Raw genomic sequence first — 72089 nt, forward strand, 5'->3', positions numbered from 1 at the left:
TCATTCTTTTACAATTTTTTATTATTTTCTCACTCACTACCCCTCTCTCACAAATCCAACACTACCAAAAAAATACTAAAATATTAAATGCACGAGCTATAGTAATCGTGCATATATGCACAGTTACTATAGCACTTATGCATTTATGCACAAATTTACACCCACTGATGTGAGTGTTTTTTTTTGTTAAAATGTGCATATCTCAACACTTTTTCTATTTTACACTATTTTGCACTTACTTATGCAAGTGCTCTAAAGATGCATATATTTACACACTTGCTATAGTAACCGTGTAAATATACACAGTTATTGTAACTGAATATAACAATATTTTATTATTTTTTTCTCTTTCACTATTCATACTCTCTTTTTCACCATTCATACTCTCTCTTTCACCATTCACCAGCCTAACAAAAGATGCACGTAACAAACACAGCATCCCAACAGACACCATAATTCAGCAAAAGAAGAATAAAAGAAGAGGAGGAGAAACACCCAACCTCCAACCCAACACCACCCAATCACCACCATTGCAACCCATTTCAACTGTTGATAATCCACTACAAAATTGACCCAAAATCAACAGAAAATCAAACCAAACCATCAGAAAACCCAACTTAAAATCAAGCCAAACCCACCAGATTTGCCACCGTTGCTGCCACTGGATCTGCCTTAATGCTGCTGCCGCGGATCTGCCTTGCTGCTTCTCGGATCTGCTTGCTTCCACCGCCAGATTTTCTACCATGTGTGAGTTTTGAGTTTGATATATGAGAGAGGAAGAGAGTTTCAGAGAGTACCAGACCTTTTGGTTTGAGACATAAGAGAGGAAGAGAGTTGAGGGAGTCCTAGAGGTAGAGAAGAATTGAGAGAGAGAGGGAGAAACACAGTTGGGACTTTTTGATAATCACATGGCTGAGACTTAAGATGAGGTTAAGATGAAAAATATATTAAAAATATAGATATTAATAATATAATAATAATAAATATTATTTAAATATGAAAGATTGTAAAATAAATGAACTGATGTATGTGTTTTGGAAAAATGGTAGTGTAAAATAGAAAAAGTAGATTTTTAGTGTAAAATAGACGAAAAAATTTGGCCGAACTGATGTAGTTGATCTTAGAAGTAAAACCTAACTTTCAAAATTGCAAGGGAAAATTGTGATTTAAGAACTTACATGGAGATTTATCCACCACCAAACTTTAACTATTTATTTTGAAGGCAAAATGATAAGATATTAATTTTCCACATATATTGTTCACCATAAGTTGAACGCAAGGCAGGGGTTTGGGAATATAACATTAAACTTTTTTTTTTTTTTTGAGAAACGAATATAGCATTAAACTAATAATATAGATCTTGTGATTTGCTGATCGGTTAATTATATAACATATTGTTTATACAAAATTATATAACATATTTGGGTCCAAACTTATAAATTTAAGCTTTTGGGTAAAGTGATGTCTATTTTCAATAAGTAGTATTAGCAACTTGATAGTCACGTATTCCTTACTACACACTCTGTACACACACCCATGAGTAAGTTTACAATTGAATTAGAGGTGAGCTTTATGTTCGAATTTTGAAAGGAGTATTGAGAAGTTCGATCAAGCAAAATTGAGTCAGAATTACAATCTTTTTTTGCAAAAAAATGAGGCAAAGAGAACATTTTATTATCCTAATGACTAGGAAAGGTTATAACCACATTTTAAATGTTATGTCTCTTTACAAGTGACCTTTTATGTCTCTTTAAAAGATAGAATTTCTACTATAGCTTAATCTAAGTCTATATGTGTGTGAAACTCCCTCTTGGAGATTTGAACCCCACCGCTTGTCCCCCATACCCTACAAACATTTATACTTGTGGAGTGACCACCACACCAAGGTTCCTTTTAAATGTCCTTTCTCAATGGGATCTCTTCATTGTTTATAAATAATAATTCATACTTTATTTCTGCAGATTTTGCACATTTATTAGAGAAATTTATTGGATTTTTCAATTTTGCTAATTGTAGAATCCTATTTTAGTTGTATGCTATAGATGATTTGCTTACAACCCTTTAGCAAACTTAATGAAGTGGGGACAAATATCATCTTAAAGAGAATGATTAATTTATGCCTCTAAGCGTGCTTCAGTACTTTGTTATTTTATTGTTTTCCCTTTAATTACCCAATAACGGATGGTCGTAGATCTTCACATTATCAATATGATTAATTTTGAAGAAATTAAAAGTTTTTATGAGAAATCTCCAAACAAAATGGTTACAATAGATTTTCTTTCTTAAATTTAAATGGAATAAAAGTTGTGGTAGCACACTTGTGCTTCTATATGTTTTTTTTAAATCTCAAAATCAACAACATTGTTGTTTAGGGGATTTTTTTTTTTCTTTTTTGCTAATTAATGTGAGTGTTCAGAGTTCCCTTCTAGCATGCTTATAAAAAAATAAAAAGAGTTCCCTTCTAGCACCTACCATTCACCTATTCTCTTTGTTGTGTACTTAGAACATGTCAGTTTCTTTTAAATAACATGTCAATGTAAGAGACCACACCCCCGGCCCCTTTTTAGGATGTTGGGCCAAACTCATGTGAATGGGTGGAGTCGTGTTATTGCCTCTCAAAATGGAAGTTTGACTAATTATATTTTTACCCTTTAGATTAAGGGTTTTACAATAGAGTTGCCACTTATTTAATTGTTAGAATAAATAAGAAAACCATAATTGAAAAATTCATCATTTTATTGATTTGAAATTGAATTCACATTAATCATAGAAAATTACATGGCTTTGGTCTTAGATACAATCTAAGATAAAGTACATGACTTTGTTTCCTAGTTACAATCTATAAATTGAAAATTACAAGGATAAGCATTGATCTATCAATTCTTAATCTAAGCTCGAAGGCTATATTACAAGGTGGGAAGGTATTAGGCACCCACCTTACCCGATGAAACCAGTCTTCTAGACTATAGTGACCAACATTCATATCACATCATCTAATATGTTATCAATCAATTTGCATGTTGAGTTTAATGTGTGTCCATGTGATAAACCCTAATTCAATTTATTAAGTTTTGCATTTAAATTGAAAAATAAATGCTAGTGTATGTGTGTGGACGGTGATATCTTAGATTCAAGGATTTGAAAAAATTATAAAACAAACATCTTTTTCATGTTTTTTATGTGGATTTAAGATCAATACTAGTGTTATGCATGAACATGTTATGAATAACCAAGAACATGTGAAGAGCACATTAGAACATTTAAGAGCATACAAACATATTCAAGGAATTTAAATAAACACTAGTATGCTCTAATCTTAAATTAACATTATAGCAACATGAAAAACAAGTTAAGGATAGGGATTATACTTGCATGCAAGATCCACACAAAGGAGGAAGAGGCTCTTGGTGGAAGTCTAAGGGTGGAGGAGAAAATAAGAACTAGGAGAGGGAGAGTAAGTCTCACTCAATACTTTGAGTCTCAGGAAGACCAAGATATGACAAGACTACTCTACTTCACTAGAACTCAAAAGGGGAGAAGAGAGAGGGTTTTTGTGTTCCTTGGAATGGAGGAGAGTGGGGTTTATATAGTATTGGTGGAGAAAATATGAATGGAAGGTCATTTAATGAAGGTTGTCAAAGAATCATAAACTTAGACCTTATTTTAGCCTTTGGGAAAATCTGGTGCATTAAATGTAGAGATTGGTAGGAGTGAGGAGCAAGCAAAATTCGATTTTCCTGTAGTTACTACAACAGTCTGTAGAGCCAATTTCAAAAAATCATATCTTACTCAATTCTGATTGGCATTGTCTCATTCTTGTGCTCAAATTGAAGCTTCGAATGTCTAGTTTCTGAGAAAATTAACCTCATTCACAAATTCAAAATACTCTAAGAGATATCAACGAAATAATGAGTGGAGGTCATTTGTTAGAAAATAATTTCAGCACAATTAACATTAATAAGTCCCAAATTAGTTCCTAATTAACATTAATAGGCTCCGATCACTCCTATTTTAGACTTAATTAGTTCCAAATTTACCCTAATTAAAAGATAAATGCACAAATTACTCATTGAATAATTAATGTTTGACTATCTAATTAATTAAGTGTATGCAACCTTACTATAAAATGTAGTCCTAGCCAATCAAATTATGACATGTCATTAATCTCAAATTGAATATAAATATAACCAATTGGAATCAATTTTATAATCACATATAGTCGGACCCAATTTGTGATAGTGCATTTCGACCATTAAAGCTTGATTTGATGATAACTTTCAATCTTATGGTCCAATTAGGGCTTATGACCAATCGATTTGATCGTTACAATCTCAAGATCATTTTGACGAAATGAGATTAATGATCTAATGACCAGAATCAAGATGCATATTTATAAGGTGAAATTACATTTTTACCCTTCATGTGAGGTTAAATGCAGGTTGCAAAATAGGGTGTCAACAATCAGTTTCTTCATTTGTCTTAAATCTTTTCTTTTCCTTTGGCTCCAAAACTTTTCAGTGAAAATGATAAGTTCTTAGAACACTATATCTTATAGGATAATACCCATCACTGCAGGCACATATTATTATTTTTAAACAAATTTATTTCACCCACTGATATGGGTGCTTTGAATCTTTGATCAATTATAGAATATGATTGCTCAATTTCTCATCACTTATTAAATGTTGACATTAGTAGTACAAATCAAGTTGCTGCCCTATCAACCAAAATGACCTCACCAAAAATCATTTTATCTGAAGTTAAGCCAAAGGCCACCAATATTGCCAATGACATTTTATCGTAACTTCGATATTCCTAAAAGTTATTTGTCTTACATGTAATCAAAGCCTTCAAGAAACATAAGCATACACTCACAACAAGTGAGTGAGAGAGATTCGAATCTAAATTCTTCTCCATTTGGACAATCAAATAATACCAAACCAAAAAATTCTTATTTCCATATATATTCTGCAATATTGATATATGTATGACCAACCAAACCTAAAACCAACATCAACAACCTCTCAGAAATTTCCTTTTAAGAAATGATTGTGAAAAATGTCTTAACATGTCTATATCTGTGGTTCCAAATTGTTGTTTTGGAAAAAAGGAGTAATGATTTATAGTGAGAGTTGTTTTGTAGTGTACCGAACCTTTTTATGGTAGTGTTATTTATATACATCATATTCTACACATTTTTGCACACACTCTTAAAATGCATTGAAATCAAGTCAAGATTTCAATTCATTCTAAAAGTGTAAAAGTGTATAGAATAATGTGTGCACATTAGTATTTACCCTTTAATATGTTGGTGAATAAATGTTAGTAATATTATAGTGTGCTTGTACCTTTTGGTTGATGTTGTGTTGTTGATGAATCAAAACTTATTTATTTTATGTGTTTATTAAGATTATTAGGATGTGTAATATAACTTTTTGTTCTTTATGTTGGTTGATGTTGTGTTGGTGATGCAAACCTAATTTGAGAAAGTTGGGATTTTAGAATTTTTCCTAAACTTGATATCACATGTGAGTAGAAAATTTGGGTTGTTTTATTTTATTTTTAATCTGATGCGGTGGTTCAGTTGACAATTATTATTATTTTTTTTTAGGGAGAATGTAATTTATTGAATTAAGAAAAACCAGCAATGTCAGCTAGTACAATAGGAAATGAAAGTGGTGGAACATCCTCTATCCACACAACAATGTCCGAAAAACAAATAGCATGACGAGCTAACATATAAGCAACCTTATTACCTTCTCTCCTTACATGAGAGTAATGTAATTCATTGAAGGAAGTAGCACTAAATCTGATATCATCCAAAACTAGGCCCACTGCAGACAAGAACTTTGTATTGTCAAGCAGAGCCTTCACTAACACCTGCGAATCGGTCTCAAGAATGGCATGTGGGAAACCCAAGTTTGATGCGAACTATAAGGCTGTTGAGGCAGCCATCGCCTCGATCTCCAAAAAGGCGTAAGCTTAAGGAACTTGTTTGGACAATGAACCAAATTTCAAGCCCCCGACTCAGATCACCACACCAATTCCTTCTTCTTCTTTTTTCCTTTGAAAGACTGGCACCATCACAATTTATTTTCACCATCCCTTGCGTTGGAGGTTGCCACTTCTGTGTCAAGGAAGAGGCAGTCCGAGTAGATGGAGGAGACGGGTTTATTGCCTTGAACTCTTGAAGTTGTTCTTTTGCCAATGGAGTGATCAAGTGAGGACTGCAACTGGGTTTATTTAATCGTTACCTGTTTATTGTGTCTAGATAGGCCATGCCATGACCGAGAAGAGCTCCAAATGTTGCTGGTTTTTTATCATCCATGAAAGTAGCTCTTTGAAGCCGATGAACCTGGTTGTATACTGATAGTTCCATAGAGTTAGGTCCTCCCAAACCAAATACAACTCACCACACAACCACAGAGCATGGAGGGCTGATTCAGTAGCACACTTGCAGAGGTCACAGAGTGGGTCCATAATGATGGTTCAACGCACCAAGTTTTCTTTCATAGGCAAAGAATTTCAGCAAGCCCTCCATATGAAGTTTTTGATTTTGTTTGGCACTTGCAAAGACCAAATCCCTCGCCATAACTCCCTTTCTTGCATTGACTGTTCACCGTCCTCAACAGCTTCATTCTCAAACTTCAAGAACCTGTAACCCGACTTGCTTGTATAAGAACTGGTTTGAGTGAAAGGCCAAAGCACGCTGTCCTCCACCTCTTGTTATGGAAAAGGAATGAATTTGATCAACTCCGCCTCCTCAGGAATGAAGATCCCATCTATTGTGCATGATTCTAGTGATGTGTTGTCTCATCTATAAGGATTTCGACTTTTGCACCTGCCATAGAATCAATGAGTGGAGATATTACTTGAGTTGGATGTTTCCATGACAGCCATGCACTCTACCATATGCTCGCTGATCTTCCATTCCCAACCTCCACCTACACCCTCTAAACAACACATCTCTCCCATGTAAAATACTATTCCAAGCATAGGGCCCTGTGGTTGATTTTTTTGCCTCCATTATAAAGCAATTAGGGAAGAAACGGGATTTAAAACTTTATAAAACAGAGTCCCAATTATGCAAGAGCCTCCAAGCATGTTTTGCCAACAAGAAATCATTGAACATTGCTAGGTCCCTAAAACCCATACCCCCTCCATCTTTGATTTTGTCATTTCATCCCATTTCAACCAATGGATTTTTCTTCTAACTCTTCTTTGGCCCCACCAATTTTTTTTTACCATTGATTCAATCTCATGGCAAAGGCCCAATGAAATTTTAAAACACTCCATTGCATATGTTGGAATTGCCTGTATAACTGTCTTGATCAAAACTTCCTACCTGGCTTGAGATAAAAGTTTTCCTTCCCATCCCTGTAATTTCCTTCAAACTTTTTCCTTGATAAAATTGAAACTCTCCTTCTTCTTTCTTCCAACTAATGAAGGCAACCCAAGATATTTGTCATATTGTGGCATGAAAAAATTATTTTTTATTATTTCGTTTGAGACATCAAATTTTTTTATTTAAGGGATAATGATGCGGACCAAATTGACACGACATTAAAAGGTTATGGATAAATTGACTCCATTGAAAGGTTATGGACAATATTGACCAATGATGTAAAGGATATGACCAACTTTGTAATTTACCCTTCATTTTTTAAGAGAAAAACAATATATGTTTTGCATTCTTTCCTCATTTAGAAGAAGGCTCCAAAATATTCAGCCAATAGAAATTCAACACAATCGAAATCTTAATTTAAAAAAAAATGTTAAATGAGTATTGTAAGTGCACGATTGTACCCAGACCTAAAAATAAGTGTTGGGCTCAGGCCCAATGAGCCTTATGCAATAAAATTTGTAGAGTATGGATTTGAAATCTAGGTTCAGGATGTTGGAAGTTTGATTAATAGGCTAGAGTGCCACTATCTGTACAAATGATAAATGAATATAACAAAGAGACCCCTCCTCGGACGTAAGCCGATGACGAGTTGTATAAACATTCTCTTTCTATGCCAAAGTTTACAATCCTTAATTCCTATTTTTCTCAGCAGAAGGTGTAGATCCCCCTCTCTTTTCTCTCTCGTTTCCTTATATACTTCTTCTTTACTGGTCCATCCACGTGTCACACAAATCTTTCCTTTGGATACTTATCCCATCCGCCACCTTCTTGAAATCTTTAAACAATAACAGAAAGGCTCAATTCTACTGTTCAGAGGTCATTTCCCCATTAATGCGGCCAGGGAGATAGATGCAGGGTCTTTAATGTGGTGGTAGCAGCTTTTTCCTCAGATATTTCTCACACATCCTTGCTTCTAAAGGGTGCTTAGATCACCCTCTTACCCATCAGTTTTTTCAGAAGCCTGCCCCTAACCCCTTTAGTAAGTCCCAGGGTCATTGCCGAGCCTGTCCGAGGAGACATTCCTCCTCGGACAACTTCTCGGACCTTTACAGTGCAGACTAACTTATGGGCCTAGAGGCCTTGATCAAAACAAACTGGTACCAGCCAATCAGGTCCAAAGCCAAATGTTTATTCAAGAGTTTTTACCCCCCACGTGTATGTTATGAACTCATGAATAATGCCAAATAATAATTGAAAATAAATTTTTTCTAACAACTTATAAAAAAGATATTAATAAAACCTAAAAATAAAAACTATATGAGCAATTTTGTATCTCAAGAAAAGAAAAAGAGAATAAGAAAGCAAATGAATTTTATTTTAAAAAATGAATAATTAATATAAAATATTAAATATCCACTAAAATTTATTGAGCTGGCCTTGCCTCTCTCACATCACATCATACTCTTTCTCACACTGTAATGGCAACTGAGCAAAAGTCCATGACACCATTACTAAAGGCCGAACCTCACATTCACAATCACAGTAACATTGCCATCAAAGTCGTACCTAAGAAGTCTTCCATTGTCAAGGTCAGTGTCGGCCCTAGACATTTTGAGGTCTTTGAAAGCTCAAATAGTGTTAAACATTATTGCTCATTTAGACCCTAAATTTTAAACTTATGGCTAGATTGATTTTACCCTACTTAACTAAATGCGGAATAAGAGTAAGTGTAACATAATGAGGCCGAAACAACTCTAAAGTATATGCATATACAATAAACAATAAGTATAAAACATAAAGAGTAAGGGAAGAAAGATGCAAACAATGAGATAATACCGAGACGTGTTATTAAAGAGGAAACTAAAGTACTTCATGAAAAGCTTTTCCGTGGCCCTCCAAGCCGAAATGAACCACCAGTGAATAGAGTAAAAGTACAATGATATAAAAAAGACCTTCCAAGCTTAATTTACCCAATATACTTGAACCCTCTGAGTTCCAACTCTCAACGAACTTCACCGAGTCTTGTCTTCACTAGTTATTCGGATTCTGTAATTAGCTCCAAATTGCATCCAACAATCAATGGCTTCTTCCAATACTTCTCACACGCATCAAAACATCTCTCAACACTTAGATTGGGGTGAAGTACGTGTTTGATCTAAGAACCTCCAAAGGATTTGTAATAGGAGAGGTGAGAGTTGAGGAAAACTAAGAGAAGTTGTGTAAATGATTGTGGGTTTACAATCTCTAACTCTCAAGTGTATTGTTAGGATTTGTCTCTCTAAAAGTCTCCTACAATTTTACTGGTAATGTGAGCTTATATATAGTATGTGTAAAGAAATGAGGAAAACATTCATTAAAATTATCCAGGTAGAAAGTTTTGTGAGTCACTCATGAGTTAGTCAAGTTGTGAAGTGACTCGTGAAATACAACCTGACAAAAAATTGTTTAGATTTGAGTGTGTACTTCTCACGTGGTCTTTCGTGGATTGTCGTAAGTAAGTTGTGAACTTCACTGTCTTCACATAACTCTCACATTCTACCCTTACATTAAATCCCACAAACATATAAGGAAAATGATTGAACATAAATACAATCAAATTTGACACGGAATGATTGAACATAAATACAATGTTGATGGTGCTGTGTTTACTGAGCTGCATTCAGTGGGAGTTGGAGTTGTAGTTCAAGACTGGAATGGGAAATTTTTGGCAGCAATGAGCAGAAGAATTCTAGCACCCTTGGGACCCCTTGAGGCAGAGGTGAAGGCATTTGAAATTGGAATGCATTTCGCAAAGCAACTTGGGATCACTGATTTCATACTTGAGGGTGATTCGTTAATCGTTTCTAAGGCGTTGAGTCATTCATCTTCAGTTCTGGTTTCCATTGATGCGGTGATTGTGGGTATTAGCAAAGCTTCCTTGGAGTTCCAAAATGTCGATTTTTCTCATGTCAAGCGAATTGCAAATATCCCAGCTCACTTGTTAGCAAAGTATGCCAAAGGCATAGATAATCAATGTATTTGGATGGAGAATTGTCCTAGTTTCTTAGAATTACCAGTTCTTCATGATGTAAATGCTATGGTTATTTGATTTATATTAAGTTGTGTGATTTCCTATCAATAAAAAAAAATTGACACGGAAGAAAATCTGTGGGGGGTAAAAGGACCCAAGCGGGCATTTGGGCCCTTGGGCTCTAGCAAGGAGGGCCGATCTGTTCTTGGGCTAAGAATTTGTTAGTACTGCGGATCGGCCCATACGCCGAGGGTCCGAGGACACATCCGAGGATGAGTTTCTCCTCGGACAGACCCAAGAAAACTCGTAGATTCAGTACGAAGGTCAAGGCAGAACTCTGGAAAGACTGTTGGTTAAGAGGGGGAAGCCCTGAACCTTCTAGATACACCGATGTTAGAAAAGTATCATGAGCCAAGGCTGCCACCTCCACATTAAAGACTCTGCACCTACCTCCCTGGCCGCATTAATGGGGAAGTGACCCCTGAACAGTAGAGCTGAAACTTTTGGTCACTATTCAAAGGCACTAAGGGAAGAAATATCTAGGGGGGAGGGGGTTTGAGCAACACGTGGAGAAAGTGTCAGGAAATGAAGTATTTAAAGGGGGCCAGTCTGTAACTAAAAAAAAGAGAAAGAATTGTAATCTTAAAGAAAGAAAGAGAAATAATATAACAGTAGTCCTCGGCTCACGTTCGAGGAGGTCCATCAGCAATTATCATTCATTATTTACAAGTGTTTGCACACCAAAGCCTGTTATCAAGTTCTTAGTACCTTTAATTTAGATTTCAAGCCCACGCTTTACAAATTTCATTGTTTAAGGCTCATTGGGCCTGAGCCCATAATTTTCTTTGGGTCCAGGTGCAATTGTGCACTTACAAAATCAACAAAAACATAGTTGTAAATCACAATTTTACAGCATTAACTAAACAATTAAAACAGAGCATTTTTATATTTGCGTATTAATTAAATTAATATTTTATATCATAATATATTATATTTTTTTTTGCCTTTTAAGATCCAAACTATCTAATTAAATTTTTGTATTCCAATTCCTCTAACATTTCTCTTTTTTAACATGCAAACTACTAATTTTTGTTTTGTTTTGTTTTTTTTCTATGTGTGTATATATATATTGGATAATTTTTTTTGTATTGAAGTCTTTTGTAATAGTAATAAACTTTTTTTTTTCCCGGTAAATCATGTAGTAATAAACTTGTAAGATTTAAAAAAAAAAAAAAAAACACATCCCTTAAAAAATAAATAAATAAATAAAACGCAAACCAAAACGCCAGCAACTTTAACCACAGCCCAGATTTAAAATACTGAATAGAAGAAAAATCAAGAACCCAAAACACAAGAGCAAAGAGTAGCGGCAGCAGAGAGAGATATCAGAGAAGACCATACCTCAGCCGATTCTACTAGTGTGTGAGTGTGATCAGACGGTGGAGAAGTGGAGGTGCAGTAGTGACCAGTGGAGAGGAAGAATCAGATTATGCAAATTGCAAATTGCAAATTGCAAAGGCAGAGCTGAGAGTGTTTGGATCTAGTTTCGAGGCGTGTTTGTTTTTGGCCTTTTTATCAGGTTTGTTATCTTTTGTTGTAACTTGGGTTTTTTTTTTTTTTTGTTGCTCTTCCATTTTCAATTCTGCTTCGTTTTGTGTCTCCCTTGCTTGTTGGGTAACACGAAAAGATGTGAAATGTGTCTGAATTGGATTGATGGAGTTGCTTTTGCTTTGTGATTTGTATTTGGTACTTGGGGTTTCACATAGATGCTTTTTTGTGGATTCTTACTACGTTGAAAACTTTGTTTAGATTGGAATTGGAAATCTTGAATTTTGATATGCAAATACCCATTTGGTAAGTGTTTGTTATTGTAATGAGCTAATGCATTTTTGTTTATCAGAACCATCTGTTAGGAAGCACTGATTTTTTCTAACATTAAGGTTTTGGGATTTTTGTCTGGGTCTTGTATCTTGGGTCTGTTTGAAGATGGAAGAAGTTGAAGAAAGAAACTACTGAATTGGATGTGGAGAAACGCCATAGAGTTCTCAGTCTCATGTGTGAACTTATTGATCAAGTTCAGTATAGAAACTTTAATAGTGGAAACTCAGGAGGTTGTGTTTAAGTTCTAGAGGGTTGTGTCTCTTTTAAGCTGTGGTTTAGGACATGGCAGAGTGAGAAAATAGAAGATGTTTTAAGGCATCTTTACCAATGCATCTCCTCCAATAGCCCTCACGTTGAACAATAATTTTATTGAAGCCTCTCGAAGTTCTACCAACTAGTTGCTTTAAAATTTTGATTTGAGAAATGGATTCAATTAAGAAATTCTCTGCAGTCTTCCCAGAAAAATTCCTTTGGAAACCTAGTACTAGATGTGAAATGAGCTAGTAAGGTTCCTCAAAACCAAAACCATCACAATGTTATTTGTTTCTTGGATGCATTTTCAGCAGCAACAGATGCAGAGGATGCATTTTCAACAGCAACAGATAATATTTTAGGCTGATATGTACTCAGGAAGTAACAGTGGCATGTTCTAAGCATTAAATGGACAGATTTTAGAATAGAAAGTCAGATGTGGAGTGATTTGAGAAGTGGATGGCTAAAATACAAAAAAAGTAGCTACTTAAGAAAAAAATGTAAAATTGGCCTAAAACTCTGCCCAGGCCAATGCTATTGCTTTAATCTCAAGCATAAGGAGGGGTATAACTGTCATGCTTCATTGTCTTGTTCCATTATCTTCTCTTTACTAAAATATTTTACTTATATATATAAAAAAACAGTTCTTATTTCATCTATCTATATTTATTTTAGAGTCTTTTTGGTTGCTGGTGAATGAATCCTAGGAAAATAGGTGAAGACTTGGAGAAAGTTTTGATCGAATCAGTTTGACCTGAGGTCTCTAACTTTACCGGCGAAAGCTTAACCCTAATCCTACCATAAAGAGAGACAGAGAGAGCAGAAGCTCATGTCTACGGAAACTGAAGCCTCATCAGGTCTTCAAAAGCGGCGCTTGTCTTGCTCTACCTGCTTTGATGCTCTCTGGTTTTGCTACTGTATGCACTTTTCATTAGTCTTCTTCATTTTCATTTCTAATTCTTATTTTTTAGTACAATCCAATTGCATTGTGGACCAAATTTTGTTCAAACAATTCTAAAACAACATCATATCATAAATTATTCAGATGGTTATACTCCTAAAAATTACATTAATTTTATATTTCTATATTAACATTAACAACTCAACTAGTCATCATTGCCATAGAATCCATTATCTTTTCCAAATATTCTGACAAAAAATTAATTTCCATGATCTGGCATTTCATTACCACAATGACTTGTGATTTTTAAAATTTGTTCTTACCACTTTATTTTGTTCATAGGATGTGCCTTTCTAAGTGTTGAACCCTTGAGTATCAGATTGAGATCCTCTAGAGTTCTTAGGATTACTCTGCTAGAGTTATTAAATCCAAAAAATTTATTGTTAAATGAGTAGTTTAAATTTTGCTACATTCTCAGTGTTTAAACAAATGTTAATATGTGCTATTTTGGCACATATTTAGTTATTGATGATGAGGCAAAGTCCAAACCACAGATTCAACAATAAATGGTTAGGATTTTATGAACTCTACAATGGAGGTGCCCTAGAAACACAAGAGGATCAGAATCCCTTAGTATTAATTAGAATACTGTCTAAATTTCAAGTCTCTCTTGTATTTATTATTTTTTCAGCTGTTTACTTTAGGAACCTCAATTCTGGGAAAATAAAAATAAAAATAAAAATTGTGTATTGTGAGATTACTCATGCACCTAGTGGGTCTTGGTTCTCTTAAACCCAAGACCTCACTTCACCTTGCTCTTACAAAGGGGGGGGGGGGGGAGATGCCATTTGAGTTAGACCTTATTGGCACGATTATTTTCCTTCTAGCATTTGCGTACTGTTCGCACTGACCAAAATATTTTGGTTTTCTCTCTTCTGTGTGGGCACTTCGCTGTCTTTTTGTACAATTTCTCTACATCCTTCTTGCCTTTTATATTTAAAAATTGTTATATGCATTATGTTTAGCTCCACTCACCATTTCTTCATTCTCTTTGACTGTCTTTTGGGCCTTTTGCTCATGTATGTTGTTTAACAAAAAATTGTCTAATTCTTATTTATTTTTCTCCCTTTAGCTATTCATTGTGCTTTAAATCAAAATGTTTTGAAGCTGATGGGCATTTATATCATGGCAGCCCCTGTTCATCAGATGCAGCAGTATTATAGGCTTGGTGTTCTTGATAACTGTTCTGAGAAATGGAATGTTTTATATGATTGTTTGAGACTGAAGACAAAACGGTCTACTGAGGTGCAGGTTTGTTTTTTAAACTTAAGCCACTTGTCATTTTTGAAAAAAAAAATTTAAGTGCCTCACTTTATCCTTGTTAAAGCAACATGTAACTTTAATAGCAGGTTGCTAGACCAAATGATTGCGCAGATTAATCTTCATTATTGTTTTGAGTTGTATGTGTTACTTACTATAAATGATGTTTTACCAGCAGAACTTACCCATTTTCTTCTTACACACCCCCTCTATCCCATATTGTTTGTCCTGTTTAGATAATCCATTTGTATTTAACTGAACATTGTTAATGCAATGTCTTTCAAATAAAAGATATAAGTTTCCAGAAATAATTTCTTCATTTAAATTCTAGTGGAATGTACTGACTTTTTAAATAATATAAAGTGTAAGTTAGGAAAGTTATCAATACTAAGTTCATTGACTTTTCAAAGATGACCATATTCGGGGACATTTCAAAATGGAATAGAGGGCTAACAATATGGATTGTGTGGAGTATTTCATTGACTTTTGGATTGTATTTATAAAGTATATCCTTTATGGTTCCCTTTGTGAGTTTACATATTAACCATACATCTCTCCTCTAAGATGTGCCAAAAACTGGCAGCAAGAGCACCCACTAGGAACTGTATCAGGTGGGGGGAAAAATTCGACATAAAAGGATTGCCAGATTGTTGCGACTTGCAGAAAGAACAGTGGTAATTAAGGTGGGGGGGGGGGGTGGGGAGGGGAGGGGAACCTTTGATGGCCTCCCATGATTTTTTTTTTTGATAAGTAAGAATGATATATATACGAAGGTTACTCTATGCCTGAAAAACACATAGCAACCCAGAAATACAAGAAAAAGAAAACAAAGAGAAACAAGAGAGAAAACCAAACAACGAGAGAAATTACAAAAAGAGAAGGGAACAAAGAAAAGAAGGGAGGGAATCACTAGACGTGAGTCCCCACGCCCGAGACCAATCAAATAGAGTTCCACAAAAAGAAGCAAAGCAAGCTGATCCACTAGAGCTATCCAAATCCTCAAAAGTCCTCCGGTTCCGCTCCTTCCAAATACACCAAAGGATGCACTGACGGGACTAAATTCCGGATACGAGACGAATGCTTCCCCAACCAATTCCACCATCCAAAAGCAAGTCTGGAACCGAACTAGGCATAACCCAAGCCAAGCCAAAAGTTATAAAAACAAAGCTCCATAACTTCGATAGGCCACCTCACAATGAAGAAGAAGGTGATCTACCGTCTCTCCACCATGGCGGCACATAATGCACCAATCCACAAAAACCAATCTCCTCAATCTCAGATTGTCACTCGTTAGGATCTTATTCCAAGCTACGCACCAAACAAAAAGAAACTCGCCTAGGGGCCTTAACTCTCCAAATAGCTTTCCAAGGAAAGATAGTTGAAGGAGGAATTTCTTAATTTGTAATAGTACGGACCGGATGTCAAAAGCCCCATTACGCTTCAATTTCCGGCTCATCCGGTCACCAACATCCATAGGAGGGATTATAGCACCCAACATACGAAGAAACCGCGATCCTTCATCCATCTCCCAATCATTAAAAAATCTACTAAGCCAAGAACATTCCAAGATCTTCTATCCTCCGCCCCCTGCCTATGCAAAGAAGCTTCAACGAAGCCTCCTTATCAATGGCAATGCCATACGGCCTAGGAAAAGCCATGGCGAAAAGGTTGATCCCATTACCACCCATCCTGCCAAAACCTCACCCTATTCCCCGAGCCAACCACAAATTGACAATTTTTTACGAAATCCTCCCAACCCGTACGGATGCTTCTCCACAAACCACACCCGTGAGCTCCCCCACCCGGCTTTGAGGTCCATCCCCCCAGCTCTTCCCCATATTTTGAAGCTACTACCCGCCTCCATAAACGACCCTCTTCCTTACCAAACCGCCACGAACCATTTCCCCAGATAGAGCCTTATTAAAGGTAGTGAGTTTCCTTATCCCTAAGCCACCATTGGCTATAGGCGCACAAACTTTGTCCCATCCTACCAAGTGAATCTTGCTATCTCCCCACGGAAATCCCTTTGCATCTTTTCAATTTTATTAGCCACGCTGAGTAGGAATAGAGAACAACGATAGAAAGTAAGTCGGAAGACTAGAAAGCGTACTCTTGAGTAATATCAAACGACCCCCTTAGACAAGTACAACTTCTTCCATCCGAGATAATTTCCGGTTAATACTTTCCAAAATTGTGTTCCAAATTGAAGGGGAGTTGTGAGGAGCCCCCCGGCATGCCAAGATACAACATAGGTAAAGATCCAACTGCAGCCCAATATATCGCGAGAGCATGCACATCACCAACCTCCCTATAGGAACCATTTCGCTCTTATGCACATTGACCTTCAAACTGTTACCGCGAAAACTAAGGAGCAACAACCGAATATGAAGAATTTGCTCCACATTTGCATCACAAAAGAGTATAGTATCATCTGCAAATAATAGATGTGAAACACGTTCCCCACCATCCCTCCTACCCTCAAAATTAAAACCACGGATCAAGCCGGCTCCCTCCATTCTTCTCAACATCCTACTAAGCACCTCCATCAAGATCAAAAATAGCATAGGAGATAGCGGATCCCCCTGTCTTAAACCCTTGAGCTACCAAAGAAATCGTGGGGACCCGTTAATCAAAACGAGCGGAATTGTGGATATACAAGAACGGATCCCTTACACCACTTCACTCCAAAAACCCATCACTGTTCGGCAAATACAACAAAGCCTCCCAATTCACATGATCGTAGGCTTTCTCCATATCGAGCTTACAAATGACTCCGGGGACCTACTCTTCCCACGACTATCCACACACTCATTCGCAATGAGAACCGAGTCAAGGATTTGTCTTCCACCCACAAAGCTATTTTGATTCTCAGAAATCAATTGATCTAAAACCACTCTCAAGCGATTAGCCAAGACCTTAGCTAGGATTTTATACACACTCCCCACCAAACTAATAGGACGAAAGTCTCTGATGTTGGAAGCACCATTCCTTTTAGGAATTAAAGCAATGAAGGTCGCATTAAGGGATTTTTCAAACTTGCAATGATGGAAAAATTCTTCAAAGACCGCTAAGACATCTTTCTCCACTACCTTCCAGCAATGATGATAGAACGCCATAGTGAACCCATCCGGACCTGGAGCTTTGTCCCCTTCCAGATCCCTAACAACTTGAAGAATCTCCTCTCTCTTAAACTTCCTTTCAAGCCAAACCCTTTCCCTGTTCTCAATGCGATCAAACTCCAAACCCTCCACAAAAGGCCTCCACTCCTCAGTCTCCTTGTACAAATTTTTATAAAATTGTACAGCTTGAAAAGTTACCTCGGAGGCCTCTTGAACCACCCCGTCCACCTCCCGAGGTCCTTAGATGATTAGAACGTCTATGGGAGTTAGCCATTTTGTGAAAAAACTTGGTGTTATTATCCCCCTCCTTGATACATAACATCCTAGATTTTTGTCTCCAGGAAATTTCTTCTAATGAAAGAAGATGCTCCACCTGGGATCTCAAACCAGCCCTATGAACAATCTCCCCATCAGAGAGACCTACATCCCCCTCCTTGGCGTCTAGGGTTATCAACTCCTCCAGGAATTGCTTCTTTTGACGCGCTACATTACCAAACTCTCGACGATTCCATTGCACAATGTCCTCTTTCAGAGCCTTTAATTTTTTCGCCAGCACAAAACTAGGAGTACCTACGAAGGAATGTCGATTCCACAAGGTTTGAACTCTATCCACAAATCCCTCTGACTTCAACCACATATTTTCAAATCTGAAAGGACTCTTCCCCCTTGCCATTCCCCCTGCCTCCAAGAGAATTGGACTGTGGTCTGAGACAGTACGGGGTAGGATCCTTTGAGTAACATCTGGGAAATGATCCTCCCAATCGAAAGTGACCAAAACTCTATCAATCCTAGACATCATTGGTTGATCAGAACCATTGGACCAAGTAAAGCTACCTCCTTCCAAAGGCAAGTCAACCAAGTTGAGATCCTCAACAAATTCAGAAAATTTTTCCATAGCCGTGGACAAACGAGTCTCTCCCCTACGCTCGCTAGGGAAGCGAACTATATTAAAGTCCCCAAAGCAGCACCACGGAATCCTCCAACACTGCTGAACTCCCACTAGCTCATCCCACATGAGGCCCCTCTCAACATTCTCATTTGGGCCATAAACGCTTGAGCAAGCCCAAATAAACCCATCCCCCACCCCTTTCCACTTTACCGACACTGAGAATAAACCAACCATAACCTCCACCTTATCCAAAACCCTTTTGTCCCACATAAGCAAAATACCACCAGCCGTCGATCGGCCTCCAAGACGGCCCGGTCCACGTATGGGCAGCCCCACGAAACTACAAACCAGTTTGTCTATTCATACTAGCAATCTTTGTCTCTTGTAAACGAGACAACATCACACTTCCAATCCCGCAACAAGTTCTTCACCACGAAGGCGTTTCAGGATCATTTAAACCTCTAACATTCCACGAAATCATTTTTATCTTCATAAAAACTAAGGTATCCCCAACTACAAACATCATCACGAGACCACCCTCATCTTGTCATAATTCACCGAAGAAAATAAGTTTTGCGGCTCACCGCAACCACTTTATTTTTGGACTTAGCCACCTTATTGCTGCCCATTACTTTCTGTGTAACACATTCTTGCCTCCATCTCGATTCAAGCCCTACGTAATAGAGCAATGCACAATTTCTCATGTCGAGTCATAGATAACCCAACCAATTTACTAAAGCCGAGTGTGTTTCACCCACCGAAATATCTATGTTAGGTTCAATACTAAAAACCTCATCAACCTCCTCCGACTACTGCCAAGGTTGTTGAACCACTCGGATCAAAGATTTGCGAGAGGAAAGCGGCCCTCACCCACGGAAAAAACAGTTGCTTCCTCCACGATCATAACCTCCCCGGGGAAGGCAAATTTCCTTGCTAAAAAAAGGATTAACCTCACGACCCACTACCCCCGAGCCCTTGGTCAGCTCGCACCAACTCTAGAAAGAGGTCGGGGAGAAAAGGTCCTAACGGCGTGGCACAAAAGTGAGAGCCAACGACCTCTTACCTTCGAGAAAACGACCCCCTCGGATGCGAAATGGAGCGAGAAAGTCATTCCGGCCCCGGCTCGGCTGAAAACCATCGCGGAGGGGACTCCGGCCGAAAACCATCGCCGGAGGGGACTCGGCACACTCGCCGCCCCTGCCGTGGCGCGCGACGCCGTGGGCGAACCCACGGATCCCCGGTGCTCCGCGTCGCCGAAACGATAGAGCGGGGCTCGTCGGAGACTGCGAGACAGGCAAGCACGGAGCCACCCTTATCGGCTTTGAGCCCGTACCTTTGGAGACCACTCACGACCTCCGGCCACTGCGACGGCGTCACAAAACACGTCGGCCTCACCCCTAGACATTCCCCGGGCTTCTCGCAGTATCGAGTGAAGGTAAGGGCTCGGCCCACTTATCGGAGCACTCCCCGAGGCTCAAAGGACAATGGGCTTGTGAGTTGTGGGCCTAAACAATTCTCACTAGCTGTCCTTTGGGCTACCCTCTTGTTTGGGCCCAAACCCGGACCAACTTACCTTGAGGCGGCTCCTTACCGGCCGTGAGACCCATCTTGTGTTTCGATCTCTCCTTTCTTCCTATCCCGAAACCCGCCTCCTCCCCATCCACATCAACCTCCACGATAAGACCTCTCCCCCGCCCGGCAAAGTCTCATTACATCACTCCTTTTCCTATTGTCATAGGCTTTTGAATTCAAAGCTGGAACTTGGGAAGTGTATCCTACTTTACTGCCAACCGACTTCTCATTAATGCACTTCTCCCCTCCTATCACCTCCTCCCACCACCATCTTATCAGACTTACCTACCGGAAAAACTCCCACCTTAGCACACTGTGAAACTCCGGTTGCCCTCCATCTTCTCCCCTCCTAAATGCATCTTCATCCCCTTGGCAATGGAACCTACGTGTTTTGGCTGCCTTCTATTCTCTACTCTTCCATGAATGCCTTGCACGACTTCGGCAAAAGTTCTAGGAGTGTTGAGTCTCCGGATATTGCCTATGCACACGAGGAATAAGAGTTGGAAGACTGTTCCACCCAACGCATATTGGGAGGGTACAACACCTTTCTTAGTTCAAGTCCAAAAGCCTTCCAACCATATCTCTCTTTGCCTTCAGGGATAATGATTGACCTCCTACACCCGCCAACTTTTAGTTCGATCGAAGCAGAAGCCCGACCAAAGGAGTTGGTGCTACGTGGAGAGTATAAAGCGGTGTCACCATCCCCGAATGTAAGAACTGTTGAGAGCTAGCCCCAACAACAGTGTGTTCAATATTCTTCATCAGCCATAATGCTGCATTCTTACCCATGAAGACTGATCTCATAGAATATTTACCCCTCTCATAAATCTGTAACAAGAAATAACGCCCCCCTTCCTCAACAACTAATTGAAAAAACTTGGATTCGATGACGAAATTGTGAAAGCCCCCCATAAATCTACCTGGTACTTAACCTAATCTTCCTTCAAAAATCCTAACTAAACTTTTTATAAAAGAAAACTTAAGAAACTATACGAGACATCCCAGAGATCAGTTCTTCCACATTGAATAGCAATCTCTTTGCACTTCCTTTTCCCATAAAAATTCTACTAGAGTGATCTCATTCTTATTTCCTCCCATGATGTTGATAGAATTTGATTTGAATTGTGAAACAATTTTAATTGTGGTATGGAGGGTAAAAAGCAATCCATCTATGGAGTTGGACAGATAGGGAGATATTATAGAATAAATACATTGTATATATACATATATACACACATAATGATAGAGAGAAGGGCTTCACGGTTAGGGATTATTACAATCTCTTAGTGGGCTCTAATGACTATTGCTTTTCTTGGAAAAGCATTTGGAAACAGAAGATTCCTTCTCGAGTAGCTTTCTTTGTTTGGATTGCTGCTTTAGGGAAATACTTAACAATTGACAATTTATGAAAAAAGAAGGTTTGGATATTGGATTGGTGCTATATGTGCAAGTGTAATGGTGAATCGGTTGATCATATTTTTCTTCATTGTCCGGTTGCAATGGATATGTGGGCTATGGTGTTTGGTTTATTTGGAGTGAGCTAGGTTATGCCGCAATCTGTAGTGGGGCTTCTAGTATGTTGGCAAGGCAGTTTTGGCCGTCATCGAAATGGGTATATATGGTTGATGGTTCCCCATTGCTTATTGTGGTGCTTTTGGAGGGAGAGAAATAGTCGGTGCTTTGAAGATAAGGAGAGATCCATATCAGACTTGAAGCTATTTTTCTTTAGAACTTTAATGGATTGGTTGGTTGCTTTGCGGAACCAATCTTTTTTTTATCCTTTCTTGATTTCTTAGATTCTTGTAATTTTTGTTTTTGATTATTTGACCCCTTGTACAATCGTTGTGTACTAGGTTGTTCCCCTTTTTTTGATATTAATAAAATTTTTACTTATAAAAAAAAAACATATATACACACATAAAATTGATAAGTATATAAACACATTTTATACATTCTACATATCCTTCAGAGAAATGATAGAAACTTGGTAAACATTACTCCTCTGTGGAAGGCCAAACAATGCTGCACTCCTGTCACATTGACTGAAAGCTTGTAAATTGTACATATCAATTTTCAAGTTTGTCTGGGACCACCTGCACACTTATTCTGGACTAAGCTTTAGTTTAACTTTGCAGCATGTATACAGAGTTATGCTAAATTGTTTTATTATAAATCCAGTAATTTAATTGACACAATTTAGTGTTAAGACATGCTAAGTATAAGCTATAAAGGTTGCATAAATCCCTGAAGACTGGTCAATCATAATTGATTTCTAAAGCATGAGAACCTATAGGTTAACCTGTTCTTTGGAGTCTTTTAAGTATTTCGATATTGTTAGTCTACATTAGGTGTGGGTGTACTCCATGATTGATTTTACCCGCTGTAACAAATTATAGCAAGTAATCATGATCATATAAATAGATTGGTCCTTCTGAGAGAAAGAGAGGTTTAAAGTTTGATAGTGATGTTCTAGCCAATGAGCTCCAGTTCAATTGGCAGCTCTTCCCCTTGTTCAAAATTCACAAAGTGCATGTGTAACAAGAATAACCAAACCTAGTCCCAAAAATTTGGAATTGGATCCTCAACACTCTAATCAATATCAGTCATATGTAGTCTTTCCTCCATTTTATTCTATCCAAAGTCATACTTTGAGCTACTTTGTCAATTGACATGTCATTTTTTACTACTACTAATAATGTTATTTTTGGTCATCCTCACATTTTTTCTTTCTCTCTACTTCAATTAGCTCATTCTTTCTCACTAGTGAATTAATCTCTCTCTTCTAAAGATATCCAAAGTGCCTCAAACTTTCCCCAATTTTTTCATCAATAGGAAACACTTCTATATTTAAGCAAATTTATTTATTTCGAATTCTATCTTTCCTTGTATTTTAATTTGTCCATCTTATTATTTTCATTTCAGTTATACTTAATTTGTGATTGTTGCTTCTTAACAACCTAACATTCAGTACATAGAGCATAGCTTGTTAATAACAATTTTATAAAAAATTTCCTTTATCTTAATAGCTTTCTATGATCATGCAATACTTCTGATGTGCTTCTCCACTTCATTTGCAATGCTCTTATCTAATATGATTCACATCCTCGTCAATCTCTCCATCTTTATGAATACTTATCCAAGATATTGAAAGCCCTCGCTCTTTGGTAAATCTTGACTATCAAGTCTTACAAACCCTTAGTCTTTGCTGTTATTTTTACTATACTTACATTCTATGAAACTTTATTTTAGTCCTTAACCAAAAGTCTTTAGATTTTGAAGTGTTTAACCAAATTTCTAACTTGACTCCAAGTCTAGTTTCATCTACTAGAATTATATCATCTGCAAAAAGTGTGCACCATGGGACTTCCTCTTGAATCTATTTATTGAGCTTGTTCGTCTCTAGTGGAAAGATACATGCACTTAATGTTGATCATTGATGCAAAACTATAGTGATAGGGGAAACTCACTTGTGATGCCTCCACCTATTCTCACTCTATAGTTTTGTCATACATATGCTTAATCAACTTAATATACCTTATAGGAACTTATTTATCAAAAAAAAAAAAACCTACCACATAACCTCTCTATATACTCTATCATATGCTATTTCTAGGTCAATTAAAATTATATGAAGATTGTTAGTGTCCAATTTTGATGTATCCCAATTTCTTAAAATTTTAAAAAATAAAGGGAATCTCATAATGCCATCTTAAAGTCTGCTGGTTAGAACAATTTTTTAAAAAGAAAATTGGTAGATGCATTCGATGGGTCTTGATGCCACAAGCTCACCTTCCACCTTGCACTTACAAGCTTGCAAGGGGAGGCATCCATTTTGAAAAGATCTATTTAAATATCTTGAACTTTATGCGTTTGCTCATGCCTATGATTTGTTCTCGGGAAACCTGCTTGGCTTTTGATGTGACTGACTCTCTGCTTGAATCTATGCTATAATCCTTGCCCTTTTTTGGCTGGAAGTCCTGTTTGAATGGGAATATTGAAGACCCATCCATCTAATAGCTGCCTTATATGTTCACGTTGAATTAATACAAGGAATTAGTGCTTTTTATTGGAAGAGTTGCAACTGCTTCACCTGTGATCCTGTTTTTCAGTCGATAGTGTCTTTTTCTTCTTTTTCAGTAGGGATTTTTGGAGAGAGTAAAAGAAAGGGAAGAAGGTGGGGGGGATGTGGATGTTTGAGGTACTTAGGTAGGGGGTCTTGATTACTTAGCCATGTTCAATGAAAGCCTTACGTACGGTTTAAGGGAGATCTTACATATATTTTAAGATCCAACCTATGATATAGGGTCCAAAGACAAAATAAAATATTTTAGCCATTATGATAATCAATAAATTATATATATATAATAAATTTTTTTATAAAAAAAAAAACCTGGTTCTTGAACCCTTTTCAGTGTTTTCACATTCTAGTCATGTTGAGCTACTACAAAAGGAAAAATTTCAAAGTCCAAAATATCATAATCAATTAGTTAACATGATGATTAATCCATAGCCAACTCCAAAATTTTGAGACCAAGACTGTTGTTGGTGCTGTTGATTAGTTCTCATGAGAGTTAATTGTATTCTAAAAGACAAAATAAAAGTAATTGATTATGAAAAGGATTTAACAAAAGACATAAACGAGTCGACTATCTGTTTTACATCAAGCAAGTCAACTTTTCTGAAGTTCGTTAGTGTTTATTTTTAATTTTGTTTCCTCGCCTATTTGTCACTTGAGGTGATGACTTTGAATTTGGTTTGGCCTATCAATATCATTGTTTTGATGCAAGTAACAAGCTGAACACTCTGAACACTCTGAATGCAGGGAATTCTAGAAACTCGTGAGAGAGCCAAACCTCACATCTGGACTATTCGAACCCCTGAAGAAGCATCATCTCACTGGAAAGAACTGTTCGGACATTTAGATGAACCAGAGTGACTAAGGTCCAACACTTGCACAACTTTCATATCTTTCTTTTTTATAATCTTTTTCCTCCAACTAGACCCTGAACATATTTTGATCCTGAAACCAAAGAATTTACTCAGGATGTGGACTCAACTTGATTGGAATATGCCAATAATGGAAGAGAGTGATTCCTTAATCGCAGTTTTATATTCATTTTAATAGTTTCTTTGTCTTGTGGTTGGTAGAAATGAATTCTGGATTAAACAAACAGAAAAGATAAATGAAATAAATAATCTAATTCTTGCGCTGGTGTCAGTTTTATTCTTTATATTCTTGTTACTTGTTTACTTCCCGTTTCAGATCATGTTAAAAAATAGCGTTTTTTTCTCCTTTGTTTTCACTACTTGACTAGTTAAAAAACAATGTTTCCACCATAGAAAACAAAGTGTTCAGCTGAACCTGAGAGTGATGAATGATGGCCGTAGTTTCACTAATCCTGAGGGCATCGGAGTTTGGTGTTTTCGGTGAAGTCCAAATAGAGATGAGAAAAATCTCTTCGGATCTATTTTAAGGACACATGCAAGTCGGACGGGAAGTGGTGTTTCTAGTGGCCGATGGGTAGTAACACGTAAGAACCTGCCCTTGGTAGGGTAAATTTGTCATAAAATGGATACCTGGATTTACTATTTTTACATGTTATTGTTAAGAAATTTGTATCCATTTTTCATGATATTATGCATGGATCAGATATATCATGGCGAATTCTTCGGAAAAAATTATCTAGTGGACAAATTGGCATATTACCCAATCACACGCCTATTGCCGCGGCTGTAGATATAGGGATTTTGAGAATACGCCTTGATTATGGTGGGAAACCCGCTTGATGATATGTTCAATTCTTAATTGTCAGGCTGTCTGATGTGCACATGCCCCATGCTGGTAACCGATGGTGAGATGGTGGTAGTCATGATCGGTAGGAAAGAACGGATTGTGATTTGGTGCAATAATCATTCAATAGCACTTTTGATGACTAAGATTGAAAGTTTAAAAACTTACTTTTAATATTTAACTTTTTACTGTTTTTACCTTCTCAACTTTTTACTCTCACAATTGCATGTGCACCTGATCCGTAGCAGGAATGAACTTGGCTGATTGGGCTGGCCAATGGTCTTCGTTGTAGTCGAACAGTAGAGTTTATTTTCCCTTTAGATATGCAAAATTATAGACAAGATTTAAGTTCATGAATAATTTTAGAAACACTTTATGGCATAGTTATCAAGCTTGGACAGGACATTAATCTCGTATAGGACCAAGGTTTTTGGGTTATTGGTTAAATTTTTTTTAGACAAACAAGAGTATTCAAACCTCTTCAAATATTTGATTATTGCCTCATGTGTATACAGTCATTTCATTTGGTACATACTAGGTTCAATTAATGGGCCATTCATTGGTTAAATTGTAAATTCAATTCAAAGATAAAAATAATTGGGTAAATTATATAAATCTCCTTTCAAGTTTGAGGGAATAACACTTATTTTATTTCACTTTTTGTATTTTTAAAGTTTGGGGGAATGACACTTTGCCCCAAACCTTGAGGAAAATGACACTCCTTTCCCATTGAGGTTTGAGAAAATCGAGCCATTAGTATTTTATGTTAATAACAATAATAGAATATTTCAAAATTTTAAAAATATTTCCTTTACCAAACTCTAACCACGGTTAGTGAATTTTTATTTATTTATTAATATATATATATTTTTTTTGTCACCAGACCATGGCCAGGCATTGGTTATAAAAATTACAAGGAAATCAATTAGAGATACAAAAATCAAACAATTAATTATAACAAAAGCAATTAGGTTGAGCATGAAACTCTTGCTCTTTTTAAAGAGATTCCAGCATTTTGTGATTAGCAGCACTTCTATTTGAATTATCCATTCCAAAATACAACAACCCATATAAATTGTCATTTGGCTTAAACTAATTATGCACAAATAGATAAGTGCAAAACTCTACCAAAAAGACTCATTTCATTGCCATCAAAATAACATTAATAAAATATGAAGTAGTATCTCATACAACATAAACATGAACCACTCTATTTAGAATTTAAATTCAATCTGAACGTGGATAAAAACAAGGGTTTTACACACAATCAATCCTTATTAACCTACCAACCCATCACAAATCTACTCCTCTGTCTCTCAAATCCAATTAGTCACTAAGCTCTGCCCATCATTGGTTGCTGTTGATGTCCATGGTAGTGACTACCACACTTAACTTGTCCCCCTCCCCCCTTCCCTCTCCCTCTCTCTCTCTGTCACACCAAACCCTCTCTAATCTAAACCTCCATACCTGCCATGATGGCCTCCGGTCACTACTGAAAGCAAAAGAATGCCAAGGTCTACCATGATGGCCACCACCATAGACACCTACTCTCTAGTTCTCCACCCAAGCCCTCTCTAATCAAAACTTCTATGGCCAACCATGATGGTGGCCGCTTGTCACCACCTTCTTTCTCTAAGCAAAAGCTAGTTGCTTTCTTTGTTGTCTCTCTCTCTTTATATATAATTTTATCACCATCTATGTGTGTAAATTCTAAGTAAATCAAAGCAGAGCAAAAACCATCCCTACACCATTAATTGAAGGACAATCTTCTTTCTTTAGGGACCATGCCAATAATGGTGGCAGCGGCGAGCAATAGCTATTGTGGTCGGCCATAAAAGATTTTATCAGAGAGGGTTTGGGTGTATGGTATTAATAAGATATGATTGTGTGCTACAAGTTGTATTCTTTAATTTGTGATAAGCTAATGTGGCACATTGGGATTGAATGGTGTAAATCTCATGTTTTACACCAAATCCGTATCAAATTTGCACTCTTCTATATATGTCATATCTCGCACATTCTTTAAATCTCTCACTCGCCAAGGATAGTATGGTCTTTTTTACGGAACGTGGATAAGCGCAAGTACAAATAAAGAAATAACATTTTGTAACTGTCAACATAATTTCATCATAAATTTTGTAACTTAGAACATAATTTCACAATAAATTTTGTAGCCCTACAATTATGAATTTTATTATGTATTTATTTATTTCATTAAAATACATAAATAATTTTAATTTCACAATTAAACTTGAGATAAGGAACCCTAAAAAAGTAACCAAAAAAAGTCTCACAAGGATAAACACTCTATGGAGAAGGTTTTCTAACTATTAGATAGGCATGAGTTGCTTGATGATGTAGGTGTGGGAAATTGGTTAAGGCATGGAGGTTTTGGATGTTTTTGTTGGTGGTAATGATGTGGTGGTTTTCGATGGGGTATGGAAGACCAATTTTAGGGTTTTGACCACTTGGGGTTTTTTGGGTGATGATCTATGTATGTGATTTTGATAGGGGGAGGTGCTCAGTTGTTTAGTTGTGCTTTTGGCCTTGAGTGGTGTGGATTGGTAGTGAGTTTGTGGGTAAGGTGTGTGTCACTGTGTCTAGGCGAGGGAAAGAGTATCTTATAAGATGGTTTGATGAGATTTCTCATGACATTGAGTCATTGACCTAAAAATTATACCACAAAAAAAGCTAAATAATACACACAACAACTATCTATAATAATAATAATAATGTTTATCATCAATTGATAAATATTATATTTCACTTTTTTAAAACTAATTGATAATTTAACACTAACAATTTCATTGAGTAGTCAAGAACTTTGTAGCTTATATGACATTTTTTGGTGTTTTCAACTATAGACTTGTTTAAAACTTTAAATAATATAGTCTTATAAATCATCACATAATAAGCTGAAAACAACAATTTTTATTTGATGGATACAACAAAAACCTTCCGAGATAAGATGATTGATTTTTATCGTTAAGTCAAAACACTAATTGATTTTATTACATGTGAAATTCAAACCTAATTATCTCATTCAAAACAAGAAAGCTGAAACCCACATCGAAGGGAAGAAACAGCAATGGCAATTCTGAAGTCATTTATCAATGCAGCTTGTATAATTATTACAAGTAAACACTAGCAAGTTTGTAACTCGAAAGTCAAGCACTTACATGTATTCAAACTTAGCCGTAATAGTAAAGACACACCATTATATATACGTACGATAAATCATTCAAAAAACAGTGTGTACACAATCTAAATATAAATTGATATAGGCGAAATCATTACTCAATTAATTCGAATTTTTTCCATTGTGTATATTTTTTTTTATACCTGTTTATTTGAATTTGATTTCCTACGATTTTGACAATGATTTACAATTATCATTATAGATTATAGACGATAACAAGGAAGATATGCTGTTTGGTTTCAAGTTGAATAATCAAATTTTAAAAATTCAAAATTAAATCTCAAAATATGCACAAATTAAATGTAGCAAATATCTCCAAATATGAAATTTCTTTATATTTGGAAATAAAATAAATCAAATTTGAATACAAAATTAATTCAGATTTAATTACCACAATAAAATTTTACTAAATATAATAAAATATTGAATTAATTATTAATCTATAAATTCTTTCCTCATCAATACTACATACATACAGAATTAAAAAAAGAAATATAATTATTTTATGTTCTTTTTTTCTTAAATTTTCACATATATAGTCAAATTTTAAAGTTGTCAAAGGCTATTATTGATATTTTATAAAATAAAAAATAAAAAATAAAACACACACTCCCTCTCTATTATAAATACGTACCAACCGACCAGTTGCTTTCTCCATCAAAGAGAGAGAAAGCAAAAAGCCTCTTTTATAAAATATATATATATATATATATATATATATATTTATATTTTCCTGGCGCCTTTTGAACTGTTTTTCTGGTTTCAAAAACTCTTTCTTGTTTTTGTTCTTTGTCAGAGCCAAACACAGTCTCTCTCTTTGTGTGTTTAAGCTTTGAGAAATATTGTTGAATATGGAGGAGGAGAAGACAGAATTGTTGAACATGGAAGAGGATAAGACAAGTACGGTAGTTTCTGAGTCTGTGGTGGTTAACGAAGAGAACAGTAACAACAACAATGATGATGATAATAATGTGAAAAGAGTGGTGGAGGAGGAGGAGGTGGCGGAGGAGGCGGAGGGAGATTTGGGCGGTGGAGACGACGGAGCTGTGGTGGTGGTGGGAGGCACGAGACCAGAAGAGTTGACGGGGTTGGAACTGGTGGCGGTGAAGAAGAACAATAATACGAGAGGACCGCCGAGAAAGTATGACGTGGATGGTGGTGGTGGTGGAAACGACATGGTGGTGGGCCCAGTTTTACTGCCACCTGGCTCTTCGTCTGAAAGCCCATCCAAACGCCGCCGAGGAAGGCCTCGTGGTTCTGGTAAACTCCAGCTCATCGCTTCTCTAGGTGAGTTTCTTGCGCTTCAAGAAAATACTGAAAAATTGCTTTTTTTTGTTTGTTTGTTTTTGTTTTTGTTTGATATGAATTATGACTATCTCATGTGTATGGTTTTGGTGATTTTACGTTGTTGTTGTGGTTTGTTATTATTGTTTTGTTTTGTTCTCGATAGATTGGAAATTTTTTTGAATGACGTTTGGATTAGCACAGTTGTATACAGGCCGATTTGGCTTTTAACTGAAATTTCTCTATTTTTAATCTATAATATTAATTGTTTTTAGTGACCAAAAAAATATAAAAAAAAATACTGAAGTTTTAAATTTGTTGGGGCTTACCCAAAAAAAGAAAGAATGAAAGTTCACTCTCTCTTGTAAAGATAAATTTGGTTTTTCAATTTTTTAAGAAGAGTTGTAGCAAACATCCATGACCTATGAAGCATGAACATAGACACGGATACAGGGATGATACAGTGTTAAACATATATTAATTATTAAATATATTTTTCTTTTTTAGATATTATTAAATATATAATAATTTCAGAGTAAAATGGATAATAATGTGAATTCATGATTAATATATGATATTTAGAAATTAGAATACAAACCAAGAATAAGATCTAAAAAAGTAAATAAAAGATAAGTAGACAAGTGTTCAAGGTTAAAACTAAAAAGAAATAAAAGATAATTGTTCCTCAGCTTCATGTGTCCTGTAATTTTTCAAAAAAGAAGAAGGAGAGCATACGGTGTGCAAAAGTGTCCTAGGCGTGTCCCGTGTTCGACATGAGTACTACAGTTAATTAATTTATCGTTATGTGTGTATATATATATATTAAAAATTTTCAAAATAAATAACATCTATCATAATCTTTAATAACATATATATGTAAAAATCAAGGATTTTTTTTAAAATTTATAAATAAATAATTTTTTTTTTACTCCAAACATGGACACGCATGCAGTGTTCTATATGTGCACTCTGTTTTAAGAGCACTCTCTTAAAATAGAGTGCACATAAAAGCACTTGAAATTTTATAAGTTTGATAGTAAAAAAAAAAAATTTGATTTCTACAGTAATCAGTTATCTTGTGTGTGAACGGATCTTATAGAAAAATAAGTGAATTTTCTTGATTTTTTTTATTATCAATTATGATGTAAAATTGTTTTGCATAACATATATTATGATTAAAGAGGCCTATTTGTTTCTCACATCTGAAAGAATTTTCATGAAGGTGGGTCTGCTGCAGACACTGCTGGAGCAAGCTTTACCCCTCATGTAGTGAATGTACAGACCAATGAGGTAATATTAGGCAGATATGAGAGAAGTTTGCTTGGTTATTTATACTATAATTCTTGCTTATTATGTTTTCTATTCTATATGTCTTACGTAAAGTTTACATTTTCATTTGCAGGATATTGTTAGTAAGATAGCATCATTTTCTCAAAGGGGTCCTCGATCAGTTTGCATTCTTTCTGCTACGGGTTCTGTCTCCAGAGTTACAATTAGCCAACCTGGTAATTCTGGTGGTATTTTGAGATATGAGGCATGTCCTCCTACTCCTTTAATCTTCTTTATCATTCCTTTTTCCATCCTTATTTTTTCTTTTATTGCATTTTTTGGATGTCTATTTTTATTGGATTTATACTTCTCATAAAGATATTTTGTCTTTTTAGTTCTACTAACTCTATACAGTGTCTGGTTCTATCATCTATTTCTCAAGTCAGTCAAATGTTGGATATGTTGGATTAAAAATTGTGAAGTCCACCACCAATTAGCCACCCCACCCCCCCCCAAAATAAAAATAAATAAAAAAAGAAAGAAAAAGAGATAGAGAGAGAGGAAGATAATTATTTTTCTATGGGACCTATTTTTGGAAAATATTATCAGCATGTAAGAAGTTTGTAATGTTTGCAGCTTTCTTCTTCTTCTTTTTTTTCCCCTCTTTTTGCTGGAATATCTGGATTGGGTTTTGCCGCCGGGGGGGGGGGGGGGGGTGGTGTGGAGGGGGGTCTTTATACTCTTATGCGACTGTGGAATTTTACTTCTGAGATAATGCCACCTGCATGCTTTAGTAAACCAGTCTACATGGGACCATTTCCTGATAAATGCTATGATTGGCAAAGTTGGATGCATCAGGACAGAAAGACTGCTGTTGTAGAATTCCTGAATCAAATTTTGTTTCTTACCATATTGTGAATAGGTAACAATGTTTTTCAGCAAAAAACAGGAATACAGTTAATAAATTTCATTCTCCCTCCCCCAAAAAGAGAAAAAAGACGGGAAGAAGCATGCAGTTGACAACATGATTAATGCATAGCGCTATCTAGTATCACAGCCAGGACATTTATTTGACCAGAATGCTGTCCTGTCTTTATATTTTAGCAGGTTGTCAGATTTCATTGTCTTTGACACTGGAATCATACTATTGTCAAGAACTTGGTTAGAAGAAAGTATCAAGAGTTCCTAGTCCAATGAAGGTTCAACTTATGAGTAAGTTAAATTAGTGCTGCAGTCACTATCACCATTTTGGGTGACAAAGTCCATTGTTTTTGGGAAATGCTCCGATATGCATGGAGTAGAAGGATGCATGTTATGATTGGAAGCTAGAAAAATTGAAAAAAGGAATTTTGGTATAACCATATGTTAACAATTATCATTCTAAATATTTGAATTCTCTAGTTTCTGCCTTGGCACCACATAGGAAATGAATGTATTGGAACCAATTCATATATAAGTGATGTGGGAAGCACGAGGAAAATTATATCTTAATAGATTTTTATTTAATTTTAGAAGTCAATTGTATTTTTATTGGTCAAATTTGGTTAAGAGGTTTCTGATTGTTCCTTCATGCAGGGTCGCTTTGAGATTTTATCTTTATCTGGATCATATACATTTGTTGAAAAGGGTGGTGCAAATCGCAAAATTGCCATGCTAAGTGTTTCCCTGGCTAAACCTGACGGCCGGGTTTTTGGTGGTGGCATTGCAGGAGCACTGATTGCAGCTGGACCTATTCAAGTAAGGCCTTGCGTTTCTATTATTTAAGATCAAAATTACTGGATGTTCATGTCTTCAACTTTTATTGACATATTCTGACCTTATTCACTGTTAGGAGCCATCCTTCTAGTGATCCACTGATCCTTAAAGTGACCAAAAAGCTACAGAAGTGAACAAGTTAGGTTCACTTTATTGTAATCAAATAAAAGATCATAATCCCTCATTGAGTACAACCAAACTTGCTAGAGTCCAATAATTATTTTACTTTTTACAATTGGAATCTAAAGTTTTTCCCAAGTTTAATTGCTCCTGAAGTAACTTCAAGCCTCACATTATGAGCTTGTTATGGCAGTTGAATTCTGTCTTGTCCATAGCAATTAGAATATGCTTAGCATTGATAGAAAGCATTCCAATTTTCTTTAGACTGATTATTACTCTGACTCATTTTGGGTTTTCTTGATATATCCTCAGCTCATTGTTGGCAGTTTCAAGCAAAAACTCAATAAGAAAATCAAAAGAAGGCACTCCACTGAGTCCTCCTCATCTGCCATTATTCCTTCTCCTTCTGATTTGGTAAGAGTTCCCATACGTCTGGCTAAGTTGACTGATGGTGATGATAGTTGCACTACACCGACATCTTCACTCATGGATCCAATTCAAGGAGGAGCAGTTGGCGTTCTTGTTGTGAGGCAAAACATGAACCCTGCTTCTCTACATAGTGTTAGTCCGGACGCCTGTCAGCCAATGTCAGACCAAATAACATCCCCTGATGTCAATGCCAATATCCCTTAGATATAAAGGTCTCTCTCTCTCTCTCTCTCTCGCGCGCGCGTGCGCACATGACATTGACTGATTTTCTTTTTCTCTGTTTAGGTGTTATTGTAGTGGATTGTAGGTGCTGACTGGAGAAGTAGAAAGAAGTTTGCTTACTTTGCATTGGCGGCAGTTTAAGAAGTTTACTAGTAACCAGATATCTGGGATTTCTTGCTTTTGTAGTTTTTAGCATAAGTGTCATGTTTACTTCCTAGCGTAAATCTGACCAAGGTTATCATACACAGCAACAGGTTTTTGTGGAAATTGTTTCCTGAAGTTGTAAGATGTTTGTAGTTTGAGAGTAGTCAGTGGTGGAGACATTTGTCATCAATGGGGCTTTCCTCAAATTCAAAAATTTTGGGATTTATGTGGCCATTTTAAAAGATTTTGTAGCTTTTTTTTTGGCAAATAACGCCTAGAAAAGTTGGGATGTTAATTATGAAACTTTTTGAGATAATATATATGGGTGTCACCCAAGATTGTTAAATCGGAATCTACGTAAAATCGTGGGAGGTAGATGGGACCGTGAATCATAAGATCGAGTCGTGGATCGTAAAATTTTACGTTATTTGAGAAAAAAAAAAAACACATTAGTATCTTAAATAATCACATAAATTATACATTCATTTATAAAGAACCAAATATTTGCATCTATTTGATGTAATTACCATACATCACTACATGCATTTATAAGCATAATTTAAAGTGGCCAAACACCTCAAAACATGACACTATTGGGATGTTATTTTTCATTTGGATCTAACTGACGCTCTATCTCTTTACATTAGAATAACAAAACTTGGTTTAGTAGAATGTTATTTTTCATTTAGGTCCAACTAAGTTTTCTGTCAAGTTAAAGAAAATTATAAGAAACCACAATTGTTTGAGATCATCAAAATCATATGATCCTTAAAAGATCCGGATCGTTTTGGGCAAATGGAATCATAAAATCGTAAATAAAATCATAAGATTTAAATTGAGATTTTGACAACCACAACTGTCACTTGTTTTACATAGTTTGTTAAAGGTTTTGTTATATGATGGGTTGTAAGAAGTGTGGAGGAAAATTTTGTCTTATGAAAAATTCTAATTTCTAAAGCACAAATAATGCTCCATCACTTAATTTCCCACCTCACTATATAAATATAATATTTGAAAGGATACAACTGATGGCAACTAATTTTAAATAAAATAGTGTTGTGTGAGTTATACTCTTGGGATTCTTAAAATTAATCTTCACCATGAGTGTCTTTCGTAAACAAATGAAGAGGATCTACTCTCTTGCTAAGTGGTACTTGGGCTATTTAATGGGTCAACTTGCAAATATCGACCCCATAAATTGCTTTGGGCTCACTGCAAGTTTTAAAGCCCGTTTTATGTTTTGAGTGGAGCACAAGACTATAAATTCAAAGGTAAATATTATGTTTACAATATTGGCACCACAAACTATAAGTGACAGATTGTTTCTAGCTGTTACTAGTGGATAAAAAAATAATTTCAGTGGTAGGTTTAAATTAACAATTTATCATTTATGATTTGTTGTGAAAATATTATGAATTTCTCTCTATAAGATCTCTCACTCACAATATGTGTGAGTCTCATATAGGCAGTGGTTCACAATTAAGGAAGAAATATAAAATAATAGATTTGGGGTTCAATCCTTGCTTACATAAAAAATTAATTGACATTTTAGTCTGATGATAAAGATTAGGAGCAAACTATAAGTTGAAACTCTTTATAAAAAAAAAAAAAAGAAAAAAAAAAGAGAGGAAGAAGCATAAAATAACAGAATACCTTTTTTTTAATTTTTGAGAATCATAGAATAATAGAATACGTATCTCAAGAATGGCTGATTAGTGATGATCATACATTAGCAAATAACCGATAGTTTTTGGCGTCAAGGCTTATTTGCCTAACGGCTGCAATCGCTGCAATAACACCCAATATGGAGAAAACAACTGCAATAATGATGTTCAACCAGAAAATGGGGCTCTTCTTTGATGGTTTAAATGTCAAGTTGAAGAAAACCACAGGCAATATGAAGTCAAGTGGCATGAAACCAAAAGCTCCAATAACTGCATTGATGTCCCCAAAAAATGGAAGCATTGCTGCTATTGTTGTTGATATCACAACCGATAGTGACCGAGAGATTAACCTTGGGACAGCATTGCGGCCTGAGAACTCCGCACTTCTTGCGTCACCAAATGTACGCTCAAGCACTTCATTTGTGGGCTGCAAGTAAACCTGTACCAAACCAGTTCAGGTTAGCATTTTGTGAGCTACAATGATATGTTATGATTGGAGTATCATCACTTTTATGTTTTATCTAATTTCATTATGAACCAATTATAACGCGTAACTGCAACAGGTTAAAAAATAGTGATACTTTGAAAAAACTATACATAAACTAATATGATAATAGAAAATAATTTAATCCAAACACAAGTGGATATTTGAACAATAGTGAGAAATTTAGGATAGAGATGTGCTTACCACGCCAACAGCGGATAGCTGGAGAATGGTGAAGACATTGGTCATCAAAATGAACCATTTTGGCACCAATGGATTGCCATTGTCCAAGAAGTTGGTGAGGATTAGGCCTTCAGCTTTGTTACCAAATGCCCAATAGCCAGAGATGGCTACACTGAAGAAAGTCACCGTGACTACTGTATAACAAACACATAGTCCCTTGAACATCTTCCCCTTCACTGGTGGTGCAATCGTTGCCTATAACCAAAAAAAAAAAAAAAAGTTTTAATGTTAATACCTTAAATACTTTGCAATACTTTTGTGTATGAGGATTGAGGGCATTCATAATGTTGCACCATATCTTCTTCTAAGCCACTGAATTGCACTTAAAATATATAAAGAATGTGGAAAGCAAAATTGAACTGTTTCAAACCTGAATTTCTGGAATTATTCCATTGCCATATGTTGTGGCAATAATGGCGATGGCATTAAACATCCCAAAAATGCGATCTTCAGAATTTCCCGTTAGGGAATAGTCCTTCTCTGGAGCCTTTGATGAAGATCCTGGTAAAATTAGTCCATGCTTAGTAAACTGAATTAAACTGTAGAAACTACTAACTAGTACTAAAAAAATCTTGGAATAGTTATATTTGAAACCTTGTAATTTAAGGGTGTAAGAAATTAAAATATATAATTTGTTACTTTTGAAACCATGGAGTTTTATTTTATTAGGGAGATTAAAATGCAATTTTTCCAAAAATCTTTATCAAACTTGTTTTTCTGTGTGTTTTGAAGCAACCAATAGTCCAATACAATAATCCTACTTACCAATATGAATGGAAGCAGCAGTTGCACAGGCACTATAGGCAATACACAGAACCAATGATATCAAGTTGATGTGCCTCAATGAGTGAAAAGATGGGATTTGAGCTAAAATCAACATAAAGCACCCAAATATGATCACAAATTCATAGAGCTTCATTGTTCCATTTGGGTTCGATAGCAAGTAAATTGCCTGTATAAGAAAAAAGAGAACCAATGAAAATTTACAATTATTAGAATCAGAAAGTTTTGGGCTAGGCCGTAAGTACACATTGACCATAATGTAAGAGAGAAGCTGAAAGCTTTAGAGTAGGAAGTGACCTTCATGCATTGTCCTCCTAGAAGAGTACAAGCAACAACAGCACCATAGCAGACCATGAATTGAATTGGGCCAACAAAATACCGGCCCCATTTTGGTCCTGCCAAATTCAATGGGTTAGTTCCTGCAATCCTTAATTTGGAACTTCAACAAAACTTGGGATTGTGAACCAAGTATGAAATAGGAATCCATGAAGAGTTTCACACTGGATCTAATTTACCCATTGGTACAAGATTCTTGGGCCAAAAGAAATTACAATGAGGTCATGTGCTAAGATTCAGGCCCATTTAAATTTGTGATATCTTCTATTTCTTGTTATCCGATTGCATAAGTCTCAGATCATTCACATCAGGCAATTTAAGAGAGGCTTAAAAAAAATCTCTGTTTCCATTGTATAGTATTATGTAAATTTAACACACAAAAAGTGATAATATCGTACACTTTTTGCAAAAATTTATAGTATTTGCCACTTTCTGTATGTCTATAATGTAAATTAATATAATTCTGTATAATGTAAACATAGAAAGGTCCAAAGCAAAATCAACGAGGCCCATACAAGGATGGCACGCCAGAGTTGATTTTCCTTCTTTGAAATGAAAGAGTCAAAGAAAAAATCCCAACAAATTCAGAATTTTTAAAATTTTGACGATCAGAGATAATTGAATTCTTGTGTTAATTAAAGTAATAAAAAGCAAAATCAGATGGCCCAATTGACTTTTCTCAACAAAAAAATAATAATAATAAAAAAGGTGGCCAAATTGACAACTCAATTTAGGCTGTAAGTCGTAGTCTAATGCATCACTCTTTTTGAAAAGTTTAGGAACAATGACTCAAAGATTCTTAAGAATCTGTTTTTACTTATTAAAAATAGATACTTAACGTATGAGCCCAAAATATCTTCGTGAAATTTCCCTATAAAGACTATAATTCTGTTTCGCCAATGTCATTTTCAGAGGAACCAATTGAACCTGCCGACCTAATAAGTATCCAAATTCCAAACAAATTATTAAGATGATTTATTATCTTTTTTTTGAATGCAAATACGAATTCTATTTCAACTTTTATACATTTTTCTTAACTTTCTAAGACAGAAAATTCGAATAGTGGAATTTATGATATTGTGTGGTTAAAAAAAGAATTTGGAGTTTAGCAACACAATTAAGAGATTATCATGCTTCACAAAACCGAGTTAAGTGATTTAAATATTACCTTGTCTTCCTATTAAGGCCAAAACCAATACCTGTTCAAGGGCTATCACGGTATCACCCGCAAAGCCAAAGCGGATTGACATTTCTACCCTAAAACTAAAAGTCACCAACCCTTTAAACAGGCTTTTTTAACTCGCAAAACCAAATACAGGAGCTGGTGGCTGGTGGGTCCACTCAACATTTCTGCCTTAAAACGCGCCCACCATATTAAACAAGGCTTCTGATGGTACGAGTGGGGTGTGGGTACCATCTTATCATGCCATTAATGGTAGTATTGCCTTATGCATTTTATGCATGCGAGAGGGATGCTTGAAACTTCTGATTTTTTTTTTTTTTAGAGAAATTTTTAACCTATAATATCTGTTATTAATGATAATTTTTTATTATCAAGTTAAGGCACCAATTATTTTTGGTGTAACTGAAGACTAAACTCCAAATCTCTTATTCAACCATTTGAGCTAACTGGAACCCACAACAATTTTAAATTAATTGGGGAATAGAGACTATTTGGACATTTAGTGAAGGAGACCAAATCTGGCCTTGCCTTTAAGTATTGCACGGGTGTAATGAGTTTTGTAGCTTATAGATTATGGTTCAGGCACTTCTTTTTATTATTATTGTAATAATCAAATTATTAAAAAATAGATTGTACATGTGAAGCAGATAGGTGTTCTTAGCCCATGAAGTTAATACTTAATACTAGTTATAGTCCCTCCCACCCAACTCCTACCCGTGCATAAGAGCCTAAGATTGGTAATGTCGTTATTGTTCACTATTCTATCAAATTAATATACTAATTATTTTTGTGATAAATGTAACATTACTTTCATGTAAGACCACTGTTAACATAACTTTTGTCTTACAAATATATCCCCATATATAAGAGCCAAGGATAGTAATATTGCCACTATTCACCAGCTCAAGTTAATACTAATTATTTTTTTGTGATAAGTGTAACATCACTTTCACATAAAATCATATTTAATATTACTTTTATCATACACATATTACAATTTGTTACCTCATTAATTATGAAATTAGTAGACATACTATAAAGCATCACTATAACTTTTGGTACAAAGCATCAGTGGGTTACACATGAGTTGCACACTTCGGTTTATTTTGTTTATATATTTAGTTAGTTAGTTACTACTTTATAAATATTGCATACTTTTAGTGCATGTTTGGAATATTATTATTTTATTTATAAATTAAAAAAAAAAACTCAATTATTTACTTGCTAATTGAAAGTTGACAAACTCACAAAAGTACCATTGTAACTAAAGAAAACTAAAGATTTTTTGGAAAGTAAATGCACTAAAAAATTAGGAGAAGAAAGCTACCCAATCCAAACTCACAATTATTGGATATGCATGATGATGATTGTGGACTCTAATTACAGCATGATTAAAGTTGGACATTCATATTCAAGTGGAGAAAAGCTTACCCAAGATATCATGAGCCATGTCTCTGAATCGGAGATGGCGACGACCCAGTTGAGCATGGTGTTCAAGAACCAGAGATATTAAATTGTACGAATAGAATGTCACCAGAGCTCCAATGACCAAGCATAAAATTCCAGCAGTCCAACCAAGGAAGGTAAAAGCATATGGAAGACTTAATAGAGGTGGAGCAACAATTGAAGTTGTCAAGTGGTAACCAGAGTGCACCCATGATCCTATATTTAATGCACATCAAATCAAACCCACCAATCATTTAATACAGATATATAGCTCATAATTTTGACCAGAAAAGGTACAGATAATTCAATGGAATTAAAATTAGATCATTAATTATAGATGTGTATTCAGCATGTCTGCCATAGCTAGAAATTAAGATCATCAACCAATACTCTTGAATGGTGTAGGATTATAAGATAAGTACTAATAGCTAGTTTGAACAAGGAATGAATGTGGGCACTTGTTGAATAATGAATTGGATTTTTTCAGCAGTAGGTGGACATTCTCTCATTGCACACATGAATTCAATTCCCAAGAAATCTTTAAATGAACAAAATAATTTGTTCGTTGACTTTACCGTACAGCTATTACCAAACTTATAGGGATGAGAAGGCATTGAGCCAATTCGGTGAAACAAAATTTTGGGAAGAGGCCATTCTGTTTTCACGAAATAATTTTAAAAAACTTACAAATAAGATATTTTCAATAATTTTTTTAATTAAAAACAAAAAAAAAATCTGGAAGAAGAAAAAAGAAAGAAGTCATTGTAATACTACTAAGAAAACAATAATTTCAAGTCAGTTAAAAAAATATGAAAAACAAAAAAAAAATGAAAAACAAAAAAAAAAATTATCCAAAGAGAATCCTAACAAGAGCTAGAGGAGGTGGTTTGTGACTTTGTGCAAGCAATTATCTTTTTCTTTCTTCTTTCTTGTCCTTTGTGGAGTAGAGAGCTAGACATGACATTTCACACATATGTACTGAGAAAAGCAGTTAATTTTACATGGAGAGGAAAAAAAGGAAAGAAGATAAAGAAATGATGAAGACAATAAAGGAAGAAACAGTTGCCATAGAAAAATGATTGCAGATAATGAAAGTAATCATCACCTTTGGATTTAAGAACAAAGAGGGCACCAGCATCAAGGTCCTGATGATTTAAAGCTGCAACCTTTGCATCTTCTTCTTCATGCACCGCTACAGTGCTTGGTCTCAGCGTACTCATCTCTCTCTTTCTCACACACACACACAAACACGGAGAGAGAGAGAGAGCGAAGCAAATTAAACTAGAACAAGCAACAAAGAGCGCATAAAATGGATCGGAAGCAAAGACTGATAGGTAATAAGGTTGTATATATGGTCAAACATTTGATGCAATATCTCTTTTTGACTCTTTTGTGTACAGACAAGAGAGGCCGCTTGTATTAAAATTCAAGCTACCATTTTGGAGCCATATCTTATAGGGTTTTACTAACGCACATGCATTAGTAAATCATTTTAAAATGTATAAGGAGAGCTTGGCCCATTTATTTCACTTTTATGTTTGGAACGGATCTATCCAAACATAGGGCTAGTCTGATAAAATATTAGCAAATAAATAGGTTTTAACATTCAGGCTTATCTGTCTAACTGCTGCAACTGCCAATATGACACCTACAATTGAGAAAATCACAACAATAGGGATTTGGATCTTCTAAATTTCCTAGGATACTCTACTAATTGAGAAAATCATAACAATAGGGATTCAGATCTTCTAAATTTCCTAAGATACTCTACTAAATAGAGTTCTTTTAATTTTAACCTCCCATTTAAAAACCAATAGTTCAGATTACACCATATCATTTATTTTTGAACAAAACCTTAAAAATAAATACCACATCAGCTATTAAAATGGACACATCACATTTTGAATTTTTTTTTGAATTTTAATTTTTTTTTTAAAACTCAAATTTGAACTCAATCTCTCTGTCGTGCCAACACCAACGGCACCAAACTTTTCTCCAGCGAGATCTCTTTTCTCCAGCGAGATCTCTTTGCCCGAATGAATGGAGAACTTGGCCACTAGTGCGATTAGGAAAGTATTTTTCCGGAGTGGGGTGATTGGAGGAGTTGTATGGCTTGTGTCACCAAGAGCTCGAGTTGCAGGGTTTACAAAACAAGGTTTACAAAGTGGACATCTAAAAGGCCCTTCCTTCATCATCAAGGAAGAGGTATAATATGTAGATTCATATAAAAAAGAATGATTGTCTACCAAGCTGAGCTTATGTTTCACCTTTATGTTTGGAACGGATCTATCCAAACATAGGGCTAGTCTGATCAAAGATTAGCAAATAACTGATAGGTTTTAGCATCGAGGCTTATCTATTTAACTGCTAAAACTGCCGATATGACACCCACAATTGAGAAAATCACGACAATAAGAATTCAAATTTTCTAAATTTTCTAAGATGCTCTACTAAATAGAGTTCTTTTAATTTTAACTCCTCATTTAAAAAAGCAATGATTCAGATTACACCATATCATTTATTTTTGAACAAAACCTTAAAAATTAATGCCACATCAGCTATTAAAATGGATACATTATATTTTGAATTTATTTTTAGTTTTAGAAATATTTTAAAAACTCAGATCTGAACCCAATCTCTCTGCCGTGCCAACACCAAGGGCACCAAACTTTTCTCCGGCTAGATCTCTGTGCCAAAATGAATAGAGAACTTGGCCGTTGGTGCGATTAGGGAGGTATTTTTCTAGAGTGGGGTGAGTGGAGGAGCTGTATGGCCTGTGTCCCCAAGAGCTCGAGTTGCAAGGTGAAAAGGCAGCATTTTCAGATTTGAGTTATAGAATAGAAGTGCAAACCTTTTATTTCAGAGAAAGTAATCTCTCCATTTTGCATTTATGGACTCCATTCACCAAATAAAATGATTTAATAATGAATTCAATTGGGTACAGAAACTAACTTAGAAAAAAATTGGTACAAAAACTATCCCAGGCCATTACGCATAAAGAGCAAGTCTACAAGTTGAAAAATGGGACAACCGGATAAATATATTTTGCAGAGTTATGTTAAAAATGGTTCTACCAAAGCAACTATCTTTTTGGCGTTGAACATTGCCACCAAGTTCTCTATTCATTGTGGCGCCGAGATCTCGTTGGAGATCAGATTGGTGCCTCTGGGTGTTGGCATGGCAATGAGATTGGGATTCAGAGTTGAATTTAAAAAAAAAATTTAAACTAAAATAAATTCAAAATGTGACATGTTCTTTTTAATAGCTGATGTAAAATATATTTTTAAGGTTTTGTTTACAAACTAATAACATGGTGTAATTTAAACCTTTGGATTTTAAATGAAAGATCAAGATTAAAAGAACTTTATTTGGTAGACCACTCTAAGAACTCTAAAAAATCTGAATCCACAGCCGTAGTTGTATTCAACCAAAAAATGGGGCTTCGCTTAGATGGCCTAAAGGTGAAGTTGTAGAAAAGCATTGGCAGTATGAAGTCTAGAGATAAGAATCCAATAGCTCCAATGACTGCATTAATGTCACCAAAGAATGGAAGCATTGCTGCTATGGTTGTTGCTGCAATGACAGACAGTGACCGAGATATCAACCTTAGGATTACATTGCAGGCAGAAAACTGTATGGCCTTTGGATCACCAAATGTACGCTCGAGCACCTCCTTTGTAGGCTACAAATACACCTGTAGTAAACAATGACATGTTAATTTAAACAAGTAAATTCATCATTTTCTAAATGCTCAAGTATGTTACACTTATAGTATTAGAGCAGACGATTATGAGTTTGAATCATGTACCTCTACCCTATTTTTCATATATTTTTTTTTAAAAAATCTCACCCATCAAACCTGTTTATTGACAGCTTAATCTTTTTGGTATCGGATAATAGAGAATTTATTTGTATTTCAGAGATAAAGAGAGAGAGATTCTTAAATCTTACCAGGGACGGACCCACAGTGGGGCAGAGGGGGGCCCACTGCCCCTCCCCCCCACCCAAAAAAAAAACTAGTATATATATGAAAATGTGTTTGTGCTTGAGACCAATGATTGTTTGAGTGCACTAAATTTGGCAACACTATTAATGCTGAATTTTGAGTATGCATCATTCTTTTCATAGAAGCAGATAGATAAAATATACATGGGAGACATTATTTGATCGAAATAGATGTTAGACAATGATTGTAAAAGTCATTGGTACTGAGTCATTAAATTTTGTCTCTGTCACTTTGTGTGGTGTGGGTCATGTGGCTAATATATTATATATATGTAATTGTGTTTGTCTCTTTAGATTTAATTTTATTCTTTGTGTAATTGTGATTTAAGTCTATGATTTTGTACATTGAAAATGAGATTGCTACAAAATTTGGTACAAAATCAATCATAGACGACTTTAGAGATTAAAAGAGTGTCAAGTTCCATTTTGATAATGTGTTGAAATGTTTAAGAAATACTTATTTTGTATGTTATACTTTGTTGATGGTTTTATAACATGAAATGTTTAAAAAATACTTATTTTGTATGTAGTATTTTGTTGAATATAAAATAAATGTTAGTTTTTATTTTCATAATTTTTTGTTTATTTATTTTTTTGTTTTAAGCTTTGTCGTCCCTCAGGTTCGAATCCTAATTCCGTCCCTGAATCTTACCACTGCTAGTCTGCCACAGCTGATAGTTCAGGAAAAGTGAACATGTTGGGGATCAAACCAACCATTTTGGTACCAAACGCTGCCTGTTATTGTCTAAGAAATTACTGAGGATGAGGCTGCCCAGCTTGGTTGCCAAATGCCCAATAGCCTGAGATGGCTACAGTGAAGAAAGTCATTGCGACTATTGTGTAACAAATACTCTACATAGTCCCTTAAACATCTTTCCCTTTACTGTTGGTGCTATTGTTGCCTGCAAACAAAATTTGTTCGACAATTACATACCCTAGTGGTGCTATTGTTGCCTGCAAACAAAATTTGTTAGACGATTACATACCAAGCGACATGATCGCTACTATAAATATTTAAAGGGTAAAATCTATTACACACTTGTGTGACACGAGTTAGACTCACGATTTCAGTGTCATTTGACTCTTGTTTACATCCACATAAATGTGTAATAAACACTGCCCATATTTAAATACTCTTTCTACTCTATGAATTAATATTGCAAAAACCTAAATTTTTGGAATCATCCCATTTCTATATGTTGTGGCAATGATAGTGTGAGAGTCCTTTTTTAGAATAGTATCCAGACCCAAGTTTAAACAAGGACCCCGGACTCCCTAATTGTAGTTTGAAGGGATTGGGCTTGGTCTACCCCAGTTAAATGGGCTGTTTAAAGACCAAGTGGTGCACAGGGCGAGACTCCTATAATACACATACACTAGCAATCGAGAATATACGTATTGATCAACAAGAAAACAGCAGGGCAGACAAATGTAATAAGGAAAAAACGAAATAATTGCTCGGGATCCTGAAATCAGCGGGGAAATATTTCATTGATTTTCTTAGTTATGGATTACGATGAGCTCACCAAGACTTAATGCAAGGTTCAAATAAGCTAAAAAATTACAGACTTAGATGACTCTTTTAGGTCTCCAAGACTTGCAAAATTTGAATCCTTTTGAATCCAAGCATGTGCTCTGGTGGCTGTTTCTGGGATACCGGGAGGTATTTCCCTGTTTTCTTTGAGTTTACAAAACTTCTTCTTAATGATTCTATCTGTTCTTTTTCTTGCTGAATGCCCCCAACGTTGGCTGCTCTCCCCCTTTTATAGTGTCACATTAGGGTTTCGGGGTACCATTGATTCTTCCCCCTTTGGCCCCCTGGGTACTAGAGCCCCCTGTTTATCTCAGCTCTTCTGACAATTGCTCCTTTCCTTATTTTCCATAGCTCCCTTCTTGTGATATTTTTTCTTTGAAAGTGTTTTGCTGACCTTCTAGTCCCCTTTTTTGTCTGTCTTCTCTTTTCAGGCTTACCCCCTTTTAGCTGCCCCTTCATTTTGTCATTTTTCCCAGTAAATGGAGCCTTCTTCTGTGAAACCGAAGGTTTCCCTAACCATTTCCTTTCATGGATTTCTTATTCTGGGTTTCCTGAGACACCGACTTCCTACCCCTAAGCCATTGCTTTCCAAATCCTCAGGCCTTGTGCTGTATTACTGGTTGCTTCGAGAAAAGGCCCATCTGTTTCTTGTTCTTGGTACTTTTGAACTGTCTTAATCCTCCTTTAGCCGTGCTGTACATCTGAAGGTCCCAGGCAACCCCCCCAGCGTCCTTCCCCTACTCCTTTTCTTTCTCTGGTCCTAACGGGCTGAATTCTTTTCTTTCCCCTCTCCGTTTTCCTATGGACTCCTCACCCTCTTTTGGGCCTCAGGTCCATCATCCCTCTTTCTTTTGTAGCCCCAATCTTTCTCTTCTTTTCCCAATTTTTTATTTCCCACGGATTGGCCCAATGTACCACCTCCTTGAGCCTTTTATCACTAAATAGTGAAGGGTCCTTCTTGGGCCCGTTGGATGAGTTTCCTAATCTATATATATAATAATAGGTAAAGCTGAGAAAACCTCAAATTAGAATTTCAAATTAGAGTTCCAATTTTGCACCATGTGTCCTAAATTAGAATTCCAAATTTGAGTTTTATTTCTTAATTTTAGAATCAAATGTGGGACCATATCATAAATATCCATCTAAGTAGGTTATTAAGTACAAAAACCAAAGAGTCTAGAATAAATGAATCATAAAAAAAGAGTGATTTTTAAAAAAAATAACATGGACAATTTACATTTTATCTATACTATTATTTAAGAGGCTTTCCTTGTTTGGATCCCTCATTTTGGATGTCTTAAGTACACTCATCCTATTCACTTACAAGTTTTAAACCAGCGAGGATAAATATGTAAAAAGGCCAACTATTGTCATGTTCAATTTAAGATAACTGTGAATTAGATCCTCAAAAAAAAGAAAAAAAAAAAGAAAAAGATAACTGTGAATTACTATCTTAACTCCCACACAACAAAAATGCCCAGAAAAAAGGAGCCCACTCTCCTGGACATAAACACAAACTCAATGAATAGTGCACTCTCCTAATTCTTCAGTTTTCTTCTGAAAAAAAAAAAAGAAAAAAAGGAAAAAGAAAGATAGATCTTCATTTTTGACAAAAAATTCCTCATTCTCTCCCATGGTGGCTGTCCTTATTTTCTCTTCATTCGATTAATGGCCACTACAATGGTGGTGAGTGTTTTGATCCAATTTTTTTCTACATATTTTTTAGATGTTGTCTATTGGCATTGCTGTTTTTGGGATTTTCACAAAACAAGAGATCAATGTGATGAGGGTATATTATATTTTGTCAAATTTCTCAACAGAGGTGGGTCTCTTATCCTATTAACACATATATCTCCTTTGCACATCCAGTCCATTGGTGAGGTGTTGGCTATGTAACCATGATTCTATTGTTTGGAATTGTTTGATAGTTGTCCTAATTGTTACTGCGTTTTCTGATGTAGCCACGCAGAACACGCTTGATGATACATCAAGTAGGGAATTACCAGGGCTACTAAGGTAATTTACTACTTATTGTATGAATTAGCCTTATTTACAATGTTGTTTAATGTTGAATGTTGTGCCTGCCTGATGGTAAAATAATATTATTTTGTGAATTTGGAATCTATTTTTTTGTCTTTTATTTTTGTTAAATGAAAAGCATCCAAGATCCACGTTTGTTTTTGTTTGGGTGTTGTTTTCGGTTTTTTTTTTAAAATTTTATTTTATTTAAAATCTCCTTGCTGCTATTCTGCTTCTTTTGCTCACAGGTCTCTAAAGTCCATATTAGATGTGGATCACTCTATCTTTTCTTTTCAGTTGTTACCCTTTTGCATAAGGGGTTAACTTATGATTATGCTTATCATTAGGAAGTTTTTGTGTGTGTTAGTGTTGGAATTGGATCAGATAAGCATAGTACTTATCTATATCCGTTTAATCGCATGGTGGCTGGGATTTTTGGGTTGGTAAAGGAGGGGAGGGATTTTTTGTTTTGTGTTAGTGAAGATGTAAAAAGGAGGGATTTTTGGGGTTCTATTTTGAAGGCTTGCTGTGAGGTTGTATGGGGTTTAGCAGTAGGTGTAGAAAGGAAGATACTTTTTTTACACAAATTTTTTTAAATGTAATTTACGCTACTTTTTTTTAGAAGATATTATTATATATTTGATGTAATATGTTAATGGTTATCCAATTTAAACTTCACATGAAGTGATTGTTATCTAAGAAATTGTTGTAAAAAATTTCTTTTGTAACATAAATCATATTTATCATTTGTATAATTCTATGTGAAATTCAATTTACATTTTTTTTTTAATAATAAATGTTAATTTACTACTTCATAAAAAATGTTACGTACATTTTCTCAGTTTTAAGGATAGTTAATATCTTTGAAATTTAAACTTTTTTTAAATTTTATTATAGATGTGCAGTAAGCGGCTAACTATTAGGATTAAAACAGCACATGTAGTTATCTACAAATGTGTATTGTTTTTAAACTTTGAATTTGGAAAAAAAAGGTGGCCGGGTAGTATTTTTGGATAGAACATGGGATTTAAAAAAAAAAAATTAATTCAGAACTTTTAAACATGTACTTTTTCTTTTCTAACCTTTTATTATGAATGTGTACTACATTACTAAATTTTAGGATTAAAACACTACATTTTAGGATTAAATTCAACTTGATCACTATCATAAATAAATACTAGCCTCACGTGTGCTCAGAGACTCTTCTATTTTTTGAGTAATGGTTAATTTAAAGCATTTATTATGATTTGGGATTACTACATTTTTCAATCATAAAAAACCTAGAGGTGTGATGAGTATTATATGTAATGAAATAATTTTTCATCACACTCTTAGGTATTTTTTGTTATTAGAAAATGTAATAATCTCAAATTAGAATAAATACTCTAAATTAACCCTTATCCAAAAAATAGAATAGCCATTGAACACGCGCGTGAACGTGTGCTCAGAGGTAGTATCTAATAATATCCTTATAAATTTTTTTAAAGAGTTAACAAAATATAAAAAATGATTATCAATAATATTTAAATTATATATATAGGAATTATATTATGCATCTTATTATATATTTTTAAATGTATCCATGCATATGCATGAGGTTACAATGTAGTAAAAAGTAAAGTAGGGGTATTCATACAATTTCCTCAGAAAATCAATTCAAAACCTTTGTGTTTAATTACTCTAGTTACCAATGTAAATTGAAGCTGCCACTGTACAGGCACAATAGGAGAGGCATAGAACCAAGGATATCAAGTTGATGTGTCTCCGTGAATGAAAAGATGGCATTTGAACTAAAATCAACATTAAGCATTCAAATGTAATCACAAATTCATAGAGCATCATGGTTCCATTTGGACTTGATAGCAAGTAGATTGTCTGCAACAGCGCCATAGCATACTACCAATTGAATTGGACCCACAAAGTAAAGACCCCATCCTGGCCCTGCAGGTAAACCATATGTGTTAGTAAAGACCTAATTCTTGAGCATTGCCATTAGCAAAATTAATTGGAAATTATTTATAAATAATACTAGCATATATATATATATATATATATTATATACTAACAATGTGGGAAAATGTAAGTTATAAAGAATAGTAATCCAACGAAATCCTTTCAAGAAACATGAGATAACATAATTAATCAAATATATTTATAAGAAAGAATCAATTTGAATAACATCGATAATTTCTGCAAAGCACAAGGTTTAATAATATATACACACGCGCGCGCGCGCACACACACATATTATGATACATGTTAATGTTAATTAATAAATAAAAAGTTTAATTATCTAGGAAAGATAAAACATTATTAATCAAAATTTATTTAAGGAGATCATGTTAACGGGTGCTCTTAGGATAATTGTTAATGTAGGGGCATTGGGCCCAGTAATTTACCAAGGATAGCCCAACAAAGTCTTTTGGGCTAGAAACCCAAATCCGAGGACATCAAATGATCTAGGATTACCTGAATGTACCTCATAAAGAAATGTCAAGTAAAGATATGATAAACGAATGACCAATTACGTCCAAGGAATAAATTTCGTCCTCGGATTGTTAAGCCGAGGTCATAGGAAGAGAGATTTGGAGTCCCAAGACTATGTTATAAGAAATCCTATGACTACGGGAAGACACGACATACGTGGAGGACAACAGGAAGAGCGGTGGAATATCTAAAGTAAAGCTGCTACCACCGCCCATGCATTAAAAGCTCTGTGATTGACATACTGACTGTAGAGAGGGGAAGATGGGACCTGAGCATGAAATTCGGAACTTGGTCCCTGACCCCAGAGGACTTTGGGGAAGAATTGATGGGACAAGTATCCAAAGCCAACATTACAACCATGAGGTGGAAGATGATGAAGAGAAGAAGAGGAAGTATAAATAAAGGGGAAGACCTACGAAGAAGGGGAGAGACTTTTTCGGTGAAGTAGAAGGACAATAGTATATGATAACCGATAATTGTATCCAACCTTAGGAAATAATTTATAAACTATCCTCGGATTATGTCCGAGGACAAGCTTTTAGTCATACTCTTACAAATAACTCTTTATTTCGTGTCATTGGGCCCAGAGCCCGTTCTTTTCCTTATTATCTAAATCATCCTTGAAATCTAGATTGCAAACCCACTCTCTACAAATTTATTGTAAAAAGGCCCTTCAAGCCCATTTCTTTTCGGTTGTAGATTGGGAATTTGAATTGTGTCCTTACAGTTAATAAATCATTTTATAAAAATTTTGACATTATTTTTATAGGACTTGTAAAAATCAATAAAAAAAAGTAATTAATTATTTTTATCTTTTCTCATAATAATTTCTAAAAATATATTTTAAACCAATATCCCTAAGACATTTGTTAACTTTTCTCTTTATTCAATGTGGTTACTCTATCCAAAAATACCATTAGGCTAATATGTGAGTTTTCCGAAATTTATATGACAACATTAGGCTAAATCAACACGAAATCAAAATTAAACTTATAACTCTAAATTAAAACCAACTATAATACATATATTATAATGATGACGGAAAAAAAGGATAAACGTTCAAAATCTTGTGTGACAATATTAAAATAAATCAATGAAATGTTTCCTTTGTTTTTTTAAGAATCAAGTCAATGAAAAGTTTCTCAAAAAAAAAAAGTCAATGAAAAGTTAAAAGCTTTTATTTGACATAATATTATAGATATTATATGTGGGCCAATTTGAATTTCTTTACTTCTTAAGTGTCGGATCCGGCCTAAGAAGTAATAGAAAGGTCACTAGGAAATTTTGTAATTGGCACATGGGAAAATTTAAAACGATTTTTATTTTTATGGTTTTTCTGTTTAACATTTCCACCTTATGACTTATGAGAGTAGTAGTAGTAGTAGTTTTAATTAGCTACGTAAACTTTTAATTTTTTTTAGAAACTATTTGCTACATAAACTTGATTCATCATAATCAGAAGAAATTATTATAAGGTCCACTGGAAGATTGCTGACGTAGTCCTCTTGGTCCTTTTAAGTTCTAACTAATAAAACGTTGTTTTATATATATATATATATATATATATATTTATATAAATGTGATATGGTTTGATGGTTGTTTATTTTTTATTTTTGTGCTGATTAGGAATTTATCTCACATATTTGCATAAATTACATTATTTAATTTGTTAAGAGGATCACGTCAACAATCCTTCCGATAAACTTAATAATTTCTCTATGATCAAGTCGTTAAAATATTTTTTTCACTCCTTTTTTTTTTTTTTTTTTTTATTAGCTTCATTTTTTATGGCTTTCGTGGAAACGTGCTTTGACATGACCCAGGTTGCCAAAACTTGACGTATCATGCTCATGCCTCCAACATTTTCTTCAAACAATGTGTAATGGTGTGATTCATGTGAAACATGCTTTGAAGGACAAATAGTATCCCACTTTGACATTGTTGTTTTTGACAATAACTTCGATTATATTGTGTTTACATGTAATGATTGAATTTTTAGTCTTTTACTTAAAATAATGCTTAGGTAAACAATTTCAAGTGGAATTGAACTCATATACTCAGTACTCAATAATGTAATCCCAGCCATCTTGATTGATTACGCAAGGTCAACGATCAAAAGGTCTCCCACTGGATTCATATTCGTGTACTAACTAATTCCCCTCCAAAAAAAAGAGTCAAAATTTTCTTTTCAAATATTAATACATTGACATCAAAGCCATATCCCGAGAATTCCGAATGAAGAATTATATTTTTTATTGAAGCTATATAAAATGGATTTTAGAGTTAGGGACCTATTGGTGTCATATACTCATATAACAACTATGTATTCTATTTGTATATTTTGATTATCGTATTCTATTTTTTGTATATTATGGGTACGGAAATTTGACCACTTATATAATCATATAATGAGCCGAAAATTAGGGCAGGAAAAGTAGTGTTCATACCTAAAATATCTTCAGCCATGTCTCTGAACCTGAGGTGGCGACAACCCAATTGAGCATGGTGTTCAAGCACACCAGAGAGATTAAATTGTATGAATACATTGTCACCAGAGCTGCAATTACCAAACAAAAAATTCAGGGTATCCATCCAAGAGATGCGAGGGCATATGGAAGGCTTAGAAGAGGTGGAGCAACTATTGAAGTTGTCAAATGGTAACCACAGTGTACCCATGATCCTGTTCAATTTGTACACTTCGAAACATTAGATAATTTAATTTCTTTATTAAATAAAAACACTTTAATTAAAAGCAAAGTAGCACAAGGAGAGAGTTTGTGCATATGAGGACCTTTTAGATGGGGGCACAGGTCATGCATAATTGTGAAAAATACCTCGGACTGCCCATGGTTGGGGGAAAATCAAAACTGAGCACTTTTAAGGAGCTAGAAGAGAGGATAACGAAAAGGGTGATGGGTGGAAGGAAAAAACAATTTCAAAGGCGGGAAGAGAGATGTTGATTAAGACGGTAGCCCAAGCAATCCCCACGTACACTATAAGCATTTTCAAAATTCCCAAGATGGTGTGTGAAGGAATCAACTCAGCGGTAGCTAAATATTGGTGGGACAAACCCGAAGCGAGAAAAAAATTCATTGGATAAATTGGAACAAATTGTGCACACCAAAAGATAGGGGAGGTATGGGCTTTAGGGACATCCATGCTTTTAACCAAGCTATGTAAGCCAAGCAAGCATGGAGGCTGGTCACAGGTACTCACTCTCTCTTTTTTTGAGTGTACAAGGCCCGGTACTTCCCAAAGTGTTCGTTCATGGAAGCTGAACTTGGTCACAACCCCTCCTTTGTATGGCGTAGTTTGTTATCGGCAAGGGAACTTATCCGTAAAGGGACCAGATGGAAAATAGGCAATGGGCAGAGTATTATGGTGAGGTCTAGTGGGTGGTTACCCCACCCCCCACTTTTCAAACCAGATGTGGACACTTCAATGAAAGTGGGGGACCTGATTGACCAACGAACCATGCAATGGAAAAAGAGAGTGATACAAGACACATTCTTGCAGTCCACCCAAGAAGAAGTCCTTTGTATCCAGCTCCGTAACACACGTGACTGGGATCAGATTTATTGGAAGGAAAACAAAGCACATCAATTCACCGTAAGATCAGCATATCAGGTTGCTCGGCAAATGAGCCAAGTGGATGAGGCTGAACACTCACGGGCACAGGTTGACAAGAGACTTTGGAACAAGCTATGGACATTAAATATACCGCCGAAGGTCCGAAACTTCGTATGGAGAGCATGCTCAAATATCCTTCCTACTCGTGCTAACCTTGCCCGTAGGAGAGTACCCATTGACCCATCTTGTGCAATATGTGGTCAGGCAGAGGAAACAGTCAGCCATGCATTGTGGGAATGTCCTATGGCCAGGAATGTATGGGCGATGGTTAGAGGGAAGCTACAGAAGTGTGGGGCAAGAATACAGACCTTCCACCTCCTAGCTAGACAGCTGATGGAGAAACTCACGAGAGAAGAGCAGGAATTATGGGCGATGGTTGCATGGTCCATTTGGAATGCTAGGAACCGGTTCTACTTCGAAGATACACAGAGCCAGCCAAGTGATATACTTAGGGGAGCCACAACTTTACTACAAGATTATCATAGGTGGAATGGGCAGCTGGCCCACCATTAAGAGCACCTGAGTGTGCTATTTACGTTAGTGTGTTTAGTATTTTATTGTTCTTTTCTTGTAAACGTAGTGGGTGGGATGGGTCCTAGCCATTGAAATATTGTAATGAGGGGCTTTCCCCAGTTTTATCAATACAATTCTATCTTTGAGTCAAAAAGAGGTAACAAGGACCAACCGCAAACCAAAAGATTTTATTATTGATTTCTAATACCTCACGAAATCCATGAGATCTTGAGTTTAAAATTCATAGTCAATATTCTGAGGCAACCTCAAGGTTAGCTAGTTCTATACAATTTGAGGTTTAAGATAAAATTTTAAATAACAATATTCTTATATCAAATAATTAAACATATATTTGAATTCTTATATTATAATTTTTTATTTAAAATTTATTTTTCTACGAATCAAATTAACTTAAAATCAAACTAATATTACAAATTTTCACAATAATTATATATAAAGCAAAAGATATTTAAAAAAAAAAAACTTATTTACTTTACATATAACTTTTGCTATGAAGTTTAGGCTTACAATGGAAAAGAGTTGTTTTGAAACTTTTTATGGTGGTGAGTTTGGTGATCGGTTATCAAAAGATACTTTTAGAGCATTAGCATCAGTATGTGCAAAAGTTTCTTTCTATTTTACAATAAAAACCTACTTTTTTTATTTTACATGATCAATTTGCAAAAACACCATTGTTTTAAAACTTGGACCGGACCGGCCTGTCTGATCGGTTCAACTGGGAACTGAGAGCCAGTCCGGTCCAATAAAACCCCTAAAACTGGTAAAAAACCGGAAAAAATTGTGTTGAATAGGGAATTTTAAAAAAACGGTTCGGCTCTTGGTTTAGTTTTTAAAACCATAAAAAACACCTGCATCAGATTATCTATAATACACCCTCTTTTATTAAAATAATACTTTTTCACCTCTTCTTTTTATTATTTCCCTTACTCGGCCACACCACCTTACCTCACTTCTCTGAAACACTCTCTCTCTTTCTTTTCCTCGTTCTTTCTTCTTCTCCTTCTTTTTTCTTCTACGTTTTTCTTCTTTAGCATCTTCTTTCTTTATTCTTCTTCTTCTTTTTCTTTCGCTATTCTTTCTTTCTTCTTCTTCTTTTTCATTTCTTAAAAAACAAAAAAAATCTTTCTCTTTCTCCCCCTCTCTTTCTCTATCAAATCAGTGCTCTCTTCAAATTTGAAAAAAAAAAAAATCTCTCTACCAAGTTTCCATGGCTCAATACACTCACACTCTCTCTCTCATGGCGGCAGCAAACTTGGGTTTTGGGTTGATTTGTATTTTGCCAAATGGGTTTTCTGTTGTGTTTTATTTGGAGTTGATTTTAAGTTGGGTTTGTGATGATTTTCATTAATTTTGGGTTGATTGTGATTGGATTAAATTGATGTTGTAATGGGTTGGTTGTGGTGGTGGTGGTTGGTTAGTTGTGATGGTCGGCTGCTTCTTTTTCTTCTTGGCATTGAAGAGTGGGTGAGAGAGATTCTGACAAGGCAAAGGAAAGGAGAGAGAAAAAAAAACATAAAATAATAAATAGAAGAGCTACAGTTAGAGCATCCACACCAGTTCATGTAAAAGTTTCTAAAATAGAAAAAAAACTACCAAATGTACACATTTTGAGCAAAAAAACACCCACATCAATGGGTGTAAAAATGTGTAAAATTATGCAAATCCATCTACGAGCTACAGTAATCGTGTATATTTACACGGTTACTGTAACTCGTTTATCCCATTATTTTATAATTTTCCATTCGCTCCTTTTTTTCTCTCTTTTCTCCGTGCTCAACAAACTCAGTTAAAACTTAACTCCTCATCTTCTTCTTTTTTTTCAGATGCACATAAACACACCCACACACAAACACATCCACACAGACAAATCAACACAGAGATACACTTGCTAAAAAAAAAAAACACAAAGATACACAAGCACAGATCGGTGCTTGATCGGAACGATAGGTGCTTAACTGGATCGGAGCTCGTGGATCGGAGATGGAGAGTTGATCGAGAGTGAGAGTTGATTTGAGCTCGTGGATTGGAGAGGGAGAGTTGATCGAGCGGGAGAGTTGATCTGAGCTCATGGATCGGAGAGGGAGAGTTGATCTGAGATGGTGGATCGAAGAGGGAGAGTTGATCGAGAGGGAGAGATGGGTGTAGAGAGAGAGAGCAACAAATCAGAAATGGGTAGAGAGAGAGAGAGCACGCATATTACATGCGGGTAGTTGATAGAAATAATAAAAAATGTGAGGAAATTGATTATTAAATTAAAAGAGGTGATAGAATAGATGAACTGATGTGGGTGTTTTGTAAAAATGGATATGTAAAATAGAAAAAGTAGGTTTTTAGTGTAAAAATAGATGTGTAAAATGAATGAACTAATGTGGATGCTCTAACCGTGCATATATGCACGGCATTGAAGAGTGGGTGAGAGAGAGTCTGACAAAGCAAGGGAGAGTAGAGAGAAAAAAAAAACATAAAATAATAAATAGAAGAGCTATAATAACCGTGCATATATGCACGGTTACTGTAGCAATTGTGCATAAATGCACAATTTTACACCAACTGATGTGAGTGTTTTTTTGCTCAAAATGTGTAAAATGAGCAACTTTTTCTATTTTGCAAGACTTTACACATACTGATACTAATGCTCTTAGAGTGAAAACACAAAAAAAGAATATATGGGTTTGTTTCATTTTTTTTAGTTAGGCATTGACCACATTTCCAAGAAAAATAAAATAAAAGATAGGAAATGTAGCAGGGGTTAAATAGTTTTAACGTTATAATTTTAACAGTTTCTGAAAAGCAATAGTGGATGGTGTATGTATTGGTGTAATGGTGTTCATTTCTTTTTCTTTTCTTTTTTGAGAAATTTATTTGGTTGGTCCAAATCACCACACAATTTGATAATAAGGATCTATTTTTAGAAGTTGATGAGGATGATAAGAATAAGAAATAATAAAATAAAAAAGGGAGAAAAAAAAATGTAAATGAGACGAGAAAAACATTCAATGACAATATATTAAGGATTAGCTCAACTAGTAAAGTTTTTTATGCTTGTATAAGAGATCTGGGGTTCAATCTCTGCCTACATTAAAAACTTATTAGTGTTTTGGTCTAATGATAAAGAATTATCATCAGGAGTTGATATTATAGGTTGAAACTCTTTAAAAAAAATATATTGAGGAATTAAAAATAAAAATAAAGAGTAGACCACAAAAAACCATTATAATTAAGTTTATAACAACAACGCCATGGGAAAATGGAAGTGGTGGTCACCTTTTGATTTAAGGACAAAGAGAGAGCACCAGCATCAAGATCCTTATTATGATGGTCAGCTCTTCCAGTGGCGTCTTTTACATCCTCTCCTTCATGCCTTGCTATTGAGTTGGGTGGCAGTACCGAACCCATCACTCTCACTATTGCAGAGGCAGAGAAAATTTAGGCAGTATAGGCTTTTGGAAATAGAGTCTTTTGAAGATGATGCTAAATTATTTCTCTAACAAACCATAATTATTGAATTCTTGTGTGTAGTTCCTAAGTTTTATTAAAAAAACATCTAATGGACTTCAAAAAAAAATAAATTGATTAATGACACAATGAATTGTATCATGCATATGCATGGTACAATTAAAAATAATCACAATTATATCATTCAAATTATGTGTGTGTGTGTGTGTATATAGGTTTTTGCACCCAATAATTCACTTGTCACAAAAATTAAAAACTTAGATGGACACATGGCGGAAAATTGGACTTCAATTCAAATCTAATTTAGAATCTAATTGGATTTGGACTTTTCAATTTTTACAATCAATATTTCACTTGGTACAAAATTAAAAATTGAATAGGACACATGACACAAAATTTAGAATTCAATTAAAATCTAATTGGATTTTTTTTTTTAGTTTTGACTATTATTATATCATAGCATGTAACCCATGCAAATGTATGGATGTATTTAAAATTAAACAAAATTTTTATTATAAAATATAAATAATTAGTCAAATTATTTTAAAAAAGCATGTACCACATGCATATGTGTAAATACATTTAAAATTAAACACAATTTTTATCATAAAATATAATAATTAGTCAAATTATTTTTTTTAAATAAACGTAATTAGTCACATATTAAAATTCTAACCTGAATTTAATACTACTTGTAGGGACACAATTTCGTGCCTAAACCCAAAATAAGAAAGGGAACATGCTCAAAAAGCCCAATACAATGAATTTGTAGAGAGTGGATTGGAAAATTAGGTTCTAATGAATTTAAACAACAATCGGAGTGGGCAAAATCACAATAGAATGAAGATAAACTAAATTAGGCTAAAGAAAATCGTCTTCGGACGCAATCCGAGATGGGTAGTTCTTATATTTTTCTCTTTTGGGACAGATTACAAATATTGTTCTTGAGTCTACAGCATTTTTTCTCTCTTTTTCTCCGATCCTTATCCTCTGGGTCCTTTCTCCTTTTTATACTGTCTTCCCCCTCTATCTCTACCCTTCACGTGTAGATCAGACAGTTAGTATTCATTCTTGTCCTATCAGCACATTCCTGAAATATTTGGGAGTAGCTATAAGGCTGAAAAGACACTATTCAGGTATCACTTCCTCATTAATGCGGCAAGAGAGTTAGTTACTGAGCATTCAATACAGTGGTAGCAGCTTTCTCTTAGATATTTTATAGTTCTCTTTTGTCCTGTATTCTTACGATGCCTATCCTTATCAACAGAATCTCCTGGAATATTGCTTCTAGGTGGCAGACCGTTCTTCCCAACCTCTGCTTCATTCTGCCGAGGAGACATCTCTCCTTGAACCCTCATCTCAGATCATCACAACCAGATCTTCTTCTTCATTCATCAGCGTTGGCCTCTGTAACGATGTTTACCCGTCCTCAGACAATTTAGATGTCCTCAAACTAGACCCCCATCCCAATATATACTATTGGGCCCATCACCCCTACACTACTTATGTTCAGTTTTTTTTTTTCTAATTTTTTATAAGATAGAATGTGTGGTAAATTGAGTATATGTGATTGGTTTTTTTTTTTAGTTCATTAATATTAGATTCTTAGTATTTTGTACTCATTAACTCACTTGACACAAATATTAATAAATGTAAGTGGACACATAGCACAGACTTAAGTGGATAATTATGGTATGACCCCCTCATAAATTTAGACACATGGCACAAAATTGGATTCTTATTTCAAATTCTAATTGAACTTTCTTTAAGCTATATATATATATATTTTAGTATGTAACTCGTGCTTATGGGAATGATCAATTGTAGTATTGCTATTGATCTTAGTTTGGGTTATTAAATATATAAGATATAGTTCGACTAGGATATTTGGAGATACTAAAAAAGTTTTTCTTTGCAATTTTCATGATATTGGTTATGCCAAGTTTGTCATTACATTATTATTACGTATATAATTTTGAAAATCGTTATTGGATACTACATATACAATATCAATTTACAATTATTGTTTGTGAAATTCTATTAAATACAACATAAAATAAAATAATAAATTAGTCAATAGAGATAGGTGCATGGGATCGTTCAACTCAATTACAGTGTGTTACGTGCAATATTTTCACATACAAAAAAATCTGAATAAACAGTATTAAAAAAAAAAATGCTCATTAGTTTAGAAAAAAAGTAACAGCAAAATATAAACAATTTAATTTGTATGAAAAGTTAACAAAAGCAAAATCCAATTTTGATTCTAATTAAATTTTCTCTAAACTTTGATTTAAAAAAACATACATATATATTACCTAGTTAGTAATGGGTATATAGTCATAGTATATAACATAAATGACTTATAAATTTGAATTGTTTTTAGTTATACAAAAAAAACAAAAAAAAATTGGCTCATAAATATAAAATCATTCAAACTCTCTCTTCCTCTAATTTTATATATAGAGTTAGATATATGATTAGATTTTTTATGATTTATTTATATTGGACTCCTTGTTTTTTACACTAAATTAACTCATTTGGTACAAAAATTAGATGGGATATGTGGCGCAAAATTAAACTCTAATTAAAATCCAATTTTTACATTGAATTAACTCACTTGGCACAAAAATTTAAAAACTTAGATTATACGGAACACATAGCGTAAAATTAGACTCTAATTGAATTTCAATTTGAAATCTAATTGAATTTTTTCTTAGCTTTGCCTATATCTGTGTGTGTGTGAGTGAGTGATTGATATACAATAAAAATAATATTAGAGGTAGTTTCGTAAAACTGATTTGCACTAATCACAATTTATTCCTCAATAAATCATGAAAAAGCTGTGAAATTTATTGTGTGAGAAACATTTTTTTTATATATACTTTTATAATTTGATAGTGTAACAAATATATATGAGAGATTCAAATCATGATTCTCTTAATAAATTAAAAATAACGAACAATACCATTAAATTATAAGATTATTAGTAATTATTAAAAGTTTTATAGAGTGTAATGCAATAGGAGAGACAAATAAAAAATATTATACTAAAAATTGCCAAAATGTATAGAGAATGACACAATTTATAAGTAGTTAAAAGTTTTATAACTCCATTGGGCATTTTCTAATATTTTCAACGTAGACAAAAGTCACAAAACATACCCTCCAAGTTTATAAATAGTGATAATCTCTAGGCCCTTTTTTCTATTTAAAGTATTTTAAAAAATGCAAATTCCCCTCCTGGAAAAAAAAAAAAACTTGGGAAAATAGTCTTTTTTCCTAAAGTAAAAATTAACAAATAATAATAAGTAAAAAAAAATAAAATAAGAAAAGAAAAGAAAAGGAAAAGGTCTTTTAATTTATTGATAAATTACTCGTCAACTTAAATTACTAATAAAAATTATAAGCACGCGCCTAGTCAACGAATGTAAAGTAAAAAGAACGGGAAAAGATTCAGATTCAAGTTCTACGCTTGCCATTAATCATTGTTTAATCATGACAACATCAACAATAATAATAATGATACCAGGGTTGATTCTAGTCTTCCCTTGATAGGCTGCGATGAAAGTGGGAACATGAGGTGTTATTTATTTATTTTTATATCAAGTGTTATTGTAATCTAAGTACTTATTTGACTTCATGTCAGCTGTTTAGATTATGTAATTTGAACTCATGGTTCCTCACTCAATACAATGCTATTTAGAGAGCCAAAGTTTGAAACCTCCCTCCCTCCCTGATATTGTAATTACAAAAAAGAAAAATACTTCATGTTATTTTTCTCATTGCATGAATATGAAATTACTCTAATGTTGTGTACCAAAATATGTGTCTTTCATAAGATAATACAAAACACCAAAGAAGGAAGATATATATATATATATATATATATATATATATATATATATATATATATATATATATATATATATATATTGTAAGTGCACAATTTGTACCTGGACCCAAACGAGTGATGGACTCAGGCCCAAAGGGTCTTATATAATGAAATTTGTAGAGTATGGGTTTGAAACCTAGGTTAGGAATATTGGATAATTGATACACATGCTAGAATACCGCAATCTATGCAAATAATAGATAAATATGACAAAAAACTCTCATCGGACGTAAGCCGAGAACCATTTGTATGGCTTTTATTTCTCTAAGCAAAAGATTACAATTTTTAGTTTCCAAAAGAGGTCCCCCCTCTTCTTTCCTCTCTCGTCTTCTTATAACCTTCTTTTTCTTCCTTGTTTCATCCACGTGTAACACAGATTTTCCTCTTAGATACTTGTCCCATCCACCACATTCTTAAAGTCTTCAAATAATAGCTGGAAGGCTGAATATTACTGTTCAGATGTCATTTCTCCATTAATGCGGTCAGGGAGGTAGATGCAGGGCCTTTAATGCGGTGGTAGCAGCTTTTTCCTCAGATATTTCTCATTCGTTCCTCCTTCTAACGAATGCTTGGAACATGTCTTTACCCAACAGATCTTCTAGAATTCTGTCTCTAAATCCTTTAGCACGTCCCATGGCCTTTACTGGGCCCGTCCGAGGAGATAATCCTCCTCGGACAACTCCTCTGTCCCTTGTAGCGCGGACTGGCTTGTGGGCCTCGAAAATTCTGATTGAACATACTTATACCAACTAACCAGGCTCAAGGCCCAAACGTGCATTTAAGCATTTTTACCTCCCATATATATATATATATATATATATATATATATATATATATATGGATATATTATTACATCATCTTTTAATAGTTGAAGATAGAAAATTTTAAATCCTAAACATCTTTTAGAAATATTAAAAAATTTCAATTGAATTATAAGGTTCTTAGTATGTATCTTCTCATTCGGTTCTTATATATAAACATTTGCAACTCTCTCTCTCTCTCTCTCTCAAAAGTTTGTAATTCAATTAAGACTTTTTGATATTCTCACTTCTCTGTTGTACCTATTGCATTAAATTATTATTAAAAAAAAAAAATTCCCACCGTCCTTATATGCAAACTGACATAAGCATTTTCTAAATAAAGCCCACACCATTTCTAGTACGCGCTTGCCCTACCCTCAGTTGGGTATAACATAACCGAGCAACCAAACAATCTCCAGGGCAAGGAAATGTGCAAAAAGAAACGGAAGCCCAAGAAACGGATCCGCCTTCTCTCGCCTCCTCCTAAATAGTGTTTCGAAGTTTCATCTTCAGAAACTCAACAAATACAAAAGAAACGCAGGTTTCGAAAAAAATACGATCGAATATCTCACTACTTGTAAGTAAACAAAATCAACCCTTTCTCTCTCTGTCTTTCCAATTGAACTTCAATCTAATATTTCCAAACATGAAATGCTATGTTATTAATACAGTCATTAATTTTGATACATTTTAAGGTTTCTTCTGTGTCTTGGTAATTATATGCTTTTGCTCTGTTTTGCCTTTTCAACATTTTAACAAAGTAATGTAGCGGTAACGCATTTTGCTGTCTGGTAAAAAAAATTTTATTTTTTAAGAAACATTTATGTTATTTTCTTATTGTAAATTCTGAATAGCTAATTTGTTAGTGTTTCCCTTGTATTTTTTTTTTTTACAATGACTAATGGGGGGGGGGGGGGGAGAGAATTCTTAAGATGATGAGGAATGGTGAAAAGTGAATGTGTTTGGGTTGAATGATGTTGATTACAAAATGAGGTTAAGATGGATGGATGGATGGAGTGGAGACAGAGCTGTTTGAGTTCTGTGCCATTGCATTTTGTAGACTGCTACATTTTTAGCTGAGTGGGAAAACTTTTTTTTTTTTTTTTTTTTTGAGAATCAAGAACTTGAATATTATTAATGAAGGCCGTTAACATCAGCCTGTAGTACATGAGAGATATCTGGGTGGTACATCTTTCATCCAGACTTGGAATTGTGAAATAGAACAAATTTTACAATAACTATATAGACACAACAAATTTTACAACAATGGTATAAAATAAAAGTAATGTTAATGATGGTCACAGCGAAAATGATGTTACACTCACAAGTTGTGAAAATAAATTTGAAATTTGTTGTGTCTATAGCATTGTTGTTTTTCAATTTGATAAGTTATACATGCACCCATTCAGTCTTGCACCCACGACCTCACTCTTTACTTAAAACTTATAAGGGAGGGAGCTGTCAATTGGGGTTTTATTTTATTTTTTTAATTTTAGTAAAGGAGGTGCCAGTTGAACTAGAGCTCATTGGCAAGTGGAAAACTTAGAATGCTATTAGAAATTTTGGGTAGTTAAGATATAACTGGCTCAAGAAATCCATTTGGTGGAAATAGGGATGCTAAGATGGATGATTGACAATTTTGGAACGGAATTAATAAAGGTGGCACTCACTGAGAAGGATTGGGAAGAGTGTTCTAAGATTGTTTGGCCTTGTACAACATGATTTATGAATGCAATAGTTTAGGGAGGCAAGTAGTTTCAAGTTGTTGGGGTGTACAAGAATCGAGACCATGAAAAGACGCTAATGCTTAGGATTTAATGTAGGATATGGCTTTGGCTAATGGTAAACTGTCAAATTCAGTAATCAGGTTTAAGGCCTTGTTGAATTGAGTCGAGTTGTGTTGAGTAGAGGGCAGATGGGACTTATTACAGGCTTGCAGCAAAACATCAACTGCACTGACTTTTTTTCTTTTTTTCTTTTATTGACTAATTTCACTGCTGTTTTATGGAGTACACTACTATACTTGGCTTCACGTAGAGAACATGTGATGATTATTGCTTCTGATCCTAAGAAATGAAAGAATTTTCTTCTAAGATCTTATTCTTGCTTATTTATTAATGACTTCTCAATAAATAACATCATAATAACTCAAGAATCAATGGGAAGGGCAAAGGTAAGAGTTCTTTGTATAATGTCTCTTGGATGTGGCACCTTGTAATGGATAATAATAACTTGTTGTATTGCTTGAAGATCATGAATGACCAGCCACATGATTTCAATTGCTCAGACATTGTCAAGCACAAAGTGTAGTTATGTTAGGCTAGTCACTACAATAGTTGGTGTAAAGAACAGAAGAATAGCTTTTTGAGGCATTTTGTTTCCCTTGGTTCTGGTATTGTTCATTTTTTCTTAAAATTTCTTAAACTGAGCTGAACCTGATTTACCGTCTTATGGAAACCAGCCCCTCTACTGATTTACCATCTTAAGGAAACCATCCCCTCCACCAAAAAATGAAACAGTTACAATTTTCTACGCGTTGTAGAATTTGTGTAGCATTCTGTTATCTTGCATCTTGCAATAATGCACTTAGATCTGTGTTTAGAAAACTTTGTATATGGCAATGGCTTCAAAGTTGTGCCATCTTGTCTTTCTAGTTGGTAGAGGATAACTACTAAATTCACAATAAAAATGTGTTGTTGTGTGAGTGGCATTCTGTCTGGTATGATTAGTAATTCATTAATATTTCTACCCAATTAGTTGATAAAGGATTCAGGGTTGACATACTGAACTTGGATCAAGGCTTCTTGTTGTTGTTGTTGCTATTGTTCATGCTGCACAACCTCCAATACCTGCAGCTAATATAATTTTTATTGTATTATAAGTAAATTATATTGGCTGTAATTTTTAGGAGTAGAAATGTATAGAGGAGGAGCAAGAAATAAATTAATAGCTAGCACCTGTGCTTGGATGAATATTTTAAGAACAAAATTGTTTTCTAACACATCACAGCTTTTCAAATGTACACACACACTTTCACACACGATCAAATGAAAACCACTAGGAGTCAGGTTACAAGTAATCCAAGATCAATAGCGGCAAATATGTGCGTTTTTTTTTTTTGGGGGGGGGTGGGGGGTGGGGGGAGGGGCTGGAGGCGTAGAAAAGAAATAGCCACTTTCTCCAATTATATAAATGGCCTAACATTCCAATTTTTCTAAGAGTTGGCTAATATAGTTGATGCTACTCTATATGCCTACATGGGAGGAAGAATGAAAAACTACAACTTGTTCCAAAAGCTTGAGTTGATAGGAAATGATGGATTTAATTTGAACTTTGTCCCCATTCCCCACTCTACCTCCCATTTTAAAAGATTTAAAAATTTCACTTATAGGACCCCACTTATTGGGGGGAGTCTAGGCCCATAAGTGAGGTGGTGTTAGAATAATGGTTAAATGATTATAATCCGTTTAAGCTTTTATGACAGAAGTTAGTTTTTCAAAGAGTTCATTAGAACCTTTGTTATGGCATTCCTATGAACAGATTATATCTAATTCTATTTCAAGTATTTAGAAATTGTGTGAGATTATCTGTGAAAAGTAGTAGGCATCATACTCTCTTTCCTTCTTGGCTATGGTTATCTGCCACATTTTCTTTATTTTGATGGGAAGATCTAAAAAGTTTACTGCCTTAGATTTGTAGCCTGATTGGGAATATGAGCAGTGGGTTTTGAAGATCTAAGTGCAACATTTCACCTTGGTGTACTTCTTTTAACATATTCATTTTGTTCTTTTTTTTCAACCCCATTTTATTTTATACAGATTTTTGGATTGAGATTATGCCATCGGAATCTGATAAGTGGGGATGGAAGCACGTCACTGTGTTTGGTGGATTTGACAAGGGAAGTGGTACAAAAAGGTGGAAATGCAACCACTGTAATCTACGGTATAATGGATCTTATTCACGTGTTAGAGCACACCTTCTCGGGTTTACTGGTGTTGGGGTCAAAAGCTGCCCAGCAATAGACAGGTCTTTGAGAGAGGGATTTCAGATATTAGAGGAAGAACGCCTTGCTCGGAAAAAGAAAAGGAATTCTGGAAATGGGAAGCCTGGGAAGCGCATTCGTACTTCACGACCAAGTCTTACCTGTGTCACCAAAGAAGATGTGGATGACATTTTAGCAAGATTTTTCTATGCTGATGGATTGAAGATCAAAGTTGTCAACTCTCCTTACTTTCTTGAAATGGCAAAAGCAATTGCTGCTTTTGGCCCTGGATATGAACCCCCAACAAAAGATGAACTGTCTGATTCTTTTCTAAGTAAAGAGAAAGGAAGAATTGAAAAATCTGTTGGTCTAGTTAGGGAGTCCTGGCCTCACACAGGATGCACGATACTTTGTCTCGGCCACTTAGATGGCTTGCAGGACTGCTTCCACATTGATGTATTTGTCTCTAGCCCACGGGGGCTTATATTTTTGAAAGCAGTAGATATAGATGTTATTGATGAGGTGGATAATGTGTTATCTGGTGTCCTTGGTGATGCAATCGAAGAAGTTGGGCCTACAAATGTGGTTCAGATAATTTCACATCTAGTCTCACAGCTAGGCCAAGCCTGTTGTAAATCTTCTGAATCCCATATATTGTCAAAGTTTCCTCACTTATTCTGGTCTCCTTGCACATCACATTCTATCTGCATGCTAATGGAAGAAATAGCTGAATTGGAGTGGATCAAACCTGTTATCTTGTGTGCTAAGGAAATCGAGGAATGCGTCATGACATTTCAGCGTTCTTCTCCAGGTATTTTAATTCAAAAATTGAAAGGGAGCTCTGACTTAATTTCTACTAAGTTTGCACCTTCCTATGGCATTATCCAGAGAATTTTTCAGCTAAAGCAAGAACTTCAACAGGTTGTTGTTGGTGAAGACTGGAAGCAATGGAAGCTTTGTATTCCAGAGGACATTATAGGTATTGAGGTTGAAGCTGCCATTACAGGGGATGATTTCTGGAGCAGGGCCCATTTATTCTTGCAGTTATGTGAGCCTTTCCTGAGGTTCCTTGCTGTGCTTAATATTGATCGATCTGTAATGGGAGATGTTTATGATTGGCGAGTTCAGGCCCTTGAAGCTGTGAGAAGTAAAGGAATTGAGGAAAGTGCATTGAATCAATTGGAAGAGTTGATAGAAAACAGATGGGATGTGTTATTTTCTCCTCTTCATGCTGCAGGTTATATACTAAATCCTAAATATTTTGGGAAAGGTCAAACAAAGGATAGAACTGTAATGCGGGGTTGGAAAGCCACTCTAGAAAGATATGAGGGTGACAGTGCAGTGAGACGGGTTCTTAGAGAGCAGTTTAGCTCTTACTGGAGACTGGAAGGATCCTTAGGAGAGGAAGATGCTGTGGATTGTAGAGATAAAATGGATCCTGTTGCTTGGTGGGAGAACTTTGGTTTTGAAACACCCTACTTACAGACACTAGCCATGAAAGTTCTGAGTCAGGTTTCAAGTGTTGGGACGTGTGAAGAGATATGGCAAGATAATGATTTTCCATGTCGAGAAACAGCCAGCAGGTTGGGAGTGGAGAGAGTGGAAGATCTAGTTTTTGTTAGAAACAACCTTAGACTTAATAGACAAAGAAATGGAATTTCAAGCTCCCCATCTGGTAAAAGAAACATTAGCTCAAGCAGCCCATCCAGAATTAAGATGTGGGATGGCACTCTTCTTGATCAAACAAAGGGCATATTTAGTATTCATGACACTTTGTGATAGATTATGTGCTCTTTTTTTTTTCTGCTTAATTAGAGCCAAGCTTATTGAAGATCTGAAAAGGTCAGTGGGATATCTTTTCCCATGTCATCAGCTTAAGAAAAAAATACCGGTCATTATGTTTGTCTTTAGAAATGCCTTCATCTTTATAACTTGAGAATTAGTGGCTAAAATACTGTACATGTTCTCATTACTAAAAAATTATTAATACAAAATGTGATTAATTTGAGAAATGCATGGCTTAAGAGCATCCACAGCAGTGGAGCTAAAAATTTAGCAATTTAGCTCCACCAAAAGTTACTTTATCTATTTTACCTATACACATGCGATGGATCTATTTTAAATTTTCAACACAATAAAATAATATAAACATCACAATAAAATAATATATCTACCACAATAAAATAATACATCTCACTACAATAAAAACACCACAATAAAAAGGTAATGTGAACACAAAATAAAAAATTAATTTTTTTTTAGCTTTCATGAACAGTGCACATCTATCTATAGATGTGCACTGTAGCAATGAGTTAAAAAAATATAGATTTAGCTCCACTGCTGCATGCTTCTTTTTGGTGTTTTGGTGGAGCTAAAATAGCTATATAGCTATTTAGCTCCACTGCTGCAAGTGCTCTAACAACTCAACAATCATGTGATCAGCTTGTACTCTTTTGGAGTAATATGTAATATCCCGAATGATCTCTCTTTACCTTATGTTCCCGATGAAGAGTAACTGAGTTTTTTTGTTATGACATAATCGAAGGAGTAAACAACCTTCATTGCCTTGGTGGTTAGTTGTGTATTTAGCTATCCCCAAGATCAAAACTTGGTGAAATAACCGAATAAGAAAAGAGAAAACTTTTTAAAGGACTAATCTAGTGTGGCAGAAAAACTGGGCCCATGGCTCTAGACAATGGAATTTCTGAACCCATGAAGAGCTAATAATGGATTGGGTACTGAGGAATTCCTAGCAGTGTGGCTCTTGCTCTTGCATATGCTTAAGGTAAATCCTGCAACTGCAAGCATACTCGTTGAGCCCAAAAGCATTTTGAGGGCACCATTCGACGTGTGCCCATGCATGTATTCACCAAGAGTCGTAGGTGCACATTAGTGTAATAAATGAGGAGGAGTAATTTTATAATCACATAAAATTACACAACTTGTACCACACATGCCCCACCACCATCACACCTCTACTACTCACAACTTGCCACATAGATGAATTGTGGTACAAATTGTGTCATTTTATGTGGTCTTAACATTACTCAATAAGAAATGCTATCAATGCATTTTTTAAATACACACGCAAAACTCTGCCGACTCGGCCAATACAACGTTTATGCAGCAAATGCCAAATTTTGGTGGATTTTTGCTGCTGAAATGATATAAAGGAGTAATAGTGGATACAAATCCTTGTACTTAGCAATAAAGTAAATCCAATCATCATCAAAGGATGGACCACATCATTCCTAATCAGCCAATGAGATCTAGAAAATGAAAAGTAAAATGAAAGGTGTAGTTGCTTTGAGTTACTTTAGAATTTTGAGTAAATTCTAACACTCTTTGATAACTCACCCTTTTCAAATGTTTATAGAATAAATGCAAATGTTTTAATTCAAATGCATGCAAGGTCATGGACCCCAAAAACTAAGTTAGATACATTAATTTATTTTACATTGAATAGTGTCACAATTGATAGTTAAAATAGGGTGTCATCTCAGGACAAATGTTGTTGGGTTCTTAACAATTTTCTCATGCCTACCCAATTCTTGAAACTGTTGTTTCTAGTTCGACACTATCTAGTTAAGTTTAGGTTGGAGGACCTAAAGACCCTCAAAAGTACGAAGAAACATGTCGTTTAGTGATTTAGATTCAATAAATTATATATATTTAACTTAATCCCCTTGAAAAGAAAATTTTTACCCAGTCACTAGAATGAGAAATGGTTATCCTCTTTGATTTCATGTAACGTGATATAGTCACTAGATAAATATATACTATATGCTTTATTTATATATATTCTTGTTTTCTTATAAGCTTTTTATTTTATTTTTTATAAGTATATATATATATATATATATATATATATATATATATATATATATATATTCTTGTGCTAGTGCTAATGAAAAGTGGCATTCAGAATATTGTTGTGGCTATATGGCAAAGAATCTGCTTTACACATGTACAAAGAAAAGGCAGAATTTTCCAATATTTAAAAGAAAATCTCCTATTAAAAAACAAAAATGCTGTTGAAAAATTGAAAAAGTGGTAGTAGAAAAGCTATAAAGAAAGTGGAATGATATATAAAATATTGGAGGAAATACGACACCAAGAAGTAGGACGGTTTTCGTTAAAAGTCAAAATAAAGGAGGGGTTATGGTTATAGGATGTTGAAATAAAGTCGAAGCACTGATAAAGCAGATAAAGAATACAATGTGAGGAGTCTGGAAATGTGATAAAAAGGGGAGAGAGAGAGAGAGAGAGAGAGAGAACAAAACAAAGGACTTGTCTACTTATGTATAGTAATTGTTGGCTTTCTTTGTTTTTACCTGATGAAAATGAGGATTTTTTTATTTATTATTAATATTATAATGTTTAAATTTATAAGGATATATGGTTATTTGTTTTTTATCTTAGGTTAAAACAGCAATTGTAAGGACCTAGATTTGTTGGTCAAGCCTAAAGGGAAAATGATTTAGGCCCAAAGAGCTCAATATAATAAATTTGTAGAGAGTGGGCTGGAAAACTAGACTTTCATGAATCAGACAAAAATTATAGTGAGCTCAGATGAAAAGAAAACAAGAATACAGTTGTTTTGCACGAAATAATTGTCATCGACGCAGTCCGAGGAGACTAAATCTTATATATATGCTTCTTTTGAATTTGGTTACAAGTCCTGTTCCTGATGCTACCGTATTTTTCTCTCTCTTTTTTGATTTCCCCTCCGTAAGGGGAATTCCTCTCCCTTATATATCCATTTCTTCCTCATCTCCACCATCCACGTGTAGGTCAAGCTGTTGGCTTTGATCCTTGTCCCATCAGCACCTGCCTGAAGTCTTTGGTAGTAGCTGTAAGACTGTTCACCACTGTTCAAGCATCACCTCTACATTAATGCGACTAGATGGTTAATTATAGAACATTCAATGCGATGATAACAATTTTCCCCTAGATATTTCTTAAATTTTTTGTGTCCTACGTTTCCCTAATGTTTATCCTTACTAGGAAAACCCTTCGAAGTGTTGCCCTTAAGGGCAGACCAATCCCTCTGACTTCTGCCTCGCTTAGCCGAAGAGGCACTCCTCCTTGAATCGCTTCCCCAAG

At 35.0% G+C, this 72089-nt stretch overlaps 5 protein-coding genes and 1 pseudogene across 9 annotated transcripts; 4 read left to right on the plus strand and 2 right to left on the minus strand.

Annotated features, from left to right (window-relative positions):
* The first annotated feature begins 9953 nt into the window (after positions 1 to 9953).
* On the plus strand, positions 9954 to 10433 carry LOC142606381 (uncharacterized). Its single transcript, XM_075777744.1, has one exon. The coding sequence runs from the start codon at positions 9954 to 9956 to the stop codon at positions 10431 to 10433; it is 480 nt and encodes a 159-aa protein (XP_075633859.1).
* Positions 10434 to 11392: 959 nt separating this feature from the next.
* On the plus strand, positions 11393 to 26439 carry LOC142605694 (uncharacterized). 5 transcript variants are annotated; one of them, XM_075777124.1, is made up of 5 exons: positions 11636 to 11934; positions 13196 to 13405; positions 14582 to 14700; positions 25112 to 25230; positions 26103 to 26439. In XM_075777124.1, exons 2-4 carry the CDS (start codon positions 13318 to 13320, stop codon positions 25223 to 25225), a joined length of 321 nt encoding a protein of 106 aa, XP_075633239.1. In that variant the 5' UTR covers positions 11636 to 11934; positions 13196 to 13317; the 3' UTR covers positions 25226 to 25230; positions 26103 to 26439. The 5 variants fall into 5 exon arrangements, with proteins under 5 accessions (XP_075633237.1, XP_075633239.1, XP_075633241.1 ...); XM_075777122.1 differs by lacking the exon at positions 26103 to 26439 and having other exon boundaries at positions 11393 to 11934; positions 25112 to 25507; XM_075777126.1 differs by lacking the exon at positions 26103 to 26439 and having other exon boundaries at positions 11653 to 11934; positions 13164 to 13405; positions 25112 to 25507.
* Positions 26440 to 30130: 3691 nt separating this feature from the next.
* Positions 30131 to 34782, plus strand: LOC142606382 (uncharacterized). The gene is made up of 6 exons (XM_075777745.1): positions 30131 to 30566; positions 31786 to 31853; positions 31966 to 32097; positions 33408 to 33569; positions 34020 to 34348; positions 34422 to 34782. The coding sequence occupies exons 1-5, from the start codon at positions 30131 to 30133 to the stop codon at positions 34338 to 34340; spliced, it is 1119 nt and encodes a 372-aa protein (XP_075633860.1). The 3' UTR covers positions 34341 to 34348; positions 34422 to 34782.
* A 1357-nt stretch (positions 34783 to 36139) lies between these two features.
* Positions 36140 to 41972, minus strand: LOC142605648 (GABA transporter 1-like). Its single transcript, XM_075777082.1, has 7 exons — positions 41747 to 41972; positions 40627 to 40857; positions 37974 to 38071; positions 37659 to 37845; positions 37264 to 37394; positions 36855 to 37088; positions 36140 to 36605 (listed from the first exon to the last, which is right to left on the minus strand). Exons 1-7 carry the CDS (start codon positions 41859 to 41861, stop codon positions 36225 to 36227), a joined length of 1377 nt encoding a protein of 458 aa, XP_075633197.1. The 5' UTR covers positions 41862 to 41972; the 3' UTR covers positions 36140 to 36224.
* A 2033-nt stretch (positions 41973 to 44005) lies between these two features.
* On the minus strand, positions 44006 to 58246 carry LOC142606383 (GABA transporter 1-like; annotated as a pseudogene).
* A 5095-nt stretch (positions 58247 to 63341) lies between these two features.
* On the plus strand, positions 63342 to 68995 carry LOC142606915 (uncharacterized). Its single transcript, XM_075778285.1, has 2 exons — positions 63342 to 63578; positions 66820 to 68995. Exon 2 carries the CDS (start codon positions 66837 to 66839, stop codon positions 68760 to 68762), a length of 1926 nt encoding a protein of 641 aa, XP_075634400.1. The 5' UTR covers positions 63342 to 63578; positions 66820 to 66836; the 3' UTR covers positions 68763 to 68995.
* The last annotated feature ends 3094 nt before the right edge of the window (positions 68996 to 72089 follow it).

The sequence above is a fragment of the Castanea sativa genome, chromosome 8 (genome assembly GCF_040712315.1).
Source record: "Castanea sativa cultivar Marrone di Chiusa Pesio chromosome 8, ASM4071231v1".
Lineage (NCBI taxonomy): Eukaryota > Viridiplantae > Streptophyta > Magnoliopsida > Fagales > Fagaceae > Castanea > Castanea sativa.

Bases quoted from the DNA above. Each gene is read 5' to 3' on its own strand.
- LOC142606381 (XM_075777744.1), top strand. From the start codon at position 9,954: ATGATTGAACATAAATACAATGTTGATGGTGCTGTGTTTACTGAGCTG.
- LOC142605694 (XM_075777122.1), top strand. From the start codon at position 13,318: ATGTCTACGGAAACTGAAGCCTCATCAGGTCTTCAAAAGCGGCGCTTG. The intron at 13,406-14,581 runs GTATGCACTTTT...ATATCATGGCAG, and splicing joins TGCTCTCTGGTTTTGCTACT to CCCCTGTTCATCAGATGCAG. The intron at 14,701-25,111 runs GTTTGTTTTTTA...CTCTGAATGCAG, and splicing joins AACGGTCTACTGAGGTGCAG to GGAATTCTAGAAACTCGTGA.
- LOC142606382 (XM_075777745.1), top strand. From the start codon at position 30,131: ATGGAGGAGGAGAAGACAGAATTGTTGAACATGGAAGAGGATAAGACA. The intron at 30,567-31,785 runs GTGAGTTTCTTG...ATTTTCATGAAG, and splicing joins CCAGCTCATCGCTTCTCTAG to GTGGGTCTGCTGCAGACACT. The intron at 31,854-31,965 runs GTAATATTAGGC...TTTCATTTGCAG, and splicing joins TGAATGTACAGACCAATGAG to GATATTGTTAGTAAGATAGC.
- LOC142605648 (XM_075777082.1), bottom strand. From the start codon at position 41,861: ATGAGTACGCTGAGACCAAGCACTGTAGCGGTGCATGAAGAAGAAGAT. The intron at 40,858-41,746 runs GTGATGATTACT...CATTAAATATAG, and splicing joins CTTTGTTCTTAAATCCAAAG to GATCATGGGTGCACTCTGGT. The intron at 37,846-37,973 runs GTCACTTCCTAC...TTTCTTATACAG, and splicing joins TAGGAGGACAATGCATGAAG to GCAATTTACTTGCTATCGAA.
- LOC142606915 (XM_075778285.1), top strand. From the start codon at position 66,837: ATGCCATCGGAATCTGATAAGTGGGGATGGAAGCACGTCACTGTGTTT.